The sequence below is a fragment of the Orbicella franksi genome, chromosome 7 (genome assembly GCF_964199315.1).
Source record: "Orbicella franksi chromosome 7, jaOrbFran1.1, whole genome shotgun sequence".
NCBI lineage: Eukaryota > Metazoa > Cnidaria > Anthozoa > Scleractinia > Merulinidae > Orbicella > Orbicella franksi.
This window is the reverse complement of record NC_138151.1, coordinates 15,849,924-15,920,401: the sequence shown is the minus strand read 5'-3', so window position 1 is coordinate 15,920,401 and position 70,478 is coordinate 15,849,924. Positions and strand designations below refer to the sequence as shown.

The window sequence follows — 70,478 nt, the reverse complement described above, 5'->3', positions numbered from 1 at the left end:
TTTATTTCGAAACGGAAGCTACTTTGAAATATCAAAATTCCTTTTTCGATGCGAGGTGATGCAGTTGTTTTTGACGGGATTTTCTGTCAATTACTGCCTTTGAGAAATTTTTGCGATCAAAAACTTCTGAAGGGTAACCTCTTTAAATTTTTTCTCAAAAAAGTTGTAAGGGGAAACGCTGTGCAAATTTTTCAAATTTTCCCGCCAAAAGTCTTAGTTTTTAAACGAGAACTTTTTCCTTCACACTTTTTAATTTAATTTAACTGATTTTCAATTAATAACTTATTACATTACAATAAATTAGAAGAAGACAGGAAGGGTTGTTTTAATTGTGTTCCTTATTTTAGCATTATTAAAAACAATCAAATAAAATGAAAACAGCAAGTGGTGGTGTTTATTGTGTACATCATTTCAGCATTGTGAAAAAATTAGTCAATAAAAACAACAGCAAATGAAGTCAATTACACACACGTCTTCAATATAACTTTTATTGGCTATTCATAATTCAATTAAAATTCATTACAAACAATTTCGATAAGTAAACAAAATAAAAAAAAATTCCGCTTTTAAAAGGGCCTGGTAACTAGTCAATATGTAGGCTATCTCTTTTACTATTTTTTGACTATATAGGGTTGCCAAAAAGAAAAAAAATTCTGCGCTTTTGAACGGAGTCTAGCCAGAAATCAAGCACATAATTCGACTTTCGATGGAAAAAATCCTACATAGTGCAAGATCTTTTCCGCCAAAAGACTCCGTTTATGTTTGACTCGAAACCAGACACCATTTAAAGTTGCAGACTTTTTTTTCTAAGGACAATTTTTCCACTAAAAGACGAAGTTTCTTTTCGATTTTTTTTCTCGGCCCTTTTAAAAGCGCAACCTTCTTATCAATTCAATGCGTCCTCGAAAACTAGAAAGCTTTCAGTAATATTGTGAAATTAGACAGTAATTTCAACGACTTTAATAACGAGACTTCCAGCCTAAAAATTCGGATTGCAAAAACAAATTCAGGAAATGCTAATACTTTACCTTAATTTTAAAGCTACAAATATGAATGCAATTTACGGCTTCCTCGAAAACTAGCAAGACACGAGACAATTTGGCAGATATCAGACAATTTTCCCAGGAAATTCAATGTCTTCCTTTGACTCTTCAGTTTTGTGTTGTGACATCACTAATACAATCTTCGCCCTTACAATTTCTCGCAAGAAACTCAATCGAGATGAACTCTGTCGTGTAAATCTGCCTTACTCTTAAAACGTAGTCCACTGAAGAGACATCTAAACGAAGTTCTTTGCTTTCCTTTGCTTCCTTCTCGATGTTTATGTCGCTACATGTGCAGTTTAGATGGCAGCCTGAAAGAAAGATAAATAGAACGTCCAATTAACAATGAGTATACTGAAATCCAAAGAACAAAATAGTAGTTAGCTCTTATTAACCGAGCAGGAGGTCTGTATGGGAGAATCTTGACCGAGGTCGTGATTTGAAACGTTTACAGGCGAAAAGCTCACCGGCAAAACTAGCACAATGAAAATTTTACGGCAAAACGGGCAATATTTGCATTATCGCCCTGAGGATGAATTTATGAGTGGTTCACAGGCACCAATCTTTAAATAACTCAGTATTAAGATAAAAGTTACGTAATTTTCTGGACGCTTATGAACAAATAAAATCACGTGGCATTGTTATTATGCTATACAAGGTGGTTCTGGCTTTAAATGTTTGTCTACTCGAATTAAAACTTTGAAGTATATATTTCATGCACATGTACTTTCTAAAGCAAAATAAAACAAAGTACATTTTTTACTTTGGCAAACTTGAAATGATTAGATACATGACCTTTCTCAACAAGACCTTCACGTCTAAATTTGCAGGCTGTCTGGTGTTCTTTGCCGTAAATTTCTCTCAGGGTTTGTTCTGAGAATTTGGTGATCGATATATCAAGACGATATCCTCCAGTTCATAACCTTTCTTCTCATTGCTTAGTTCTTATTCTTAGTCAAGAAACAAATTCTCTTTACTGGTTTTGAGTTATCTAGACAATTCCTTTTTGAGATCATTCTCTATATCCTCTTTACTGTTTCTTTATGATTGTGCTTGAGACTGCCAGGAGAAATTTTAAGCTGATCACTACTGAGGCTTAATGGCTAAGAAAGCATTGATAATTTGAACCGCAAAGCAATTGGTTGTTGATCCAATTAGGCCCCTCATCTCACAATTTGAATATTCATCAACAACAGTACCTTGGGCATTGTATTCTTAATGAATGTTTATATTTCTTAACCCTGAAGGGTTAGGGTATTTAGCTAGCCATATATAACAAGGGTTTCTTGAAATATCTGAACAGTGAAACAGTAACATCTCTGTTCGTTTAACTTCTTTGCCTGCTTGTGTGCAATTAACAATTAACAATCCTATGCACCATCAAGTGATCAAAAACTACAGCATTCCTTTTAAAAGAAAATTGTGACTCACCTAATAAGGGATCCATTGTGTCAATTTGATTGTTTTTCCTTTTGCATCTCAGCAGAGCTTTTATTGTTTCTTCTCTGTTTTGTATCTAGTAAGAATCAGGAAATGTTTTAACCTTTATAACAAACGTTATCTCTTAATTTCATTAACTACACAACTAAAACTAAACCATCAGATTTCTTCATTTCAAGTCTGCATCAGGCCAAGTGATCCAAAACACTACAGCTTATCCCGGTTTCTATGCCATCAATTGATAAGGTATCTTTCTACTCCCCCTCCTTGCCTTAAATGGAGAGCCAGTCTGTTTCAGGGCTAGCCCCAGTAATTAAATTCAACCAGTAAAGATTTGTCTGTCTGGTTGGAGGGAGGCAAAGGGAGTAACATATAACATGTCATGTTGAGGAACATAATGCAGTGCAAGAGCTGAACTGTGAAACAATAACATCTCTATTCGTTTTAATTTTGTGACTGTAATGTGTGCCATTATTCCTAGCACAAGTAAAATAGAGTGACTAATAACCTCTCCAACAAGACAAAAAGAGACACAAAGACTCACAGGTCTGATATGGAATCCATTGCCTCAATATGAATCTTTCTCCACAGAAGTCTCGGCACACAGCTTTCTGCTTTGCACCCAGTAAGAAATGGGAACTGTCTTAATCTTTATGACAGCCTTGAACTCTTAAAAGTTTTACGAACTACACAATTAAAAATAAGTCATCAGATTTTTAAAGTTTTAACCCAACTAGGGTGAGTTTGGCCTATGAAGGTAAGGTAAAGTCTGCATCAGTCCCATTAAGTGATATTGAGTAGTTCTACTTCCCTGTGGATGGGATATGAGTCTGTCTGTTTCACAGAACTACACAATTTTCAAGAGTTTCAACCCTACATGGGGCAAGGTTTGACAAAAATGGAATGGGATGCTAGTCTGTCACAGGTTTAGCCCCCAGTATTAAATTTACCCAGTGCCCATTTGTGCACCTCGGTGGAGAGAGGTAGTGTGAGAATTAAGTGTCTTGCCCAAGAACACAATGCAGCGGCCCTATCCGTCAGCTTAAACCCAGAATTCTTGATCTGCAGTCTAGCGTGTTTAACATTAGATTTCTGTGTTCCTCCTTCCACAAAAGAATAATTGCCAACAACGGTACCCTAGGCATTGCAGTTTTAAGGAATTTTGGTGAACTCTACCCCTGAAGGGCTGAGGTGTAGTATTGCCAGATAACAACAGTTTCTTAAAATAACTGAACAGTGAAACAGTAACCTCTCTATTTGCTTAAAATTTTCCACATGCATTGTGCACTGTTACGCCTAGTACATGAAACCAAACACAAAGAAATTTATGACTCACTTAATATGGAATCCAATGTCTTAACAAGATTCTTTCTCCCCTCAAGTCTTGGCACATACTTTCATTGTTGCTTCTCTGTTTTATACCTAGTTTAAGAAACAGGAAATGTTTTAACCTTCATGAGAGCCTCAATCGATCTCCTAAGTTTTACAAACTACACAATTAAAAATAAGTCATCATTTTTTAACGTTCCAACCCTTCTAGGGGAGAGGTTTGACAATGAAGGTAAGGTAGAATCTGTGTCAGGCCAAGTAATCCAAAGCACTGCAGCTTATGCTGGTTTTGAAAGCATTAAGTGAAAAAAGTATTTCTCTTCTCTTCCGATCCCCTTGATGGGATGCTAGTCTGTTGCAGGGTTAGCCCCAGCATTGAATTCACTAAGTACCAACTGTACACCTGAGTGGTGAGTGACATTCACTGTGAGAGTCAAGTATCTTGCCCAAGAACAAACCAAAGACTGATTGATGTGCAGTCTTGTGCACCAAGTCTAACCATAAGACTACCAACACTGTCTCTCTTTAATTTCCACAACAAATTAGAACTAAATAGCATGAAGCTAAATGGCTAAGGAAGTACTGATACATTACAGTGGAAAGAAATTGGTCCCTCCCTCCCTCCCTCAGCTTGCGAGCAGGCTCACGCTGGAGCACAAGCACATGTGGCCTAGCCACCAGTGCGAAGTCAAGTGGCGAAGGTGCGAGACGAGAAAGTGAGCCCACTCTGATGTCTTCAAATTTTCATTTCCACCCTGCAAACCACAGAAAAAATAAGCCAACTAATTTTCACTGGAAGTATGAACTTTGGCAGCTCGGATATCTCAGGAAAATTGTAAATCTTTTTCACAAAAACAGGCAGGCACGATATCTGTTGTTGATAAAGTTTTGCCGAAGAAAATCCGTCAAAGTTTATGTCTACTAAGGACACACACTTGATTCGAAGTGATCTTGCTTTGGCAGTCTGGCCTTTGACGATGCTGGTAAATGGGCAAACGCCTTTGTTTTGTTCCGTTTCCCACTTGCAATCATGTACATTTGTAATATTTAACTCATATGCAGTCGGCAACACGACAAGTAGGTTTTGACCCATTAACATACTTTCAACTGCCATTTCCTACTCCCTCTTCAGTTTAAATTTTAACCAGAAATAGACTGCAAATTTGTTAAAACATCAGTAATATGTGCATTCCTCTGACTCCAAATGTGGACAACTTTTTTTTTTATTATTGTGAGAGTGTGTGGTAAATTACCGACTCCATGGGGATCTAATCGTTCCTCATGAAACATAATAGATTGAAAGTTTTCTTGCCTTTCCTGCTTTTTGACCAATGGTATTTCACTTTGCTCAGGCAACGCAGAAATGAAAAAATCACAGAGATCAAGGCAGGCTCATTTTCTTGGAGCCTCTCCACCAGACTCCTTCCCACGGGATCCCTTTGCTCTCTGCTCGTGCACGTGACTCAAAGGTGAGCCTGCTCGCAGGTTATCCCTCCCTCATAAACAAGGGTAGCCCAGACACAGCTAGACTATTTTGACACAAAAGCTGTTACTTTTTTATAGCTAACTTTGTTTTGAACATAAAACTTGTTGCTGCTGCAGTGAGTGAGCCTGAAGTGAACGAACAAGGCAGCAGATCTAATTGGTATATATAGGGCATTCAATCACTGTTCGCGAAAAAACGCAAGGAATTGTGGTTGGCAGTAAGATCAAAGATGCAAGGAATTGTGGCTATGCACAAATGGAAGAATTAAGATGCGCTGTTTTCCATGTGCTATCTTCAATCAATGAAAGCAAGGACGAAAGCTATCAGGAACACCAGGAGCATCAGTCCATAATATCCGACACAACACTCTTGTGGAGTCGCAACTAATGCTAACAGAAGTAATCAAAATTTTGATGAATAACTAGGCATCTGTTTTATAGTTTGAAGTTTGAGTTCCCTATAATCATCAAGTGTTAAAATCAATATTACTTAAAAAAATCCCAGATTTACCAGTACTGTTTATATTTTTTATCTGGACAACTTAACTCAACATTTTGGATATCATATGGGTGAAGAATATTCTTCATTCAAATCCCTTGCAAAAATTACGGCTTGTTGCTATTAACAATCTCAAACTGGAAGTCATGTGGCCGTGACCTAAAACCTTCGGAATGTTGTATTTTTCATGTAATATTCGAATTTAGATACCTTGCAACAATGCTATTTAATTCTTTTGAGAAGTTTCTGGAAACTCCAGGTGTACTTGTATAAGGGCATGAATTTCGTCTGCAAGAGAGCAATGAAAATTAAATGAAATAGCTTAGTGCAACATGCAGCTGAGTGCTGTAATCTGAGAAGTTAAATAAACCAAATTGTTACTGTTACCGACAATCCTGAGTTCTGTATGGGAACAACCCTGCTCTGCATTGACACTCCTTACATCCTCCTTCCTTTAACAGCATTTTGTACCATTTAGGTAAACTGGTTACAGCTCAAAAGGCTGCTTTAATAGCTATTGTAATCACTTACCTGCCAATCATAGTTTCCATGTTGATATTATCATGTCCTGTCTTGAAAATCTAGGCTCCTTTCAGTTTGATGTGTTTCATTCTGTTGGAACAAACAGTGTACATGTATGAGATGACTCTTTAAGCAACCACATTACACACATTCTTTCTACATTTTTTTAAAAATTTCTCTCAAGTGAAAGTAACTTTTAATAATTTTTTACCTGTGTATTGGGCCTCGAAAGCAATGGTCAGCCTGAAAGTACCAGTAATGGCTCACCCAAAAGTAGCCACCCTTTGAAAAAGTCATCAAAGGGAAACTCTCCGATTTCAAGCACAATGTGAATGGAACAGTCTGACTGCAGGTCTGAACAACTTGAAGAGTTCTTTGTGATTTTATTTCGAACTAACTGAATCTTTCTCGATTAAACCATGATTTGTAAGCTGTATTTCTGTGGCAGCAGAGTCAAATGATAGTGTTACATTACTTACATTGCGATATGACGCAACCATTATACCTTTGCATATCGGTACCAACATTTGAAGCCTTTTCTTACAGTCTGCTTTGTTTATGTGGGTGGTTAGTGACATACCGGTACATAGACAGAACTTTAAATTAATGTTATGCATTGGCTTTGTCTGAAACAATAATGTGAATTACCATTCAAATGTTTTTCAACCATCTGAAAGTAATGGTTACTTGAACATAGCAGCCCCTTTTGCCTACTAAATCTGAAAGTTATTAATAATCAGTCTTGTTCTGCATGCTCGTTTAATTTGAAATTACTCACCCCATTACACCCTGGATTATTGTGCTCCACTTAGTCCAATTACATATGGGTTATTGACCAAGTGTGAGGTCAAGATGGCTAGATATTAGCCAATTTCCTTTTTCGCATGTTTATGGACAAAAACAAAGTCAAGGTCCATAAACACGCAGAACAAGAAGAAACCCAATATTCAGCCACCTTGACTGAACAAGCTAGCTTGGTCAACAGAGGGATTATTATAATTTTTCTTGTGGAACACAGCTCATAAACCCCAAGTGGCAAAATAGCACTAACTTGCCTGCTGGGTTGGCCAATCACAGTGCAGGATTTGGTTAATCTTGCTTGCTCTGGGCACTAGCCATGTATTATTACTAATATAATGTAGTGCTAATACCTTGGGGGGTGGATGCTCCCAGAAAAATTAGGTGGGGGTGGGCAGCCCACTTCCCAAAATCACTACCCTTTTCAAGACCAAAATCTTTGTTAAATTTATGTTTGCCACAAATTTCAGGGTGGTCCATTTAGGTTAGTCCATGGGTGGTCCATTCAAGTAGTCCATGGACCAGGTCCATTGGGGTAGTCCATGGACTAGGGGTCAGCAAAATGTACCGAACCGATTTTCCCTACCCTATTTATGATCTGACCAAAACTTTGATGCCCTATTTATGACTGTTGCAGCTGGAATAATTGCCCTAAACAAAATTTATGAAGCGATTTGTTGATGGCTTTATTGATAATGATGAAAAAGTAGCTTCTTCTATGAAGCATACCAAATTCAAGACCAGAGTGCAAAAACCATACCCTATTTATGACCAAAATGTCCAAAATGTCCAAAATGGCCAAAATGGATACCTATTTCTGACCAAAACAACTGAAAAACCATACCATTTGAAGCTGCACATACCTATATAGCCCTTAAAGGAGAGTACTTCCCCCCGCTGGCGGCTAAAACTGGACCTGCATAATAATTTCAGGGATTTGCATTGATTTGATTAGATGGATAACATCAACAATTTACAGGGAGTTTCTTTAAGTCTTCTTGTGAAAACCAGTTGCCTTCCTGCTGAAAACGTTAACGAAACCCCGAAAATTTAGCTCCCAACTGGATTCAAAAGGGTTGTGAAGACCAACCTAGTGATTTAGTGGCTTAGACTAAGTAATGACTGTGGTATTGAAGCCTTAATGAAGTGCAATGTTATTGCCATGTGCTCAAATTAGCCTTCTAAAAACGCTCCCTTACCCTTGCATTAACTTCTGCAAGTCACTCTTAAATTTGAAGGAATAAAACTTATTTATGATGATATGAGAACGAGCCATAGAAGAACAAATAAAAACAGAAAAACGCCAAAATGGCTTACCTTTCTTCAAGAAACAACTCCGCCATATTTTCGAAGGCATCATGCTTCTGGACACGTGATCAATCGGATGTGACACTACGTCATTGCTTCAGCCGTTCCTTTAAACCCGGGTCGGCGGGGGGTGGAGGGAGGGGGGGGGGGGACACTTCCTTGTATGGGCTATATAGGTATCTGAGGCCCCAAGGGGTATGGTTTTTCCGCCGGTTTGGGCATAAATAGGATATCGATTTTAGCCATTTTGATCATAAACTGGGTCTGGTTTTTGCACTCTAGTCTTGAATTGGGTATCTTTTTTAGAAGAAGCTACTTTTTCATCATTATCGATAAGACCGATCAACAAGGAGCCCTTCACGATGCCTTAAACATCGATCTGAACCAGGGAACTAAGTATAAGGCAGGTTTTACACAGGGTATTGATTGAGTGTTAGGTCATTAATAGGGTATAAAAAATCGCAGATTTTGGTCATAAATAGTGTAAGGGTTTCGGGAAGCGGGCCGCACACCCCCAACTCAATTTTTCTTGGAGTACCCCCCGGCTTTTAGACAAGTTTTCTAGCTTCCATTCAAGTTTGCAGCTTAGTTTATATTCAATCAACGGAATATCTATGTAGGACAGAAAACTCAAGAAATACTCCTAGTAATACATGGAACAATTAAATGTTACCCGAAACAGGCATAATAGACTTCTTATAACTGTTTTTGTCATTTTCCCATTGGTTAGTTTCCCATACTGAGTGGTGAAGCCAGAATTTTTGGGGCGGCCTGTTAAGGGACGGGAATAGGGATATCTGCCAGGTGTCCCTCGAAAGTGTCACGCGATTCTACATCTACATTATGGGGGTCTTGCAAAGGGAGGCATTGGCTGGTGCCACACGTGCTGTTAATTATAGCAGAATCGATTATGTCTTCCTGACAAAAAGCAAAACGACGAAGGTAAAATAAATTTAACGCATCTAAGGCCATCGCCTTTCCTTTTGGTAAATATGTCGTTCATCCGTGAGACACGAACGCAAAAGGGCTGTCGCCACCGTGTGTATACGAAAAGGTGTTGAGTCTGTTGGGGCGAGACAAGAATAGAAATAACCGTGATTAACGCGCTTATTTCCCGGCTCAAACCCGTCTAGTCTGAAATGTCTCGCTTCATAATCCCTGCATAATTTCGAGTGAAAAACAGACTGCCAGCAGTGTAACCCAGCTAATGGCACGATCGTTTCCAACATATCCCCTCCTCCAGCTGACGTCACAGCTACTTTAAGTCCCAGGTCTCCTCTCGCACGGCCGTGAACTAGGCTGTAGCGACTTCAACTCTTCATAAATTCGCAATGATTTGATGAGTTAAGTCGATTCTTTTTCCAATCTTCACCAAATTATGTATTCTTTTTGAAAATAAATAGGAAAAAAAATTGGTTAGGAGCACTGTAGTACCTGTCGAGGTATGTTACAAAGCAACGCTGCCAGGTGCACATCTTTCGATGCAATACAAAAACGTTTTCATGGCCAGCTTGTCAAGTAACACCGCATTATAATTAGGAAATTAGGAAATGGAAGTCCTTTAGTCATTGCCACACGAACTCGCTTGCCCACCATGGAAATCACTTCCACGAACACCCACAGGCCGCATCAAAACCGCAATTGCAGTTTGGGTAAATGTTTTCTCTGGGAAATAACCTACTAGGGTTCGGTCAAATTTTCCACAGACAGTCAATTGTTAAACTCCCTAAGTCTGTTTTCCTCAAAAAGTTGTTTCTGAAGATTTTTTAATTCTTTAAGAAGAGGAAAGAAGTTCCGCGCTGAAAAGAAACTAGAATGAATCGGACTCGTGTCGTGTTGCTAACCAACAATTTTATTCGTTTCAGTATTAAACTCTACAAATGACAAAAAAATAATAATAATAATACATGCATTACAGCTACAAAAAAATTCTTGAAATAACAAAACGTCGTGGTCATTTCAACTCGGTACAAAACGTTATTACTGTGGAGTTTGCTCCAAAACTACGTGACGGTTACAGCACACATCTGATAAAATGAACAACTCTCATGGGAAGCGGCAAGCTTTTAATTTCTACGAATCTTTCCATGAGACACCGAAATCGTTGGCCAGTTTCAAGTTAACCTTTATCGAACAATCCGCATAAAATTTCTCCACATTGTATCAATAGATTGTCAGGCAAACAGATGATGAGAGTTAAGAGTTCAATCAGCTTGGGATTTTGGACTTGACGTTTCGCCCAATTCGTAAAATTTACGGTACAGGGCTCTTTTTCTGTCGAGTGAGCATGCCATATAAAAGTTAACTTAAAACTGTGTCAAAGACATCCGTGATTCACACAAAAATGTTAAACTACGTTATAATACTGAGAGCTGTTAAGACCACCTGCGCCCGCAAGTTAGTCCTCCTCGTTGACCAGAGGTTCCAATGGAACCTTGGTCTCGGTGGTTGTGGCCTCGTGATAGGAAGGAGGCTTGACTTTGAGAACGTCAGCCACTGGAGTTTTGCGTTTCTTGCAGCAGTACACCAGACCGGTGATGATCAGGGAGAAGACCAAGATGGTGCTGATGACGACGGCGGCTTTGACGCTGGCGGGTTGGCGTTTGAACCAGGAGGCAAGCCCTGGAAAACACAATGGACGGACGTTGTTACAACCGACCACTTACGAGTTGGTTTTTGCCTCTGTGTCAAAACGTGCGAAACCATTCATAGGGAAATGTGTTCTCCCTACAAGTTCATTTTCATGCGACTCAAACTCACGGGGAAAAGTCTTATGGTGAGGTCGAGGGACTAGAAACAGGCAGCGTTTTGGGTTGCTCTTCGTGAGAGCAAAGGTTTCCCAATAGCGCGAGTTCTTCGTTTGTGGTCCGAAAGTTGTCACGCCATGGTGGCACAATGAGGATATGTCACACACCATAGTACGTTTATACATGAACGTTAAACAGTCAGAATGGCAGAAATACTGAATTTTGGCGTTTTACTTACTGCTGCATCTTCCCTTGTGGTGATACTCGTGAACATCATCGTCGTCGTCATATTTCATAGGCAGTTTGCGCTGTAGCAAGACGACATGCAGATCTTTCACCTCACTGGTGACGTGCAAGTCCAGCTGTGGAGTAAGAGAAGACAAGACGGGCTCACATCAGTTCCTGGCTTGTGTCGAGAAATACCTTACTAGCACAACAAAACTGTGCAATCAAAATTAATTTTGATGACTCTCACGAAAAAACGCGGTCCTAATAAACCGCATGTGGCCTCGTCTGGCCAATCACACCAAACAAAGTGATTCAGCAAGACCGAAAACATTCACCGGCCACCAAGCGCGGGAAAACACGCCTGTCAGCCACGTCACGACCTTCGTCCGGTGGTTTGATTGGTTAAAAAAATCGGCATGCTTTCTGCGATTGGTTAAACACTAAACAGCGCGCGTTCTGCCGAGCTCACTTAAAAAAAAAGGCAAATTAATTATGTAAAGCCATTTGAAACAGTTATAAAACGCCAATAAAACTTGCCGTGAATGACATTCCCTTCATGTGCTTGTCCATTGTGAGCGTCAAGTACATATCTGCGCTTCCAATACCCTTGATGGACAGCGGAAAACCTTCCACTTGGATCTTTTCTCCACTCTTGAAAGTGTGCTTCCACTCAAAACCGCGCCCAGGTACCTTCAAGATTATCTCAGCGCTCAAGGGCTCTTGGGATCCGACAAACTTGAGGGTCAACGTCACATCTTCACCATCAAACTCCGCAGAGCATGTGTACGTACCACAGTGGTTAGTGACAATGCATGTTAGGGGTAACTCATCAGACATCACTGGCGGAGGGCATTCATAGTCCTCATCTCCACTCTTGTGATGGTGGTCACCACGGTGGCGCTTATGTCCGCCTTTTGCTAAATTTAATTTCAATAAAAACTTTGTTACAATCAACATCCAAAAATTACGTTTTAGTCGCCAATCGATTGCAAAATTTCCACCACAAAAATATATTACTGTTTTGAGACTCTCATTCGTCAAAAAACGAAACGAAAATTTCGGCGGCGAAATCGTTCAGGTTGTTGGGCAAGTACCCCTTACGCTTGTTGAGACTCTGGGATTTTATTCTTGATTTGCAATTTGCGGAGATTTTTGATAAGATGCGAAGAAAGCTGTTTTGTTATTTTCTGAATTCCAGTGTTTCCGGCTACATTTTTCAGTTCGCCAGAGCTGGCTAAATTTGCCTCAAGAACATAAAAATATGATCCTGAATTTCTTATTTCTAACAATTTACAGGATCGTTTGCTAACCCAAAGAAACAAGTGTCCCTTGTGTATAATAACCTGCAGCCAATTGTCTGAACTATCGAGAAATTTGACAGTAAATGACACTGAATTTTAATTTAGAAGCTTTTGGTGAAGCATAATTTCTGACCATTTGCAAGTTCGAATACATATCCAGAGCGGAATAACTGAGTATGGAGTATAGCGGGGCTTTGCTAATAAGTTGGTTTAAAAGGAAACCGAACGATTATTGCGCCTTTTCTGGATAAACATTAGCTCCACTCTGCCTAAGGACATATGATGCAGCTGTGATAAACACTGCTTTCTACTGGTGGGTAGGGGGGGAGGGGGAGGGGGGGAGGAGAGAGGAAAAGTTGGAAGCGAAGCTGTTCTGGGGAACCGGGAGGACAGGACAGCCACCAAAATATATCCTAAGAGAGTTAACTTAAATTTCAAACGGGTCTGCATTCGACCAACAGAAAAAGCCAAGAAAGTGTAACGCGGCGTTTGTTCTGCAAGTACAAAGTACGACAGGCCCCGTGGGTAACAAGCAAAGCGAAGGTTATGACGCAGCAAAATTTCAAGCAGATTTTTCGTAAGTAGAACAACATAACAGTGAGATAAAAACTCGAAAATGACAAAAAAAGTAAGAAGCAATACTAGAATTCTGTAGCACAAGCACAGAACGATAATTTTCGCAAGCCAGCAAAATTTACAGGCAAAGGTCATGGAATAAACAAACAGCTGCCAAACTACACGTATTTGCATATTCCGCTTTTCATCCCGAAAGCACGAAATTCACACATAGGCCGCTTGCTATGAAATTTTAACAGCTAGGAATTTCGAATACTGGAATGCAAGACGTCAATGAGTTTCCAAAACCTTGATGAACTCAGTTAATTATCAACTGCATATAAACTGATAAACATTTTTCAGAACCTCCTGAAAATCCAGTGGGCCGAAACTGACAGTACCGTTCAAATTAAGGCCCGCAGAGTTTGAAATATCAATATGATTAGCTTCGAACGTAACTTGAACGGGAAATAGGGATGAAAGACCTCAATCAGCGAGCACATTAGCAAACTTCCTTCAGTCGTGAGCCATGTTTTGAACGGAGTTACATAATAGTAAATTCGCATCGTCAGGCGAGAATCATTTAATTTGCCTCGGCTTGAGTTAGTTTCGTCTTCTGTCTTTCTGCTACAACTCTAACTACAGATTCTATGTCGCATTTTGACCGAAACTTACCCAAAGCAGTAGAAACGAGGCCCAACACCAGCAAACCGATGACAAGTTTACCCTCCATCTTCGTTCCAACCCAGAACACAATAGCCGCAATTAGCTTCGAACCCGTTAATAAATATTAATTTTAATCTTCCGTCACTATCCGTAACGTTGCTAGGAAACTGGGTCGAAACAGGCTCAAGGAAACAATGAAGGAAACAACAAATTACCTGAAGGAAACAAAAAGAAGACTTAATTGATCTTTATTAATATATGGGACGTCATGGGACAAATATTAAGACTTTAGGTGGAACACGAAAACATCACGTGAGGGAAAGGTAACAAATGGTAGCAAAAATGTTTCGTTTTTTTGGCCTGTATATTGGCAGAGAACGTTTACCAAATTAAACTGAAAAATAATGAGACATGCCGTGGGAATCAAATCATCAGACAGTTAAAATTCAATCTGAACAGAACATTTCGACTTTTACGGTTTCTAGCTAAGAAGTAGAAACATGTTCCGTGTTTCTATCGAGTTTTACTAGTATTCTACTGGTATTCTAACCATGTGCTAATCCAAATGCTGCAATCTGATTGGCTGAGCTACTCATATACTCTTCTCAGCATTAGGTCGTCAGCGACTGAAATAGCGACGTTTTCTTGTTTTTGCGAAGTCACGGAAGACTATTTAGATACAAATAAATAAATAAATTCCTGAGAAGACTAAAAGAAGGAGAGGCACTGATAAGCGCGCGTACACAACAGGAAATTCCAAACGACAATTTAGTCCAGGCGAATTTTCTAAAGCACAAAGTTAAATACAATGCAAACTTTGAAACAATTGGAAATGGCTAGCTGAAGAAAACTGAAGTAAGAATTCTACTAAAACAATTAGATTATTCACTTTCGATTTCTTTGAAGTGATAGCTGATTCGGCCTTGATCAACTTTCACCTCTCAGAAATCTCGAGCTCATAATTTAATTGTTTTCAAAATAGAAACTCGAGTGGAAGTTTGGGAGAACGAGAAATACTGTGGGAACACGAGCTGAGGAGTCGGCTTTTTCGAGTTCTCTCAAACTTTCACGGGTGTTTCTTTAATAGTTATAGTGCACCACTAAATTTTCTCCCATTCTCATCAGTTTGAAATGATCACGTGACGCGATAGTGATCATCCGCGGAGAGACACTATCAGCCCATAGTGCCCGTCCGAGTAAAATACCCGGATGGATAGTACTCGTCCGTGAAAATATTTCTGTAAACAAGCGGGATTATAGAAAATAAAAAACAATTGAAATGTATCATTTGTTTTAAGAACATCAACGCGGGGCAACTATCAGCCGATAGTTCCCCGACAGAAACATTTTTAACCAATAAGCGTGCGTACTTTCTTTGGGCTGTTTTCTAAAAGAGAACAAAGCAGTGTTTCCCTTGACTACCCTGAGTGGGAGTTGAGGGACCGGAGGGGGCACTCTTCAGATTTTATGGCCGGGATCAGGATCAGGTGAAGTATATTCTGCATATGAGCCAAGAGGCCCATCAGGCCGGCACTTGTCTCCATTTTCAATAGCATGAAGCGACTAGGAGTATTTCTCCTCCCCCCTGGATGGGATCCTAGTCCATCGCAGGGTTACCCCCAGCATCACATTCGCCAGTACCTATTTATACACCTTGCTGGAGAGACTTGAGACTACGTCACAGAAAGAAGATTTTGCGACACGTGACTGCACCGATAGGCTGTGTATCCCGAATTCCTTGAATGTTAGCAGCCCCGCTTTTCAGTTGTCACATTTTTTGGAGCATTGTCGGGACTGAGTTGCGAGTCATTTTTGGCCATGAATATTACATTTAAATTGAAGGAAACCACAAAATAATACTTTGTTAAGTTAGAAAAACTCCAACGAGGAATAAATTGACCAAAAGGATGGAGGGATGGTAGATTACAAACGACAAACTTGAAAAACGTAAATTACAGTATTTAGAGAGGAAGCCACATCAACCTTAGCTGGTTTTCATGCAGGTCCTCTATCTTGGTTGAATTGGAATTTGGAGGAAACCGGAGAACTCAGAGAAAAACCCTCGGAGCAAGGCAAGAACCAACGACAAACTCCACCCACATATGGCATCGGGCCGGAGTCGAACCCGGGTCACAGGGGGAGAGCGCTCTCACCGCTACACCAACCTTGCCCCTCCCCTATACTTTTCAAGATTCACCAACGGTGACCTAGCTCCTTTAATAACAGCAGACTACCTCGCGATAGTTTCACATGGCCAGTTTATTTTCTGAAATAGTTTTGGTCTACTTGATTTTGGGCTAATCATACCGCTCCCATTTGACCTTCTGCAAGTTTATGGACATGCTTTTCGACTTGCCCACGCAGGGCTGGTGAGAAATAGTTGAAAATCATCCAGAAAGAAAAAAAGAAGAAAAAACTATCGACGCTTTAATTTTTTTTATTTCTAACATCATTGAAAATTTCCGTCCGTGTTCTTAAATCAATCATACAAAGAAAAACCTCGTAACATTCGTTTCCCGGGCCATATATACTTTTCATCCGGAGACAGAGTACACATTGAAACAAAACAGGATAAAAATCATCAACTATCAGTGGGACAGTTTGCTATTTTAAAACAATTTCTCATACTGGAAAAAGAGTAAATTTATCGATTAAAGGAAAGCCGCAAATAGCATCAAAGATTTTCTAAGATATTGTTTAATTTGCACTAAACAATTGTTGTACCACAAAATAGTACAACAATACAAAATAGTACAACTTCAAATCTATTGAAGCGAACTATTTTAGCTATATGCTTATCAATGTGGTTTTATAACTGAAATTTCAAATGCATTTTGCTCCCACTAAGGGCCTGATTACATGGTTAATTTCAGCCCGGGCTTAAATTTCAGCCCGGCTTCTGAAACAAATTCTAATGAAATCAAATTGGTGATTACATGAAGAGGGATTCAGCCCGGGCAACGGACTGAAAAGTCTGAAAAAATCCCATGTAATCGAAACGGAATTTCAGCCCGGGCTGAAAAGCAGGAAATAAGATGGCTGCCGCTAAGAAGTAGAAGCGATGTCAATAGAATAAAGGCGATAAAATAGAGAATCTCTCTAATTTCAAAGCTTAGATGGAATAAAAGAACATCGAGACAAGGTTAAACAGCACGAGGCTGTCAGGGAAGCCATGAACTCGGCAAGCTTGAGGACGTATTTTCTTTCTATAAAAGTACGTCTTTCTGGCTGAGAGACAGGTTTCGCTTCAGTTCCATCATCATTGTAGGGTGTTACTATCCCAAAAAGTTAAAAATTGAGCGCCAACAAAAGGTCAAACCACGAGAGAAGCAATGCGCCTATTTTCACGATTCGTGTTCTCGGCGCCATCTTGATTCTCTGGAGACTTTTCGCACACAATTTCATATTTGGCGCGGAGGCTAATATTCCAGCCCGGGCTGAAATTCGTTATGTAATCGCAACATAATTTCAGCCCCCCTAGCCGGGCTGAAATTCGCCATGTAATCAGGCCCTAAAAAGGCTAGGTTTCTTATTTACATTCCTATAAGAAATAGACTATTTTGAGAGGTCAAATCATCTAAATACCAAAACTAGAACAGTCTGACACAGTGAAATGCGTTACTATTTACTAAGGCTTTTTTTCTGCGCCCTAAACCTCGTTGATCAGCGGCTGCATTGGGACCTTGGTCTTGGTGGTGATAACCTCGTCATAAGAGGGAGGCTTGATTTTCACCTGGTCAGCAGTAGAAGCCCTGTTTCTCTTGCAGCAGAACACAGTGGCGAGCAGCACCAAAATCATAAACATGATAACACTTGCTGCTATCACCACCTTTGTAGTTAAGGGCAATTTCTTGAATTCTCTCCATCCTGCAAGATGAAAAATGAGAGGAAGGATCAAAAGGTGTTGAAAGTATTTCTCGTCAACGTTAGACGTTATCCTGGCTAAAGAAGGGCAAAGGTAAGCTTCCAGTTTGTGACCGGAAATTTTCGAGTTGCTCGAAAAAATTGATAGCTGGCGATCGCGACGTATCAAACATGAACAGTGCATGAAAATGAGAGCTTTTTTTATAAAGTGTATATCAATCATTTCTTATAGGTAGCTTCAAGCAGTTTCAACCTCGTCCCAGGCTCTTTCTTTTTCTATTGGACCCTGGGAACGAGGTTTAATGACCAACCTACCTATGTAACATATTATGACTTCAGGTTCCGGGGTTTCTGGGAATTGTCCTGAAATGAGTGTTGAATTGAAAAGTGCTCCAAATTCTGTCGTGGCCAGCAAGTCAACCTAGACACAAAACACATGATCACTCTGAGTTTGACTGTGAACTTAAAACACTGCAATTCAGTGCCTGTATACCTCATCTAAGTTTTAAAGGGTTTTAAAGCTGTTCTGCATGTGCATACAAACGTTGTTTACTATGGCAAAATGTTACCGGCGACGTGAAAGTTTCAAAATTGAAGAATAAATAGTTTTAGCTTTTCGCCACAGATTTAAAAGGCTCTTTTAAACTGGTGTGAACGTGGCTCGGGAAAAGGGGGGAAATTTTGGTGGAAATTTCTCGATAAAGGAAAGGATCCTACAAGTATACCTTAAAACTGATTGTACCATTCTCTTTCTTCAAATAACATTGTAGATACACATCAGGTTCTCCAATTGAAAACCCTTCAAGTTCCAAGGGAAAACCAGGAAACTCGATCTTCTCGCCATCAGTAAATGTGGCCGACCAATCATATTCAAGCTCGGGCACTGACACGGTGACGTCAGCAGTCATAGGTTTTTGCCATTGGCCAATGTCCACCGACAGTTTGATAACTTTCTGGCTAAAGGGAAGTGAGCACGTGATCTGGCTGCAGTCGTATGACGTGATGTTACACGAGGTATAGGTAGAAAGTTGGACATTTTGATCCAGCTGTAAAGAGCAGTCTCTCCAACCTTTCAAGGGAGAATAATAAATGAAATAAAAAAGAAATTACGGACATGATTTGACATCTGATTTCATGCAAACAGTGCATTTTGTCTGCCCTGATCTCTAGGTGTCATTGAAGTTCCTGGGTTCGTCGCAGTTGTTTCGCAGGTGATGAGCTTAGTGTCCCCGATTATGTCGGTAAAGTCGTCAGACATCAGACCAAAGTTAAAAATATTACAAAACCTTGATTAAGAACAATGAAAATATATCTATAGCTACTCGAACATAATATACAAATAAACAAAATAAATAAAACAAGCAAATAACTAAAATAGTTGACTCAGTAAAATTACTTTGAAATCTCAGTTCTAAATGCCTCCAAAGCACTACTTTCAATAATGTCTTGCTGTAGTTTGTTCCACATCCTTATAGGACGTGGAAAAAATGAATAAAAATATACATTCCGAATGTATATTTTTGTTCTTAGGGTTTAGTATGGCGTTTACGTTTAAGAATTTATAATCATGACCGGAACGAATCTTCGGTTCGCAGTTTGTATACGAGCGCAAGTAACTACTTTCATCGATATTACAAAATAGCGAATTGGTCACTTCTAAGGTGGCCTCCGTTATAAGCCTAGTGGTTTCTTTTGGAGGTCTGCTCGCCGCTTTTGAGTATTGTCAATATCTTTTGCTATTATTTACGTGGTAAATAAATGATGAAGATGATTATATTTTGTAGAAATTACTGGTTAAACTCATAAACTGAACGAATTTTTGCGCTAATTAAGTCGACAATCCACAAACCCAATCTCCCCCATACATAGATGTCCTGTTCTGATATAAAGAACTAATTTATTTCGCTGTACAAACTCTAACTTAACCCGGTTGATTTGCTTTTCATTGCTGCACATCAAATTTCTGCGGGTTTGTCTATGACTCGAACACCCTGCGAGCAGAGCCTCTTTTATCGCTTTTTTGAGCGGACAAAGGATATGTACCGTAAGAAAAGGCTCTGCTTGCAGGGTGTGACTCGAAAGGCTGGTAGTTTTATTGTTATACTTTGATCAGGCCCTTCCACTATCATATCCAGAGTTATTCTATTGTGGTTTATGCTGAAAGTTCGACACTACTTGCTATGAAAATTAATGACGTCATCTCAATTTCGCCAAACAGTAGTGCTCTTAGCATTTGGAATACGGTTTTAAGATTTCGGAACTTTAACCGCGATCCACACATTCCATGGAGACGTATAAGATTTAGTGCGTCATAATTTCCTTCCTTGATTAACTAAGATCGTACCAGCGTACTCATTTTCGCCGCGTTTCGAATGAAAATTGCAAAATACTGAGTGAACCGTGAATCATCGAGTAAACAAAACGAATACACGAGCTGAACAGTAACAGAGGCTTGAAATGTGTTCATGAAAATCTTGATTGTAAAAACCATCTAAAATGAATAAGGCTCGGCCACCTTTGACGAGTCTGGGTGACATAAACTTTGTTCAAATTATGATAGTCGCCGCTCAGCTCTGACCGCAGCTTGTTTGATGACAATTGCGGAAGAGATCACTGACAAAATTATTGCACGGGTAAAAAATCCTCAGTCAGTCAGTTGTTTCATAGCATTACTAGTTAACTCTTACCTAAGGCCGTCGACAACAGAGTGAAAAACAACAAGATAGGAAAACTCTTTGGCTCCATCATTCAAACACTTGGTAAAGCTTAAGTTCTTAATTCGCTTCGTTCCGTCTATTTATACGCCAAGAAATGAAACCGAATTTGCATATTGGGTTAGTGATGTCTATTCTATGACGTCAATGGCACAGAAATGTCACGCGATAGCAGGCCGCACCCAAGCTATTTCCTCATCAGCACATCAAATTATGTCACATAAACAAAAGATAAGTTTAGAACCTCAAAATTCCATTGAGATAATTAAAATAAGGTGAAAAACGAGTCCCGAGAGCAAAAGCAATATACTGAGAATAAATGAAATATTTTTAGCCAGAAAACTATATTGTTAAACTTTCTATTATTGTAATAAGAAGTAAATAATTCCTTGTTTTAGATTTTGAGGTTTGGCATGGAAACCGAAAAATCCTGCAACACATCATTTCAATCTAATTTTGTTTTGGCCTGACTATTTCAGTATTTAGTACAAATCTGACTAGCATTCTATGACGAATGCCGTTCTCTGATTGGCTACGCTACTCACTACCTATTCTGTTGTAGGTAGTGTGCCTAGCAGTGTGCGGTCGTCAACAAAACGGTGTTTTAAAGTGCCTGTGAAGAAGAGTTTAAAGTGCCCGGGCTTTGTGTTTGTAAAGTGCCTGTGAAGAAGATTTATTTAGCTAATGTTAAGTTTTCTGAACGACTAGAGGATTTAAACAATTAGATCATTCGCTCTCGATTTCTATGCGTGATGATTGGTTAACTTGGGCTGCGCACTCTTCAACTATCACGCGACGTAAGTCTCGACCTCATAATCTAATCGTTAAATAAACTTCGGTGTGTGTTACATTTATAGAAAATCGTGGGGATTAGCCCGCAATGAAACAAGGGAACTTTTAACCTCCCTTTAGTGCCCCATGAAAACCACTAAGGACTGGGAATGAGTCTAGTGAACAGCAACTTCCTATTTATGTAAATGAAACGTTTTGTTGTGTACAATAGGCCACGTTCGATATGTCAAGCTCCGAGGCTTTCGGGCCAAAATTGTAAATTGCTTAAGTTTCTTTTGTCTTTCAATTCCCAAAAGAGACTTGGAAACAAACAAAACAACACCAAATATAGAAGAGTTTGTCCTTAAAGCCTCGGAGCCATGTTAGAATACTGATATATCGAACGTGGCCTAGGCGCCGTTCGCCGTACTAGTACAGTGGCTCGTCGTCTTTTTCCTGTATCAAAATGTTTTCTCTAAGAAACAGTCTTGCCGTGGGAGTCACGACACAAATAATTCCAGCATCTACAGGTATTTTTTTGACGCGCGGCTTGCTGTCTTTTGTCGTCATCTTCATGCATTCTTAATTATTTCTGCGAAAATTAAGCTCTGTCTTGACCTGTCTTCAATTTGAGTTTTCTTCTTGTTTGCGATGAAATAGAATTAAGCTTGATTCATTATAGGAAAAGTGTTTATCGTACGTAGTAAGAAAAGTCGAGAGATAAAATGTGAGAAAGACTGCGGTTCCTTTGAGCGATGCATGATTCCTCGAAATTTGTCAATGACAAGGATTCACAGAAACTTAACCAGGGTGACTTACAGCAAAACGAAGTGAAGCGTGCCCCTCAAGAAATTATTGGAAAATTGGATCCACTAGTCGTTCCAAGAATACGGCTAATGGGCCTAATGTTCAAAAAAATCAATTAATTATTTAAGCAATACAAAACATGTACCGTGTTTCTATAGAATTATAGAAACACGAGTGGAAGTTTGGGAGAACGAGAAATGCTGTGGGAACACGAGCCGGAGGCGAGTGTTTCCACAGCTTTTTCGAGTTCTCCCAAACTTTCACAGCTCGTGCTAGTTCTGTGTTTCCATCGAGTTATAGAAACACGATTTTTAACCAATCAGCGGGCGTATTTTCTTAGGACTGTTTTCTAATGATTTTTGAAATTACTAGCGAGTTTGATACTCAAATAGTCAATTCATTATTGCATTCTTGAAACGACTAGCGGGTTAAATATTCAAATAATTAATTAATGTAATCTTGAGGGGTACGCTTCACTTGGTTTGACTGTAAATAATTTTAACTAACGAGTAGTTACGAAGATGAAACCTTCAAGGAAATAACGTAATATTCTGAAGCACGATCAACGAAAGTTGTTCCTTGGATTATAAGTGCTATACAGAGTTCTGGCCTTTTCCAGTGAATCGATATCAGGCGGTTTGAATTCCTGGAAATTTACCGATTGTAGCTGAAATCAGTGTGAATTCCTGTTTGGTAATGAAAAGGAATGCAGAGTTAAATTTCTCCTAAATAAAGGTAAAGATATTAACTCTTCAAACATCGGACATGCCAATGTCGGCCAATTTTTCCACGCTACGCCGAAGAAATTTGAAAACGCAGCTTTATTTCTACGATTAGGCCTACCGTCCACACTAACCTGGGCCGAAAACGGAGCTTTTTAAAGACGATCTTCAAACCGGGGGAATCTGAAAACGTTGGCTTTTCGTTTTAGTGTGGACGAAAACATTTTGAAAACTGAGCTTTTCGAAAACGATGGCGTCTCGATAATCATATGATTAACCCTAACCCTAACCCTCAAGGGTGCACTGAGACTTTTCTGCCGCCATGATTGTTGCGTTTTCAACTTTATCCGGCGTAGTGTGGACGGAAAACATTTGATGCGTTTTCGCTGTGAAAACGCCGTTTACAAATTTCTCCGGCGCAGTGTGGACGTGGTCTAAAATCGAGCTTTTTCTGAACCAATGCTTACATGTAACATGTTGAATTGCAAAGGATTTACTTTAAAAACCAGAACAACAGTTTCTCGGCGGTCTTTCTGAATACATGTATTCTTATAAACACAAAGGAAGGAACTTATTATCAACATGCAAAATGCAAATGTTAAAAAGAGAAAGCGAAAGAAAAACACGAACACGAATTCGCGTCGAACTAAAGAGTGAAGCAGGGCTTGGTCGTAAGAACTTATTGGTAAATTGCAAAGAACACAGCGTTTCTTACAAACAATTAACAATTATTCACCGAAGTGGAGGTGAATAGTGGTGGATATCCATCACTTTCACCGACACTGAGGTGAATAATTGTTTTAGTATATACCACACCAGTTGAATAATTAGCGGACCAAAACGTTATTTTATGTGTGACAAGCGGTCGGAAATTTTAAAATCTCTCGCGCCGGCTGCTCGGAGGTGAATAGTACTTGCTAATCACCTCCGAGGTAACCAATCAGAGCGCGCGAAAAGCACTATTCACTTGTGTGGTATATACTAACACTTATTAGTAGAATTCTACTAATATACTAATGCAAATGCTGCAATCTGATTGGCTGAGCTACTCGTATACTATCAGCCATTAGAGTGCAGTGGCTGTCGCTCGTCCACAAAACACGACGTTTTTATCGTTTTCCGAGGTTTTGGAAGAAAGTTTCGATGTAAATGGATAATTAAATACCTGAGAAGACTAAAAGAAGGACATCAGCGGTTTCTTGACTTTAAAAACTTGAAATTATTGAAAAAACGGGTGCGCGCGCGTAAACAACTGCAAATTTACCAAGGACGATTCAATGCGTGCGATTTTGTCAAAGCGTAAAGTTCAGTAATGCGTAGAGAAATGAAAAGAAACCGTTATTTGCATTTATTTTAGTTAGAATTCTACTAAAACAATTAGATTACTGGCTCTCGATTTCTATGAGGCGATAGTTGGTTCGGCCTACGGCCTCATGAACTATCACCTCATAGAAATCTCGAGCTCATGATCTAATTGTTAAATCTTGACAAAGCAGGTTTATCATTGACGAAGCATAATGTCCCCGCGGCGCCGAATATCGACGAATAGGTCAACAGAAATTTAAGGTTTAGTTTTAGTTAAAAACTCGGCTGTACATTGTCAACAAAGCTCAACAGAGCTGATAGAATCGAAATAGAAAATTACTATTACTGTAAACCAGCCACGTTACTTTTGGATTTAATAGTACTGTACACTATTCTTATGGCTACTTTCTCAGGGTAACTTTATGGAGTACAGTGTTATTTTCACAAAACCATGACAAAATCAATCGTTGAATCAATCGTTGTCCTTCCTGCAGCTCTACTTACACTATGTTTACGCTGTAAGAAAAAGTTCCTGGTGTCTTAAGTTTCCGCTATATAATGATATTTCGAGTCATACCATGAGGAGGGTACGTGGAGAACTTAATTCTCCAAAACGCGATCCGATCAGCCTGAGTATCTGTCCGCACGCCGTTGAATAATCAATAGGTTTTGTTAAGTCTAAAATAACATCGCTGAAGACATCTGGTTTTCGATACTTTTTTCGTACAACAGTAGATAAAACTGGGTCACTAGTATCATACAGGCCATATTCCAAAGTTATACATTTAGTCTCATGTTATTGTTTTAGTTTCTACTTCATTATTTTTCAAAACGTTAACGCAGCGTGCTTCAACCAATCACAGCGAAGTATTCTCTTCTCGACCAATCAGTGGTAGAACCAAGCCAGCCGTAAAGTGTCACTTTTCCCGCGGTTTTTACAAGCTGCTTCGCTTGCATGTTTAATTTCCGCGCTTTTTACAGAATACACTGGGGATGTTTTGATTAAACTACTTGGTCAGGTTGCTTGACGCTAACCCAGGATAAAAAGTTAACCGAAGTATTAATTTTTTTGTATATACTTTGAGACAAGAGATTGTGATAAAACACTCCGGACATTTGAGAACACTCGAGAAACGTAGAAAACACTCGCCTGCGGCTCTTGTTTTCTACATTTCCCTCGTGTTCTCAAATGCCCGTCGTTTTTTTATCACAGTGTAATACACGGCTTAGGCTTCTTCATTTGTTAAATAAATAATTAAACAAATAAATAAACTCTGATAATACATATATAAAAATATATGAATTATAAAAGAGTATGATATAAAAATATATAGTTTAAAAGTCTATTGATTCTTAGCTAAATAGGGAAGTAACTTAGCGTTAAAACCACTCAGGGAGTTTGACTCAGCTATTTCCGCGGGCAGTTTTTTCCATAGTTTTAGTCTTATGGTCCTTAAGAGGAAAGAATAAAGAGAGCGGCGGTTCTTGTGGCGGCTCCACCACTCTAGGCAACCGATGCAGTATCAGCGATGACTGCAGCAAAACCACGTGCAAAATGGACTTTGTTGAGAAGCCAATCACACTCACACTAGAGGTACTCACATCAACATCATGAAACGTATTGTCCAAAACAATTCTGGAATTGTTTCTTGCTCAGTATTCTTACTTTATTGCTCATTAATTTCCCCCTTCCCCCAATCAGCCCCTCTTCCCCCGGTCAGCCCCCCCTTCCCCCGGTCAGCCTTATGAGTCAAAGTGGCTGCTGATTTACGCAGCTTAACCATAATGAGTTTGAATTGGTCTCTAACTTTTTTCATTGTTATCAACAGTTTCATCGTCAAGAGCACGTCAGGCCTTTGAAAAGGCTCTCTTGTAGGGTTTAGTATATCATAAGAGAAAGCTGTTAGCGAAAAGAGCCGAGCGGGATAGACGGGGTTTGTGAGGGGAAGGAGGTTGGGGAGGGCATGACTTATTCTCAATTTCTAAGCAATCTTAGTTTCTACGCTGAGAAAAAGGTCGATCTAAATTGCGGCATTCTCTGTTAATTGGTTAATTCCAGTTCAAAATGTTAATTATGCTTGTTAGCTAATTACTTGTTGTAATGTGTACCATCACAAAGCAATGTCGAGAATTTGACGCCACATCCAGATGATCCGAATAAAACATACATCGTGCTCTTTGAAGAGATTAATTGATATTAATTTCATTACCCGTTAGGTCAATAAGTGTGATGACCCAGTGAGTGTAACCGCCAAAATGGGCGGCTGGTCTCATACTTACACCAGTGACGACATTGTAGAAGTACCAGGCTTCACTGCTACCTTGCCTTCTTTCTTGTCCGCTGGTGTATACGTACAAGTCGCACTTACTCCTAACGGCGACGAACTACGTCTAACGGTGGGTTGGTACTTTGTGTAAGACTCATGATGAGTATACAATCGTGATATGTTTCTTCAGCTGCAGAACTCTACTCAAGTCGCGTGGTTCCCAAGCTTCGCGCGGCTAAACGCACATTGTACGAAGTTGACGTTCGTATGATTTTGATTAACCTCTACAGTTCACTGTGTTAATTACACGCAAGAACAGTTTATAGAAGGAATTTATCTTGAAAGAAAAAGGAAATCTAAGTAATTTATCTTTTGTTGAGAGAAGTTTTTTGCTCAGTCAGTATTAAATTAAATCTGTAGGTTTTTACAAATTCCGTTGAATTGAACATTTTTTTTAAAATCGAAACTCCATAGAGATTTCCCGCACTCAGCAGGCTAACGTGAAGACCAGCAGAAAATTTCGCAGCATTGGGCACAATAGGCCTTTTCACGGTTAACCTTTCTTATTGGCATTACACTATAATTCAAAATGTATGTGAGGCAATTTCTGGCAATTTTGTAGTTTCTGCCGGAAATTGCATCGGATCCACGTTGTATTACATTGTAATGAAAATGAGAAAAGTTAACCATGAATTGCGGGACAGTATTTCATGAATGAAGTCACTCAACTGTATGCATGTACTCTCGGCCAATGAGAGGGCAAAAGATCTGACATCAGTTTTGTCGTCTGTTAACAGGTGAAACTCCTGGCTGGAGGAAAGATTATGGGAAAAAGCAATTATCCTGTGAAAGCGACCGTGATGGAAGGAGACTTGCCAATTAATACCAATGCGTGTGGTACGCATGCATAAGTCTTAAAGCAAATAATATTCCCCTAACTGAAAGAGACTATCCTTACCATACAACAAGCGTTTTATAATGCCACTTCAGACCTAAAAAAAATTATAATATTTACTTCTCTACGGCTAACCGCAAGCAAACCAGTGTGAATATGAACAATTAAGCATTTGGTGAGTGCATTTCACTCCATCAACAAATTATAACCAGTTTCTACCCTGTCCAGGCCTAAACTAAATCAGATATGGCAGCGGCCATTCTGAAAGGTTTGGTTACCAATGATGGTATCGAGCGTTTACGAAACGGAAATCAGTCACGGGGGTACGTTTCCATAATGGGCTCTGTAAATTTCTGCGAAACATTTCGACGAACATCTCAAGTTTGGGAAAACGCTCAGACCTAAATCTTGGAGAAGTGTCTTCTTTATGAATCTCTTATAACATCACAATATCTTGACTTTACCCACTGGATGGTTTTCGATTTATTTTTTTATCGCGTGTCAGTGAAAACGATCCATTGTGAATTTATCATTGTAAACTGAGCTTGTAAACGTTTTTTTATTTAGGTTTCTTTGGATGGTGGTATGACATGTCTGTTGTGGGTAAGGGAGCCATGATTGGCGGCTCTCTTGTCTTCATCATCATTATGATCATCTGCTGCTGTTGCTGCTGCTCCAGGTCCAATCGACCGAACTACTAAGGGCCCATTATCGTGCAACCCGTTTATGAGCCTTCTGTCATGGTAACCAGCACTAAGAGTATCGTTCCTATGCGACCGCTTGTGAACGAGGCTGTGTAAAAGGAATTGTTTTTCGTTTTTAAATGTCTCATTTAAATTGTTTATGGCTTTTAAGTCACTTATGATATGGCATGCATATGATGTGGGGTATTTGGTATGAGGTATGTCACTCACAACTCTAAATCCGTAATTTGATTTGTTTCTGAATTCATCGAAGCTGTTTCTGGGCCATTTAGGGGTTTAGCCGATAATGAATCTTTAATCTGTTGATGTTGATCCGTTTACAACTAAGATTTTGACTCAAGTAGTTCTTAATTCACCTCTCATATTGTGGAAAGAAATGTAGTTTATGTGGGTACTATCTAGCATTTTAAATTCAACTAGTTATGTAGTTCAGGGGTTAGCATGTTTGCTTTGAAAATAGATTAGTAAGTCTCGAGGACATTTTCTAAAGGAAGTGTTGTAATGTTTGCGTGAATGTTTGATAATAAAAAGCTGCACAGAGAGAGTTACGCAAACTCTCTTTAGGAGATTTAACCGTAAAAGAGTGTATCAGTTCTTCTAGCAAACAGATAAACCCCGCAACAATGAAATCAGCACATCCCTAGCTTTACGTTGTCCCTGCTGTTATGGTCTATAAAACGCCACCGTGTAGACGTATCGGTGTTCTGTTTGCTTCTATATTTTCGATTTAAACCTCGAAGCCATTGAAAAATTCCAAGCGAACGAAAGGGGTCAAAGCGCGACTTACAGTCAACCTTCCATTCGCCCCAGAAAACTTCCGGAAATCCACACCGGAATTTATGGTCGAATGGAAAGCGCCCCTTGTTTTGATAGAGACCTCACTGCTTTTATTGTGTAAATCAAGTTGATCTGATGCTAACTAGTCTAAATTACATGAGAAAAGCAGAAACGTTGGTATCAAAGCAAGGTGACCTGCAGTCTCACTTGCATTCATAGGCCAGGTAACTAAGCACACAATTGTAAAATGGCCTATTGCGTGCGAAGCCTTTTGGAAAAGGGTATTTTACAGAAAAAGAAAATATCTAAGTATGGGTTAAGGTCGGCGCACACGAGACGATAAGTCCTTGTAACAAGTTGTAGGGACAAGTTCCTTCGTGTGAACCAACAACTTTTGTCAAAAATCTATTCGCGGGAACTGAAATTAAAGACCCTTCGTGCGAGCTATGGGACAAGCCCCTGTGACCAAATTAAAGTAAACCAGTCACAGATCCGCACGATAAGATCCCATAATTCCTTATGACGTCTGTTTCGAGATGATGATTCATGGCTCGGCTCGGCAAGACGATGTTGATATTGAAGTAGCAGCTTGGAATGTTAATGCCACATGAAATCGGAAATCGGAAAAATGCAAGCACTGAATAATTTATAATCTGCAGTTTTATTGCGCTGATTTATTTCAATGCTACATTAATGATTTAATAATTTCGGTTTCATGTTGGGAAAGTAGCAGAGTGAAAGAATGATACGCTTTGCCTTTAGTTTTTGCTATGTTTCTGTGCAATTAGCCTCCGTGTGTAATAGTCCTTGCAGCCAGTCCCCTCGTGGAATCTAATTTCCAGCTCTTTCCATCAGTTAAACTTTGATCGATCAATACTACCACTATGAAGATATGATTGATCATCGCAGTTATAAACACAACTTAAGCAGTTGTGAAATTAAAACCTGAAAAAAAAAAAAAAAAAAAAAAAAAATCAGGTCTGAACAGGATTCGAACCCATGACCATTGCGATACCGGTGCAGTGCTCTACCAACTGACCTATCAAGCCAACAGGGAGCTGGGCACTTTGTGAGTTCGTAGTATACCCGTAGAAGGTAAAGAATACATATATCTTATTGGATGTTTTGGTGTGCAGTATCGCTGTATATTGTTACGAGTTGTGCCGTATTTTGACGAGCCCGTAGGTATGGGGCGCCGAACCAGTCAATATTCCCTACATTTTTCTATGGTCTGTTTGACTTTCTATATGCTCAACTCGACTTTTTACATGCTCAACTCGACTTTTTGTATGGTCAATTAATTACTTTTTATATGGTCAAATAATCACTTTTTATATGGTTAAATAATCACTTTTTATCTGGTCAACTAATCACTTTTTATGTGGTCAACTAATCAGCTTTTATATGGTCAACTAATCACTTTTTATATGGTCAACTAATCACTTTTTATATGGTTAAATAATCACTTTTTATATGGTTAAATAATCACTTTTTATGTGGTCAACTAATCACTTTTTATGTGGTCAACTAATCACTTTTTATGTGGTCAACTAATCACTTTTTATATGGTCAACTAATCACTTTTTATTTAGTAAACACGACTTTCTTATGGTCATGTATTTATTTTATTTATGGTTAACTTGTAAATATCTTAATGGCGACCACAATACATTGCGCCCAAACTCAAACAAAGATTGCTGGCCGCAATGAAGATGAGCGGGGGGTGCAGCAAATCTCCTCGGCCTGTGCCATTGCCAAGCAGGCCCTCGAGGCGATTGGAAACTTGCAGAGTAATGATATTGGAAATGTGACAGCGTTGAGCTTAGAGAGGAATTCATGGTCATTTTGAGTCTGATAGTTAGGAGATAAACATCGTGTGAAGAGTTATCAGACGATAAAGTTACTGTCTCTATCTTGATTATCTTCTCTTAAATTTCTCAGACTGTTGGTTTACTCTTGAGTTAACTGTTGAATTAAATCAGTGTTACAACATTTTTGCTTTTACAGCAGACATCATTAAAACATTTTTTTTATGAAAGTCAACATAACCTTATAGTGTAACCAAGGCTGACACAACATTTAAATATTTTGTTTCAATGACTTGTTTGAAGTAAGAAACGTTACAAATCCTTTGTTAGGGTTTCAAACAATCTCTTTTAATTCAAACAGTAATAGTAATGAAGGCTGTTTTGTTTTGTGGCTGACTGTAGTCTCTAGTGTCGATTTCTTTCTTCCACAAATTAAGAGTTTCTAACGACACTCAGCTCATTCTATATCCTTTAAATGAAAGAACACAGAACTCGTAAACATTTCAAGTATGTATTTTCACCGCTTCTATCATTTTCTTGCAAAGGATTGTACTGATTTTCCAAGAATGCCGTCTGCTGATCAGAAAGTGGAACAGTTGTATCTGGAGCTACTATCTGATAGTCTTCCATTCTCGTCCCCATAGCCCTTTTCGCGTCTCTTAGCCGGCGGGGCCTTGGCACGAGAATCGAAGGGCCCTTCAATTCTTGTGCCAAGAAGTCTTCTTCTTCCATGGGGAATGGGCCTGAGGGATTAAATCCATAATCATGCATGCTGCCTGGATCAAACACATTTGCAACTGTAGCATATCCACAGTGTTCATTTTCAAGCATCCCAGCCGTACATAAATGAAGAGGAGATAGGGGATGGTTTTCCCACTGCCTTTTAAATTCCTGCAAGGACTTATTAATCCTGGGCATGAATGTGTAATGTAATGCAAATAAGTGCAGCTCATTGAGGGGATCGAGGAGTCCATTATCCTCCAAGCGAGCAAATGTTCTTGCAAAGAAAAAAGAAGTCCTGAGTAAATCTGTCTGTGGGCCCTCTCCACACGACAGTTGTGCACAGAACTACCAGTTATAATGCTACCTCTATCACAACCTCTCTGCTCTAACATAAATTCTGCCACTTAGAAATTTTCCATACCATAGTCGCTTCTCACTCTAGAAGGTAACCCGTAACTGTTGACGCCTTCAGCAAATTGTTCCAAGACTGTATCTGCTTTTTTTTGTACTTGCAGCAGTGTGCATAAATTATAATTCGGGAATATCCATCGACATACACATCAGTAATAAGCCTCCACCTTATAAGTTTGTGATTACTATCGATATGCCAGAGGGTACATGGAATTGGAACATTGTACTTTCTTCTGTAAATTGCTGAACCCCACCGTAAAGCGGTACCAACAGGATCAAGGGCGCGAAGACAATTTCTAACTCGCCATCGTTGAATATTTAGGCCTCTAATTCTCAGAGCACCAAGCAGTCGGGCCTGTCCGATAGTAAGCGTTAGTTCTTGGATTTCTTGTACAATTCTATTGAAATCGGAATCTGTAATCTGAGTCCAGCTTGACTCTTCGAGGTTGGTCGTGCCATACATCAATCTCCTCCTTCTAAGGGTGCTCTCACTTACACCAAGTAAGTCGGCCGGCTATCTTTTTCCATGGAAAATGCATTTCTCTTAAAAAAAGTATTTGGTCTTCCTCAATGACATAACGAGGGCCCCCGGGTCCACCCTTTTTGGAATCAGTTGGGCTACTGTATGCCCTTTCGCCCATAGAATCTGACATTTCGTTTCTGCATTGCTGTAGCTGATCACTCAAGTTCCTGACCTTAATCAGCGTCACGTTCAAGATTGACGTAACATCAAATAAATCGTTGTTATTTTCAATATCAGAGATTACCAACTGAATGGTCTCTGCAGCAGTAATCAATCGATCAGCAGCTTGATCAATATCCTCAAAAAGCAAGTTATTGTATCTTTCTGCTTCCACGAATGAGGATATTGTCGAAAGCAGTAACCTGAAATTGTTAAAGAATAAAAACAACCCGTGTTCGTTGCGTTCTGTTGCGAGGTCTCGCGCCATAACAGTTTTGCTGCTTCCTCAAAAGCCACAGACCGTTGAGTTTGGGCGCAATGCATTGTGGTCGTTTTTAAAATATTCGAAAGTTGACCATAAATAAAATAAATGCATGACCATAAAAAAGTCGTGTTGACCATGTAAAAATGTTTAGTTGACCATAAAAAAGTCTTGTTGACCATATAAAAATGTTTAGTTGACCATAAAAAAGTCGTGTTGACCATATAAAAAGTGATTGATTGACCATATAATAAGTCGAGTTAAGCATATAAAAAGTCAAAGTATATAAAAAGTCGAGTTGAACATGTAAAAAGTTGAGTTGAGCGTAAAGAAAGACAAACAGACCATGGAAAAATGCAGGGAATATTGACTGGTCCGGCGCCCCATAAAGGCCTATAGCCTGCTGCTAACGTGCCGCAGAGATATTTAATTTCAAGCTAATTCGTAGCGACTCAATCGCCAGAAATTTCATATTCCATCGAGATAACTCGAGGGCAAAAGCAATATACTGAAAATAAAAATGAAATATTTTTAGCCAGAAAACTGTATTTATAGACCTTTGATAGTACCGGATATTGCTGTTGGTTTGCAAAACAAACCTTCTATTATTGTAATAAGGAGTAAATAATTCCTAGTTTTAGATTTTGAGGTTTGGCATGGAAACCGAAAAATCCTGCAACACACCATTTCAATCTTTTGGCCTGACTATTTCAGTATTTACTGATAAAACTGACTAGCGTTCTATGACGAATGCCGTTCTCTGATTGGCTACGCTACTCACTATCTGTTCTGTTGTAGATAGTGTGCCTAGCAGTGTGTGGTCGTCAACAAAACGAAGGCAGCGTCTTTGTGTTTTTAAGTGCCTGTGAACAAGATTAATTAAGGTAATGTTAAGTTTTCTGAACGACTAGAGGATTTATTAGATTATTCGTTCTCGATTTCTATGCGTGATGATTGGATAATTCGGGCTGCGCCCTCTTCAACTATCACGCGACGTAAGTCTCGACCTCATAATCTAATTGTTAAATAGACTTCGGTTTATAGAATATCGTGGGCATTAAGCCGCAATGAAACAAGGGAACTTTTAAACTCCCTTGATGCATCTTTTGTGCCCCATGAAAACCACTAAGGACTGGGAACGAGTCTAGCATCCGGCAGCTTTCCATTTATGTAAATGAAACGTTTTGTTGTGCACAAATAGATCGTTTTCACGTGATGCCATCGTTTTCTAAAATTGTAAACTAAAGAGCCTCCAAAGTTTTTATCCTCATCAGGCATAATAGGGGCTAAATTTATATCTATTTACAATTTTACAGCTCAATAGTGTGCTTTCAGTTTGGAAAACAGCGTATTTTGAATTTCAGAGTTATGGCGGTGCGTGACACAAAGCTAGCTACGATCGCATTTGTCGAAAAATATATACCTATCTCATGATTTTTAGCTTTTTTATAAGTTAGAGCATTAGGAAAAGTGCTTATGTAAATGTTTGTTTGTTCAGCACAAATAATCAGTCGCCTAGATAGCCGAAGTAAGCCCCAGATGGTGCCACAGAGGTGCACCAACATGGCGGCTCCGTACTGAGCTCTGTAAATTTCTGCGAAACATTTCGACAAATATCTGCGGTTTGGGAAAACGCACAGACCTAAAACTTGGAGAAGTGTCTTCTTTATTTATTTCCTAAAAATAACACAATTTGTTGACTTTATCCACTGAATGGTTTTCGATTTATTTTTTTATTGCGTGACAGTGAAAACGATCTATATAGGCCACGTTTGATATATCAATATTCGAACATGGCTCCAAGGCTTTCGGGTCAAAATTATAAATTTTTTCTTATGTCTCTCAGTTCCCAAAAGAGACTTGGATACAATGAAAACAACACCAAATATAGAAGTTTGTCCTTAAAGCCTCGAGGCCATGTTCGAATATTGATCTATCGAACGCGGCCTATTCCTAGAAACAAGACTGAGCTTCTAAGAATACTTCAAACCTGTCAAACTGGAAATTTCCAGAACCCCTGTCAATCAAGCCAGGTACGAAAAAAGGCTGAAGTCGTTGCGACGCCGTTTGTTGTGCTAGTACTAGTACTGGTACCGTAGCTCGTCGTCTTTTTCCTGTATCAAAATGTTTTCTCCAGGAAACACTCTTACCATGGGAGTCTTCGTTGCTGTTTTGAGTCAAATAATTTCACCAGCTGCAGGTATTTGTTTGACGCAGACTTGCTGTCTTTTGTGGTCATCTTCATGCATTCTTAATTATTTGTGCGAAAATTTTAAAAGCTCTGTCTTGACCTGTCTTCAATTTGAGTTTTATTCTTGTTTGCGATGAAATAGAATTAAGCTTGATTCGTTATAGGAAAAGTATTCATCGTTCGTGAAATTAGTAAGAAAAGTCGAGAAATAAGATGTGAAAAAGACTGCGGTTCCTCTGTGCGATAGACGATTTCTCGGAAATTGCAACATGATAGAGATTCCCGGAAACTTATTCAAATAATTTTATCTAAAGAGTAGTCACGAAGATGAAATCTTCAAGGAAGAACGTAATATTCTGAAGCACGATCAACGGAAGTTGTTCCTTGGATTATAAATGCTATGCACAATTCTGGCCTTTTCCAGTGAATCGATATTAAGTGGTCCGAATTCTTGGAAGCGATGGATAATTCCTAGATCGATACTCAAGTTACTGAACGTGACTCTCAAAGCTTCGTCGTATTATATACTTTCTTGCCACAAAAAGGTACTCTAAATTCGTTGACACGACTATCGAAACGAAACTTGAAGTAAACTGAGGAAGTAAACTCGAGTTCCCTTTGAATACCATCAGAAACAAACAAACAAACAACAGCGTTGATTTAAGAGGGTGCATGGCACTGATGAATTAGTGGCCCTCTTAGCTAGAAAGTAGAAAATAAAAGATATTAAAAATATGGGCAAATGTAGGATTGAAGTCAGGTACTATGTAAAAAAGAGAAAAATACATAGGAACCGAGATATCCTTCCTTCCCGAGGTAATGTTTGCTGAAATAGAGTCAAGGAAGGCAATTTATCATCATTATAAGGGAGAACCGGCTACCTTGATTAATAATTGTTTTATTCTTGTCCTGTAGTACTGACTTGTCGATGTTTGTGTTTTATATGATATCTACTTGTTGTATTGGTTAATCCAGTAGGGATAGTAATTCGGAGAAAAATCAAACTTTGTTCACTTTAGCTGTCACAATAAACAATATTAAGATTGTCTGACGGCCTGACAGGGACAATTTTCAGTTACGTTTGTATTGAACGGTCAATTTTGCATATCTTTCTTCAGAATTTTAAACCGCTTTCAATTCTCATTTCAGAGCCACGTTTTTTCAGTTGTTATTCGTGATATACGAAAAACAAAATCGAAGTAAGTTACTAATGACGGCGTTGAACTACGCAGTATAAATTATTTTGCTAAAATTTTATACAGTCAAAGACTCTCAGGAAAGGCTGCCAAGTGAATTTGCAGTTTGATAATATATATATCTGATAAACCCTATTGATTTCAGCTTAAACGTAGTTAAATTTTAGAAAATTAACAGGCATGAGACATATGACCGAATTTTCAGCGCTATAGTTGCAATTCCTGGTGGGACAATAGCACCTTTGTCCTTTTGGCTTCCAGACTAATCTACGCCATTTATTGGCTCGGGGTCAAAAAATATGTTGTTATTCATTTATTGATGCGTGGTTTTGATTTTGATAGTTTACAGCTCTAAAGGTTAGCATAATAGCAAAGGCTTGTTTATTTATATATTTGATCGTTTTACTGGAAACCTCCTAAGCCATGCATCACACTTAAACGGAAGTAAGGTTAAGTCTTAATTAAACGACTAGATAGAACTTCACCGATGGTAGCTGAATTCTTGGTTGGTAATGAAAAGGAATGCAGAGTTGAATTCCTGTCATTCCTAAATGACGGCAATGATATCAACTCGTCAAGTTCTGGCATGCCGCGTTTTGAAAATGATCTTCAAATCGAAGGAATTTCAAAACGCCAAGTCTTCGTTTCAGTGTGGGCGAAAACATTTTGAAAACGGAGCTTTTCGAAAACGATGACGTCTCGATAATCATAATGTTAACCCTAACCCTCAAGGGTGCACTGAAGCTTTTCAGTTCTGCCGCGATAATTGTTGCGTTTTCAAAGTTTTCCGGCGTAGTGTGGACGACGTCTAAAATCGAGCTTTTTCTGAACCAATGCTTACATGAAACAAGTTGAATTACAAAGGATTTACTTTAAAAACCAGAACAACAGTTTCTCGGCGGTCTCTCTGAATACATGTATTCTTACAAACAAAGGAAGGAACTTATTATCAACATACAAAATGCAAATGTTAGAAAGAGAAAGCGAAAGAAAAACACGAACACGAATTCGCGTCGAACTAAAGAGTGAAGCAGGGCTTGGTCGTAAGAACTTACAGGTGAATTGCAAAGAAACACAGTGTTTCTTACAAATAACACTTAATCTTGACAACGCGGGTATATCATTGACGAAGCATAATGTCCCCGCCGCGCCGAATTTCGACGAAAAGGTCAACAAAAATTTAAGGTTTAGTTTTAGTTAAAAAAAAAAAAAAAAACTCGGCTGTACATTGTCAATAAAGCTCAGTAGCGCTGATAGAATCGAAATAGAAAATGACCATTACTGTAAACCAGCCTCGTTACTTTTGGATTTAATAATACTGTACACTTTTCTTATGGCTACTTTCGCAAGGTCACTTTCCAGAGTACAGTGTTATTTTCACAAAAAACACTAGAAACTCAAAGACAGCCAAAAAACGTTGCATTGAAGAAAGCCCTCGATGGAATCAGTCGTTGCCCTTCATTTGCAACTCTACTTATACTATGTTTACGCTATAAGAAAAAGTTCCTGGTATCTTAAGTTTCCGCTATATAATGATATTTCGAGCCATACCATGAGGAGGGTACGTGGAGAACCTAATTCTCCAATCAGCCTGAGTATCTGTCCGCACGCCGTTGAATACTCAATAGGTTTTGTTAAGTCTGAACTAACATCGCTGAAGACATCTGGTCGAATCGAAATTTCAATCGCAGTGCTAAGAAAGGATATTTACTTCAAATTCGAATTCTGTTGACGAGAGAAAAGAAGCAGGACATGTCACTGTAACACACAGGACCGATTTTTAACTGGTTTTCGATATTTTTTCGTACAATAGTAGACAAAACTAGGCCACTAATATATCATGCGGGCCATATTCCAAAGTTATACATGTAGTCTAATGTTATTGTTTTAGTTTCTACTGCATCATTTTTGAAAACGTTCGCGCAGCGTGCGTCAACCATTCACGGCGAAGTATTCTCTTCTCGACCAATCAGTTGTAGAACTAAGGCAGTCGTGAAGTGTCACTTTTCTCGCGTTTTTTACAAGCTGTTTCGCTTGCATGTTTAATTTCCGCGCTTTTCACAGAATACAACGGGGATGTTCTGATTAAACTACTGGGTCAGGTTGCTTGAAAGCCGGTTAACGCTAACCCAGGATAAAAAGTTAACCGAAGTATTATTTTTTTTGTGTGTAGTTTGAGATTATTCAAACTCAAAACTGAAGGACAAACAATATAAAGCAGAAACCCTCACTGAAAAGTCACAAAACTGAAATCGAAATTCTCGCTAATCCTGGGTGAGCTTAATTGGGCTTTAAACAACCAGACCCTGATCCGCACCTCAGTGTTTGTTTCTGAGCAACTGTTTTTTTTGTCAGTGATCAGAAAAGGATTGCGGTTTTAAGAAAGAAATTCTCAGTTCATTATTGCATCAACCTAAAACAACAGCAAACAGTGGGTAATTATACAATTGAAACAAACTAAAACTTTCAATTGCTCTTTCTTTTAAGCCGATTACGGAAACCCCGAGTACAGCGATGACGATGGTTCATCTATAGAGATCGGCGGTTCTTGTGGCGGTTCTACAACTCTAGGCGACGGATGCAGTATCAGCGATGACTGCAGCACAATCACGTGCAAAATGGATTTTGTTGAGAAGCCAATCACACTCACACTGGAGGTACATCAACATCATGAAACGTCTTGTTCAAAAAGATTCTGGAATTGGTTCTTGCTTTATTCTTACTTTATTCTTCATTAATTCCCCCCTTCCCCCTGTCAACCTTATGGATCAAAGTGGCTCTTGATTTACGCAGTTTTACCATAATGAGTCTAAATTGGTCTCTAACACTTTTTTCATTGCTGTCAGCAGTTTCATCATCGAAAGCATATCAAGTCTTTGAAAAGGCTCTCTTGTAGGGGGAAGTATGTGATAAGGGAAGGCTGTAAGCGAAGAAAGCCGAAGGGGACGGACAGGGGTTGAAAGGGGGAGGGGGTGGGGGAGGACACGGGTTATTCTCGTTTGTAGGAAATCTTAGTTTCTACGCTGATAAGGAAGTCGACCTAAATTGCGGATTCTCTGTTAACCGGTTAATTCCAGCTCAAAATGTTAATTACGCTTATTAGCTACTAATTACTCGTTGTAATGTGTATCATCACAAAGTAATGTCGAGAATTTGACGTCACATCTAGATGATTTGAATAAAACATACATCGTGCTCTTTGAATGGAAAACAGACTGGACTAACATTGATATTAATTTTATCACCCGGTAGGTCAATAAGTGTGATGATCCAGTGAGTGTAACCGCCAAAATGGACGTTCCAGACCTGTATATCACCTGGTCTCATACTTACACCAGTGATGACATCGTAGCAGTGCCAGGCTTCACTGCTTCCTTGCCCTCTGTCGTTTCCGCTGGTGTGTACGTACAAGTCGCACTTACTCCTGACGGCGACAAACTACGTCTAACGGTGGGTTGGTACTTTATGTAGGACTCATGATGAGTATACAATCGTGATATGTTTCTTCAGCTGCAGAACTCTACTCAAGTCGCGTGGTTCCAAGGCTTCGCGCGGCCAAACGCACATTGTACGAAGTTGACGTTTGTATGGTTGTGACTAACCTCTACAGTTCACTATGTTAATTACACGCGAGAACAGTTTATAGAAGGAATTTATCTTGAAAGAAAAAGGAAATCTAAGTAATTTATCTTTTGTTGTGAGTATTTTTTGCTTACTCTATTAAATTAAATCTGTAGGTTTTTACAAATTCCTTTGAATCGAACATTGTCGTTTTTAATCGATATCCCACAGAGATTTATCGCACTCAGCAGGCTAAAGCAAAGACCTGGAGAAAATTGCGCAGCATTGGGTACAAAGGGCCGTTTCATGCTTAACCTTTGATAATTGCATTACACTATAATCCAAAATGTATGTGAGGCCATTTCTGGCAATTTTGTAGTTTCTGCCCGAAATTGCATCGGATCCACGAGTGACTTCACTCAACTGTATGTACTCTCAGCCAATGAGAGGGCGAAAGATCTGACGTCAGTTTTGTCGTCTGTTAATAGGTGAAACTCCTGGCTGGAGGAGAGATTTTGGGAAAAGGCGTCTATCCTGTGAAGACGACCGTGATGGAAGGAGACTTGCCAATTAATACCAATGCATGTGGTACGTGTGCATAAGTCTTAAAGCAAGTAATATTCCCCTAACTGAAAGAAACTATCCTTACCATATAACAAGCGTTTTATAATGCCACTTCAGACCTAAAAGAAATTATAATCATGATTTACTTCTCCACGGCTAACCGCAAGCAAACTAGTGTGAATATGAACAATTAAGCGTTTGGTGAGTGCGTTTCACTCCATCAACAAATTATGACCAGTTTCTACCCTGTCCAGGCCTAAACTAAAACAGATATGGCAGCGGCCATTCTGAAAGGCTTAATTACCAATGATGGTATAGACCGTTAAAAATGGCATCGACGGGGAATCGATCGTTTACGAAACAGAAATCAGTCAGCTACGGGTGTACGTTTTCATACTGGACTCTGTAAATTTCTGCGAAACATTTCGACGAATGTCTCAAGTTTGGGAAAACGCTCAGACCTAAATCTTGGAGAATTGTCTTCTTTATGAATCTCCTGTAACATCACAATCTCTTGACTTTATCCACTGGATGGTTTTCGATTTATTTTTTTTATCGCGTGACAGTGAAAACGATCCATTGTGAATTTCTCACTGTAAACTGAGCTTGTAAACGTTTCTTTTTTTATTTAGGTTTCTTTGCCTGGTGGTATGACATGTCTGATGTGGGTAAGGGAGCTGTGATCGGCGGCTCTCTTGTCTTCATCATCATCATGATCATCTGCTGCTGTTGCTGCTGCTGCAGGTCCAAGCCACCGAGCAACCAAGGGCACATCATCGTGCAACCCGCTTCTGGCCCTTACGTCAGGGCAACCAGCACTAAGAGTACCGTTCCAATGCGACCGTTTGTGAACGAGGCTTGAGCCGCTTGTAAAACCCATCTCGTACCCAGACTTTTGATTCTTTAGTGCGCATGCTTGCCAGACGCAACCGCTGTCCTATTGAAATAGAGTTTCTGGGTACGAGTTTGTTTCGATACTATTACCACATCAATGTGTGTACGCAATGTAAAAGGAATTGTTTTTTGTTTAAAAATGTCTCATTTAAATTGATAATTACTTTTAAATCTCTTTTGGCATGAGGTATGTTACTCACAACTCTAAAACCGTAACTTGATTTGCTTCCTAATTCATCGAAGCTGTTTCAGGGTCATTTAAGGGTTTATAACCGATGACAAATTTTCTTTAATCTGTTGATGTTGATCCGTTTACAACTATGAGGAGACTAGTGTATAAAATACTTTAGTAAGATTTTGATTCAAGAAATTCTTAATTCACTCTCATATTGTGGAAATTTTGACGGCTTAAAGAAGTGTACTATCTAGCGTTTTAAATTCGACTGGTTATGTAGTTCTAAGGTTAGCATGTTAGCTTTGAAAATAGACAAGTAAGTCTTGAGGCCATTTTCTAAAGGAAGTGTTGTTACCAGTAATGTTTGCGTTGATGTTTGATAATAAAAAGCTGCACAGTGAGAGTTACGTGAACTCGAGTTTTCTCTTTAGGAGATTCAACCGTAAAACAATTTATTATATCTCTCAGTTAGTACGTGCGCTGTGATAAGTCAATTTAGCGGGCCGTACTATCCTGTACGGCCCGCTAAAATTAAAGTTAATTTTGTTGCCAAACTGTTTCGTGATTTATCGCTAAGCGTTCTTGACTTTTTTGCTCTAAATTATGTAATAAAGCGTGCTAACGACTTAAAAACAATTTCAAACTGACTCGTTTTGCTTTCGAAGTGCGTCAGAAATTTGAAACCTTTCCGCGTCCGCGTGAATAGAAATCGTTTCCGAACCCGTCAGGTACACAGTAGAGATATAATACATATCTTACTAACCTCGTCTTCTCGGTCCGTACTGTAAGTTACGGATCCTCGTTTTCCCCTTCGATTTATGACCCGCGCGCTTTACGCTTGGGCCATAAATCGAAGGGGAAAAAACTCGGTCCGTAACTTACAGTACGGACCTCGAACTCGGTTAGTAAGAGGTATTTATTAGTTCTTCTAGCAAACAGATAGAGACCGCAACAATAAAATCAGCACATCGCCAGCTTTACTTCAAGTGTTTTCCCGCCAAGTAACAGTCACGTAAGACTGGTGATGTTGGCCGTCGGGAACTGAGTACGTAAAGTTTCGGAGTTTCTCACTTTCTCGTCCCCAGAGCCCGACTATTCGCTCATTCGGCGTGTCTCTGGCCCCTTTCGCGAAAGTCCCGGTAGCTGAACGGACCCGAAGCCATATTTTAAAATCTAAATCTAAGGAATAGTAGAGCGGGGCTTAGCTCAAAAACCAGTCCATTCTTTTTCGTTCCTGATATCTAGGTCTTGAATGTAAGTTCGGCAAACTAAAAACATCTTTTCGGGACTAGTAACCAGCGGAGCTCTCGAGAAAGGGGCCCCCTTAACACATTGAAATAATAATTACCGTGTGGCAGCCTTGCAGTCAGTTTTGATTATACACTTGCAGTGACGTTTGACGCGAGCATCCTATAGAAAGGCATCCGATGACTTGACCAATACGTTTTGTTTTTTGCTTCGTGTGGTCCTCTGCATTGAAATGATTTCCCATTGTTGGCAAGTTGAGCCTGCTACTGTTGACGAATGCGGATGCAACACGTGCAACATGCGTAAACCATCAAAATGATGCCTATAGCTTAACCAATACTGCGTACATTATCGAAAGAGGCACACGCAAGTTATATCCGTCATCAATGAGTCCACTCTGGGGACAATAAAAGGCCATTTCAAGTTACCTTGTAGCTCTGTTTCCGCAAAATGAGTCTTCGTGCAAAACCGTTAATTACTCATATGAAAATAAGTTTGATTTGCATGAAAATGAACCTGTAGGCGGAACTCATTTTCACATGAAGACTCGTTTTGACACAAGCAAAAGGCAACTCAGAAATGGTCTATTCAAAAAGCACGCCCGCAATCATCTTTTTTCTGATTAAATTGCAAATCAACCACGTGATTACTGACGGAGCAAACAACTTAAAATGGCAGACTTGCAGGATGTATTTATTTGACTATAACTGGCAGAATTCATCTCGTTTTTTCTCTATTATTTTAATATTGAAGCCCACAGTGGCTTTTAAATAACCATTACCCTAAATGTTTTCCTTTGGGCGCTTCCACTCAAAGAGATTAATTGACAACTCTACGCGACACGACCCTATTCATAGGCGTTAATTTATATTGTATGCTGTATTGTATTTCAGTTTCTTCCACTCTCGAGGCGGTGACATTGGTGTTTTTCTCTCTCTTAGCGACAGGGCAGGTGGCAGAGAGGTTTATTTCTTCTGATGTTCCATAATTTTATTTCGTGTCTTCGGATGTGGAATAGATTTCTCTCTTAGCCAAAAATAAACTGTGTTGTTAACATGTTGTTGGCGAGGATAATTAGCATGAGATTAAAAAACGCACGGGATTATGGTACTTAAGGAGCCATTACCAGTCAAATGATGCCATCGTACAAATCGCATATTGAAAAATTCATTGCAGTGAATAATACACGACGGCTTTTGTTGTTGGCAATAAGTGAGGAAACAGAATGAGCATTCCAAACAAACTTTCATCATAATTTTTTTTATAATCTTATGTTGCTTATGTTCCAGCTACATGCAAATGAATGAGATTCATTCTTACTAGTAATCGATCAAAATCGATGATCCGATCCCAAGTCGTGTGATTATCGATATTATCGAATAAGTCCACATAAGTCCACTCGATCGGCTAACAACAAAAGTAGCACTCGGCGAGACCGCTGTTGCATATTCAAAATTTAAAGCCTTGTTCACGAAGAGGCATTCGTGTAGCCTTACAAGTATACCATCAGATAATTGCAGATTTTTTATTCATTTGTTTGTCAAAGACGAAAAAAATACTACGTACCTTGTTTTTCCATCGATTTGGTGTCTTATAATGTTGAAAATGGAGTAGCAATGGCCCAAACCATCGCAGTACACCAATAGGATCGGAAAGTGGCATTTCTTCACTCTAGACTGAATCTTTGTCTGCTCAGTGACCTGGCCTTTGAATGACAGCGAGGCTCACGGGCGTAGCCAGGATTTTTCAAAGGGGGGGTCACACTGTGTCAAAGTGAGGGTACTCACCAGATTGTCATGTCGTTTTTGTCACCTGTTGTAGGTTGTTCGCTTAAAAAAGGCTTACTAAAGGGGGGTCACAGGCATCCCAAGACCCCCCTAGTTACGCCCCCGAGGCTGGAGGTGACCTCGGGCGCTTTCCATTCAACCAAAATTTCCGAAATTTTCGAAAAGGGAACAAATGGTACGGAAATTTCCTGGGAAAGGTTCCAGAAAATCCGGAAACTGTCGAATTTCCGAAAAGCGAACCATTCCACCGAAAGTTCCAGCAATTTCAGGATTAAAATCAAATGGAAAGAAAATTTCCAGGAAAACAATTGGGTATACCTCAGGAGGTTGACCTCGTTTTCGGAAATTATGTGAATTCAATTTACAAAATGATTTATTTTTACTTTAGAATCGTGCCACTTGTTTGTCGATAAATACTAGCTGGAGCTAAATTCGTCAATAAAGCGTTTAATTCCAATTAAAGTAATGCCCCCGTGGTGTATTTGTTTGTTTTGTATAGGTTGGTTGTCTTGGCTAAGAAATTTCCAAAGATGCCAAAAAGAAAAAAAAGTGGAAAGTGACAGAGTGAAATAATGCTACATTTTGCCCCTAGGTTTTGCTATGTTTCTGTGCAATTAGCCCTCGCCTGTAAACACTGTACTACAAGGGACTGGTCCCTGCAACCAGTCCCCACATGGAATCTCTTCGAGGTGGCTCAAAATAGTTTCCAGGTCTTTTCATCAGTTAATCTTTGAATGATCAGTACAACCACTCTTTGCCATTTGATCCTACAATAAAGCTATTATACAAATACCCAGTCATTGGTAAACAAGTTGTGGTCATCCTGTCTTAGTAGGTTACCATAGCAACAGTGTAACCTTTTTAAACCACCTTTAATTTTAGCTTTAAGTAGTTATAATTCAAAACTGAGCTCGGTGGTCCCCAATTTATATCATCGAATCGTGATAAGTTACCAATCTGCGGTACTGAGCACAAACTCCTGCTAGTTTTAAATCCGGCTGCAGGGGTTTCTTTTTTCATAATAAATAAGTTAATTAATCACACGGCATTCATGGAAAGCAGGCACTTAATTATTGTTTTTATTCTTGTTGTTATTAGATTTAATTAGTAGTAGATTAGTATCTTAACAACGTGATTAATGCCATTTTAGTATTTACTTCAAGTCCTGTTTTACCCGTGTATAATCAACAAATGGTAAACGCCATAGCGTTCACTATTGAGTTATGGATGCACGCGGAAGGTTGCTAAGCACGAAAGAAGCGTAAGAGTCGCACGAGGCGATAGCCGAGTGCGACTCTAGCTTCTTGAGTGCTTAGCAAACCTCCCAAGTGCATCCATAACTCAATAGTGCACGCTATGGCGTTTACCATTTGTTTTATAACATAACATTGAGACATTGGAACAACAGAAGTCCTTTTATTGAGCTACATCACAAAAAAATGTTCGTGTAGTCTTACATGACAAGAGAAAACAAGCGCGCGAAAATTCATTCATGACAACCGACTGCACACCAGTAACTCGATAAAGTTTCATCTTCAGTCAACTGTGAAGACAGTTTCGCATTTCTGGCAGAAGGACGTCGGTCATTACTGTGGAAACAATGTCTGTCAAAAGATTTGCTTTGTAAACATTAGCACACACGTCAGCAGCGTACACCCATGGGCAAATAGTAGACGATAAATTAACCAATCAGAGCGCGCGCTTTGCTTTAGTTATGTTATAAATAAAGTTAAATAAATAAGTAAATAAGTAAATGATAAGCATGATGAGATACAACGGTTTTCAAAACTTAAATAATTCTAAGAGACGTTAAGAGCCACCTTAAATTTTCGAAAATAATGATAATGACAACATCGTTTAATACTTTTGCTTATTTTTGTGTTGATAATAATATTAATGATCAAAATAAACGAATACTGATGAAAATTTTGACTCATGGTCACTTATTCCTCATTAAGGCTTTACGTCGCGACAAACGTCAAACCCGCCTTATGAAGCATTTCCTCTCACATTGGGCATTCGTACAGCCCCGTGACCAGATCCTATGTATATATGATTCCAAGCAGTCGCATTTTTCAGGCATCATCATCATCATCATCATCATAGTAATAGTAATAGTAATAATAATAATAATAATAATAATAATAATAATAATAATAATAATAACTGTTTATTCACAAATCCATGAGAAAGTGAAAAGGAGATAATCCATGAGATAGTGAAAAAGGCATGCGCAGTGATGAATAAATACTCTGGGTACGGGATTGGTTTCTGCAAAGGGCGTTGTGTCTCACGTTCTTTAGGCCAGCGGCTGCATTGGAAAGATGACGTTGGTGCTGGTTGCTATTATAGAAGGGCCAGCTGCAGGTCGTACGACGATCGGTTGTTCGGTCCGACGGTTGTTCGGTCGGTTAGACTTACAGCAGCAGCAGCAGCAGCAGCAGCAGCAGCAGCAGGTGATCACGATGATGATGAAGACAAGAGAGCCGCCGATCATGGCTCCCTTATCCACATCAGACATGTCATGCCACCAGGCAAAGACACCTGAATAAAAAAAAAAAACGTTTACAAGTTTATTTACCAATGAAAGCTAAGGTTTAGTAGAGGGATGTTTCAAAATTTTAGTTTATTGATTTAGATTAACGCTAAATTGGTATTATTAAATAGAAAAGAAACATGGACAGTTGCGACTGCGAAGACTGAGCAAGATTTTTCTTCATTAAGATTTTTACCACAATTTGCAATCTGATTGGCTAATTTGCCGTTGTCGGTAAGAGTCCAGACAACGCTTCTCTTTCTTTTTCCTGCTTCTCGTACCTGTTCAATGCCTGACAAAAACTTTTGTACCTTTTTTTTTCTTTTAGAGTACTTTATTGGTTTCCTGCACTACTAGTAATTACAACAACTATCACATATATCTCTCATCCTACTTTACATTGGTTTTCATTACTAACGTTGACATCTCTCTCATGTATAACTTGACCAATTTCATGTAAGGTTTCGCGCTTTTGCGAGGCGCATTTTTTCGTAACTAATGACTGAAGCTTTCTATTCTATACTTAAATAAAACTTTATTAACAAAGACTGAAAGGTAATTAGCTTGGTTATGTATCTTACTAGTGTATATGAAGTATTTCATAAATAGGATCGTGTAATCAAATTTCTTTAATATTTCTTTTTCGTATGGGCCAGATATGATACCAAATAGTTTCTCTTCAATTGTTGGAGCAAATTTTGAGTTGTTGGCAGCGTTAAACCAGTCAATTACGTTAACGAAAATCTTTACAAATCGGCAGTTAAGAAAAGTATGATTAATTGAATCTTTCTTGCCACATTAGAGACATTCATCGTCCGCTTTAATACCATATCGATGAAGCTCTTTTCATTAACTACAATCCTATGAATTAACTTAAACTGGAATTCTTTCAATTTTGTCTCCTTGCAGATGCTCTTAAGGAGGGTGAAAATTTTTTTCCAGGCATTCTCATATAGTCTTATTTTACTGTTCCAATTCATTGGGCCAGTCCCTGGGGGGTTCTCCCAGAAAAATTGGGTGGGGGTGTGCGGCCCGCCTCCCAAAACCCTTACCCTATTTATGACCAAAATCTGCGACATTCCCTACCCTATTTATGACCTGACCAAAAATTCGAAACCCTATTTATGACCTGACCCTAAAATCAAAACCCTGTTTCAGACCTGCGTTAAAATTAGTTCCCTAGCTCAGACCAATGTTAAATTACCGTAAACATAATTGTTTAGGGTTTTTGTTGATTTTCTTTTCGATAATGATGAAAAACTGGCTTCTTCTTAAAAATATACCCATATCAAGGCCAGAGTGCAAAAACCATACCCGATTTATGACCAAAATGGCCAAAATCAGCTAAAATCGATAACCTATTTATGACCACCTATATAGCCCATATAAGGGAGTAACCTCCCCCCCCCCTCCCCGGGCCCAGTCTGGCTGACAGTGTGAATTTTCCGGTTTAATAAACCATAGAAGTCTAGTTTTAGCATTATCCAGTTGTATTTGTGTAGAGTCGTCTAACTGAAACAGAAAGTTATTTCTTGTATACAGTTCGTTTTCCAGTGGCTCTGTACTTCTTGCTTTGATTACTAAATATTTTGGGGTTGAGCTGGTGACTTGGTAAAATTAGAGAAAATTCGTACTACAGTCATACTTGTTATTAAATTCTTGGAAAGACAGTACTTGACTATTACTGTTCAGCAGGTCTCGGATAGACAAAATATTATTGTCAAACCATTCTTTAATAGAAACCGGTTTTCCTCCGATGAGGATTTCTTTGTTATTTAATAGGACCATGTCTTGCATTCCGTCGTAACCATAGAGATTTTTTAATTTGTTGAAAAAACTAAGAATATCTTTGCAAAACAAGGGCAGACCTTCTATGTATGTTACGTCATAATCACATCTTAATAGAAAGTTCAAACCTCCAGTTTTTCTTAGGTAATAATCTGGAATCGTTTTCCAATTTCTTTCTTGTTTTCATACACTCCAAGTGGTAGCCCCCCCCCCCCCCCGAGAAGTTTTAATGAATACTTTCCCGTCTATCGACCACGTACTAACCAGAAGACCCTCTTTGCGTTTTTGGTTGGCTTGCTTCAGGAGCTCCCGTCTGTAGGAAGTGAGGTTTTCGTTGAGATAAATTCTTTCTGCAGCCACTCGCGTTGCCGCGGTTGAGAAGGGAAATAAATCCGATACCTGGACATTTTTTAGTTTGATTCTTCCCTTGTGTAATCTTGACTTCACCTTGTGACTTTGGAATTTTATTTTTTGTACCTTATCTTTCGCCCAGTCACGTAAAACGTTCCGCCGTAGACCCTATTCATAAATCGCTGCCAGTTTAAAATTCTTTTGCATGCACTTAAATTAGCCCAACTAGCCTTGTTTTGAGAGTAAAAATTCTTTGGAAATATTAAATCAAAAACGAAGTTAGTTGGGCTAATTTTAATGCTTACCAAAGGATATTTAATTGGCAGCCATTTATGAATAGGGTCTATAACACAGAGGGAAAAACTGTGTAATGATGACGTCAATCGTGCGTCTGTCCTCTAAGAGATCATAGGCGAGAACCAATCAAGATGCGAGAATAATTTGGGTTATTATATAAAAGAGTACAGACCACGCTAAACCACATTCGATTTGTTAAATGGAACAACTGTTTAAGTCCTAAAAATAGTATAACACGGAGAGCCCAGGAGAATTAAACATTCAATCAGATCAGAGGCTAACGTAATATGTAGTTTGTAATCTTGAAGACAGAGTTGTTTTTGAGGAAAAAACACACGTACCACAATCATTGGTATTGATTGGAAGGTCTCCCTCCATTACGGTCGCCTTCACAGGATAAACGCCTTTTCCCAAAAACTCGCCTCCAGCCAGGAGTTTCACCTGTTAACAGACGACAAATAGTGACGTTAGATTTCTAGCCGTCTCAAATGAGAAGATGGTTTTTCTGTCAGTGACGCGGGCATACTTGGAAAAAAAATTCCCAGTTCTCCAGCTAGGAGTCGAATCTAAGACCTTCCAGTTACTAATTGAAATGCTCCACTGAGCTCCTGTAGAAGACTTGTGGAAGCTAAGGCCATTACACTAGGTTCGTGTCTCTGGTATCGATGTTGCACAGTGTGTTCCATTTTCTCGGACTTATAAGTTTTAAGACACGCTTTACTATGAAAAGAAAACAATTGAGTGTTGAGGAATTATTTCCAGTGTAAAATTTGACAAAGTGAGAATCGAGAAATGGTGCATTATATGAACTTTTTTGTATTGTGTTTCCAAAAACGTAAGCTTCGCCGCACTTCTACAATTTAGCAATTTCAACTTTTTTTTCAGTCGTGGTAAGAAAATAGCGCGAACGTCACGAACGCAAAGAGGGTCTTTGAGAGGACTGATGACGTTGCAAAAGTGTGTTTAAGTTCCGAAACTTGGAATAGGTAGCGTTTTGAGGCTCAAAAACAAATTATAACGCAGTCGCGCTACTGAACGATATAGCGTTGTAACGCGCTATAACGTTTGTAACGAAGCCGCGCTATCAAACTCAGTATTCGTAAGCGTGAATCATATTCCAATGACACTCGCTCATAGCTTCGCAACTTGGCAATGTTATAAAGCAATTGATTCATTCTTTTAGCTGTGCATCATTATATTGCTAGCTAGAGTGTCTCCTGACTGCGCAGCGTGCAAATCTTACGCTTCCTATATGCTTTCCAAACTTCCTGTGTGCATCATAACTTTCGAGACACTTGCGATTGCAAAGCTTGCAGCATTGCTAATGGCATTAAAAAATTGCGATTTAATGAAAAATTGCACTCTCGGAAATACGCCTATTTTTCGAGAACCACTCATTAGAATTTCACGAAATTTGGCACGAAAATACTTTACGAAGTAAGTAACTAGAGTATTGGAAAAAAATTGAACTTTAACAAAGGAAATTCTAGATATTACAGTGAACCTTCAAGAAGGAGTAATTAAAGATCTCTCTGTTAAATTATTATCAAAATAGTGTTAACTTGTGAGTATCGTTACAAGCTTGTTGTACGCAAATTATAAAGAAAATCTAATGACGAGATTTTCTGCAAATAAACAAAACCGATTTTAAAGGCCTTTTTATATGTAGTCATGTTGTCATGGCAACGGAACACACGTCAGCTTAACTATCAAAAAACCGAAGTTTGTGTTGTTAACTTGCCTGCTGCCATTTTTGGCGACCAAAGGATCAAGGGTTTGAGAGAAAATGGTGAATGAAACACAAGTAACAAAAACTGTGTTGAGCCACCTTAAAGATCTATAATGACTGGATTTATGGAAAATGTGTTGAGAAATTGCACCAAAATAGCGGACATGTTTTTGGAAAATCGGACAGATACTGTACATAAATAAGGCCATGTGGTACTGAGAGCGCTATCTGCCTCGTGTACTTTTAAAAGAGGCCATAAAATCCCTGTATAAGCTGTTTAAGTCGCTGCAAATGAGTCGAACGAGTCAAACAAAGCTAAATTAGAGCTGAAATTGATCATTTGATTCGCGGCACTAATTTAGACAGGCTTAACCTCTGCGATTTCACCTGAATGAACTCACTATGTCTTTACTGTGGGTTAAATTAACCAATCATGGCGACAAGAGCATGGTAAGCAGTGGAATCGGTTATTTACTTCTATATTTCAGCGAAAAAGTAGCCCTTAAGTGACATTTAATTTCAATATCTGTTTGGATTCGCAAAAAGATAGCCACAGAATTTGACTTGTCGCTGATAATCTTGATACAGTTCTGTCCTAGAGCTAGCTTTCCACAAGGCTCAAGTAAAAGGAAATAACTCTCCTGTATGTCTTTTGAGGCCAGGACGACTAAATTAACCGTCTTGTCGTTGAATCATGAATTGTACAATTTAATTAAGACTACTTTTAACAGGAAACTGGAGTCTAAATCCACACGTTAGTCACAAAAAAATAAATAATATGATGATGACGGTGTTGACATCAAGCTCGATGTTACTGGAGTCGGCAAGTCGCCCTCTCTTGAAGGTGGCCTTGGCGCACTTGTCCAATCCGAACTCCTTGCCTATGTCGTCACTGAAAGATTTGATGGTTCTCAGCAGGCCCGTTTGCTCGTCGTCATTTTTCGCGTAGGTCTTCAAGTCATCCATGTAGAAGAAGTAGCTGATCCTCCCATGGGGGGTGTTGTAGCCATAGCCACTCTTGTTCAGGAGGGAGCTTAGAGGAGCAAGAGCAAGAGAGAAGACTAGGGGTGACAGAGAGTCTCCCTGATAGATGCCACTTTTGATTTCGATAGGTCTGGAAGTCATCATACCCTTATAGTGGTTTAGGTGGAGGATCGTCCTCCACTTCTTCATGTTTTCCCGTATGAATCGGGTGATAGTGGGGCAGATCTTGTAGAGTTCGAGGCTCTTGATGATCCAGGTGTAGGGCACACTGTCAAAGGCCTTCTTGTAGTCGATCCAGGTCGTGGAGAGGTTGCGGCGCTTGGATCTCATCTCCTCAAGGATGGCTTTGTTGCTGAGGAGCTGGTCTTTGCAACCATAGCTCCTGCGGCAGCATCCTTTTTGCTCTTTGGGGAGCAGGTTGTTGCTTTCGAGAAAAATGTAGGTCCTTTCTGTAATGATGGAGGTCAGGACCTTGTACATAGTTGGCAGGCAAGTGATAGGTCTGTAGTTTTTAGGATTCTCTGTGTCTTCGGATTTTGGTGTCAGGAAAGTCACACCCTCGGTCAGCCACTCTGGGGACTGTTCTGGGTTCTTGAGGATTTTGTTGTAGGCGTTGGCTAATTCGGGGTGTAAGCTGGTCAGTTGTTTGATCCAGAAGTTAGCCACGCCATCACATCCTGCAGCTTTCCAGTTGCTGGTCTTGTGAATGGCTTTGGTGGTCTCCTCTGTAGTGACGTCTGACCATTCCTGAGTTGGTACATGCTGGTTTTCCTTGGCTTGGTCTTGGATCCAGTGGGCACCATCGTTATGGGCCTTGTTGTTCTCCCATATCTTGCTCCAGAATGTCTCGACCTCTTCGAGTGAGGGAGGTTTCTGGACATTGATGGCTTTCTTTCCCAGCTCTCTGTATAGCTTTTTGGCATTGTCCCTGAAGGTCTTGTTTTGCCGGAAGAAGTTCGCCTTTTTGGTGTATCGCCTGAGTCTCTGTGCTTTAGCCCGGACTTGTTGTTTTAGTGACTCTTTTGTTTTGGCTATGTCGTCTTGGTTTTTTATGCCAAATTTCTTCTTGATTTTGTCAGCCTTGGCATTCTGTACATTAGATCCCTTTTGTAGTTCTTCAATGATGGAGATGTTTGTTCTGAGCTTTTTAATTTCCAGTTCAATTTTGTCCCTCCATGTTCTCTTGGGTCGGAGCCCTACACGCTTTTTAGGCGTTCGGACTACCACGTCAGTGATGGCCCATGCTGTTGCATACAGTAGGTTGTTGATCTCGGTGATGTAGAGATCTAGCCCTTGTTTGATGTTGGTAAGAGCTAGGTTTACTCGTTTCAGGGTTTCTGCCACATGTCTGTTAACTTTTACTTTTGGGACTGGTTTTCTGTCCTTCAAGGCTATCTCTTTAGTAATTTCCCATTTTTGCCTAATGAGGTTTTCAACTTCTGCAGTTTTCTCATCCTCTGGGGTCTGTTGGACTGCCCCATTTTCCTGCTCGTTTTCGTCTTCCGGTAGGATTTCCAGGTTTGGTGGAGGTTGAGTTGGTTCTGGGGGTTCAGGCTGGGCGTGGGCGTTGTTTGCCCACTTAACCCTCCAGGAGACGCAGGACACCCTTTTCCACTTTGTCAAAGACCATGACGACAAGATATCCTTGTACTCCATCAGCAGACAGTCAACGAAGTTTAGCCGGGAACTGGCAGTGCCTGCAATACCACCTGCAGAGGATGAGGCGAACACCACCTATGCCCGCAAAACAAAGGCCAAGGCAAAACACCAGGGTCGCCAACAGCTCAGGTCCAAGTGGGAATCAAAAGCACTCCACGGCAAATACCCACAGCGGGTGAAACAAGCTGATGTGGACCAAGACAAGACCCGCAGATGGCTAAAAGCAGCCGGCCTCAAGGCAGAAACCGAGGGCTTTATCATCGCAGCCCAAGATCAAAGTCCCTCAATACGCTGGTACCAACATAACATTCTCAAGAACCCTGACGTGGACCCAAAATGCAGACCGTGTGGCCGTTTTGATGAAACCATTGACCACCTGGTCTCTAGCTGCCCTGAACTGGCTAAAACTGAATACATTCACCGCCACAACAAGGCAGCTGCACACATGCACTGGAAGATCTGCAAAGAGTTCGGTATTGAGGTGAAGGATCGATGGTATCAGCATGAACCCACGACTGTCACTGAGAAAAACAATATCACCATTTTGTGGGACATGCCCATCCACACTGACAGAACCATCGCAGCTAATAGGCCGGACATTGTGCTAAAGAACAAGAAGGACAAAACTTGCCTTCTCATTGACATGACCGTACCCCTCGACGCCAACACCTCAGTCAAAACCACGGAAAAGCTTAACAAATACAAAGATTTGGAAATCGAGATAGAGAGAATGTGGAGGCTCAAAACAACAACAGTCCCGGTGGTTATAGGAACCCTCGGTACCATCAAGAAGGGCATGGAAAGCTACATCAACAAAATCCCTGGCAACATCAACATTCATGAACTCCAGAAAATAACTCTCCTTTCTACCGGCCACCTTCTCAGGCGGGCGCTCTCCATCAAGTAGAAACCCTCTTTGCCTCCCAAAGTCCATGGTTTGGACTTGGATACTACGAGAGAAAATCACCCACAATGACACTAATAATAATAATAATAATAATAATAATAATAATAATAATAATAATAATAAATAAATTAAAACGGCTCAATTTCATTAACACTGTTTTCATAAATCCAGACATAATATTCATTTGTAATTAATTTTACACGACCCCACAAGCTTTGAGCTTTAAATCTCATCGTGTTTAAATGAAGGATATGTATGCATGTATGTATTATATGTTAAAACAGGTTGCGGTTCAACCTCGTTCCCACGGTTTCTCTGAAAGAAGAGAAACCCTGGGAACGAGTTTTGTCGCGGTCCTCGCCAAATCGCTTGCAAAAGCATGGATCAATTATGTTAATTGTCGTGACTGATCATGAGTTCTACACAAAGTACCAACCCACCGTTAAACGTAGTTCGTCGCTTTTAGGAGTAACTGCGACTTGTACGTACACACCGGCGGAGAAGAAAGTATGCAAGGAAGCTGTGAAGCCTGGCACTGCCACGATGTCATCACTGGTGTAAGTATGAGACCAGGTAATATGCAGGTCTGGAACGTCCATTGTGGCGGTTACACTCACCGGGTCATCACACTTATTGACCTAACGGGTAATAAAATTAATAACATGTTTAGCCAAGTTTAAGCTGAAAGATTAATAAAATCGGTATTGTTTTCTTTTCAGTTGGTTATTTTTTTCCACACATTTATTAATTTTTTTTGGTATTTATTCTTTTTTTCTATCACGTGTATGTGGGTCCAGTTTTTGTTCAATTCTGAGATTTTTACATCTTCAATGCTTTGTTACTGCACGGTCCATCTGAGGTTTAATTAGCTGATAGCTCAGAACATTTTGCCTGAGAAGTGAGGTTCTGTATTGATAGCATCAAACCTAACAACCGTTAGCCAAAATCGTGAAATTCTGGCTGAATGTGCTCACTAATGATCAATTTACTACTGTAAGGAAAAGTACCAGTTGTCCTGAATTATGTCCAGATTTTAAGAATTTAAATAAAATGAATTGTTTCCCGATGAATAAGGAGAATTACTTTTTGGATTGAGAATGAAAAGGTGACTAGCGAATCCAGAAACTAGGATTGATTCTGTCAATCGAGATGTCTTTTTGAAAAGCGAGTATAAACGAAGTATTTCACAAATGAGGTACTTTCTACGATGAAACTATTAGGATCGATTCCGAATCATTACGACACTGAAATATGTAAGTAAACGTACAACTAAATGGTGAGAATTTCTGATTTAAGAACTGAAGTCTTTCTTATGGATTTTGAACTATTAGTATAGATAATCGCATGAATGCGAGTGTAATTAAGGATTTACACTACTCGTGATATTTGAAAATTCTCTCAAAATTGCACGAGCCTTTAGGCGAGTGAAATTTGAAAGAATTTTTAAATATCACGAGTAGTGTAAATCCTTAATTGCTAGAGCTTTCATACGACTACTAATTTATAACAGGACTGTGAAAATTACGAACACGTGCGCGTTAATTTGCACTGTACTGAAACTGTAAGAATTAACGATAAATTGGCCTGCTCTCAGTCAAACACAATGAAGTAATTTTCTCAGTCATATAAAAAAGTGGTTACCTTGAGCTTAAAAGTGATTGGCTCGTCGACAAAATCCATTTTGCAGGTGATCTTGCTGCAATCGTCACTAATGGTGCATCCGTCGTCGAGGGTTCTTCGGGAACCCGTGCTACAGAGAGCGTCAACTAAAAAGAAAATGAGACTAGTTTATCGAGTCTGAGGTATCAGCAAGACACTTAACTCTCACTGTGCCTCTCTCCAACCAGGTGTATAAATGTAGCACCGGCGAATTTAATGCTGGGGGTAACCCTGTGATGGACTAGCATCCCATCCAGGGGGGAGTAGAAATACTCCTGGTCACTTCATACTATTGAAACCGGAGCCGAGAAGCGCCGGCCTGATGGGCCACTTGGCTCACATACAGACTTTGCCTTAACTGAGATGTCAGAAGCCCTTTCAGAATGACTTACCAAACAATGGAGCTGCACCGAGAAAAAGAATAACATATCAAGCCAGGACAAGGCGAGGTGACGCAATGTATTCAATTCTCACTTTTCTCTCCATCTACCGCCTTTGTAAAGTTTACATCAAGTTTTATTAGCTATTTCAAACAGGTTACATTCCTTTCTGGAAACCCGGAAGTACATAGAAACCCAGAGTCATACAGGCGTGGATCTATCAATATCGATAATGCTATAAAGACCCTTTTTGTGTTTGAGAAATCAGTTTCAAATGATCGTTATCCAAGACATTAATAACAATAATACATTTGTAAACCGCTGTTTCCTCAATGGCTCAGCAGCACTTGGGTCAACACAACAAGGTTTTCTTTTCTTGTAAATTTATTTTGCAGCCTCCTTCCAAAAACTTTTTAAAATGTTCCGTTGCGATGGACAAAACTAGGCTGATGAGCTTTCAACGAATCGAAACCATGACCTGTAACAAATTTCGAAAAACTATCGCTCATTCAACTCTTTTTTACATCGTGTTCGTAACTTCAGTTGTTAATTTTAACATTTAAGTCCTTTGCTTTTTTATCAATTTTTTTTTTCATAAATAACAAATTTAACAAGGAGACTGCCAACACATTTAGTACCAATTAATGATCAGCGAGGCCATCAACACACAAAAAAATTTCTTTCCTTCGACCTCTCTCTCGTAAAGTGAGTCGCTCGATCGGTGAGTCACGGTTAAAGAATGAAAATAAAATAAAAACCGGACAAAAGAAGTATTGACACTGACAAGCGAGCCTTGATTATATCACGGCGGTGATTGCCATTTTGCACAGAATAACTGTCATTCTGAAAGGCGTTTGAAGACGTCTTTATGTAAGATGGTTGATTTATAGATGCAGAGTCACTGGAAGATGTATCTGGAGTGTATTAAACTTAGAAACACCCGAAAATGGGAGCAAGCAATGAAACAAAACCATTTTCATGTTGCTATTTTTTTCAAAAAACTCAGAGGTCGGTCAGGCGATGGGAAATGAAACATTTTATAGGGAAGGTCCAAGAACATTTGAACCGACAAGGGAAAACAAGAAGAAACTCGACAAGTCAAAGCAATACCACATAGAAACAAGTATCTCTAGTCATTTGTTAGTACGACCGTGACACATGCAAGAGAGCGCTGGCTAGTAAATCCAACAAATCGATGACCAATGGCTGTATAGCGCTCCCTTATGTTCAGCGTATCTCTGAAAAAACATGGTCGCTTATTGAAAAGACAACAAAATCAAACTCTCTTACAAGCCACAATCATTTGTTTCATTTCAGTGCCGATCAGCTGAAATCTAACGTGGTATGTAAAATGAATTGCAAACAGTCCGAATTTGCATACTTTGTAAATCAGACAGATCCCTGAATAACACAAAAAATCTATTTTGATGTTCGATCAAACTGTAAAGTAGCGATCTATAGGGACAAAAGGAGCAATCAAATCTACTTTGGCAACGTTGAAGTCTTTGGACGTAAGGTAAATTTTAGGGTTGGCGAATGGTAAATGCGAGACTTTGCGAGACGGCGAGACAAGCGTTTTTGTTTGCGAGCCAGGGACATTTTGGCTATTTAGATTGCGAGACCGAGACTTTAAAGTGCTTTGAGTGCGAGCGCGAGACGTTCAGACTCTAGAAATTCGAGCCCCAGATTTAGTTGAGAGGTAGATTGAGCGTGTACACCCTTAGGCCAGCTTCTTGGAACTGACTGGAACTGGAAATTCGATTATAACACACTACGTGATGATATCCTAGAGAAAAATGACTGTTTTTCTGGCGCCAAAGCGGACGTTGCGGTAGGTTTTGTACCTTTTTCTGGAATTAAGACAGGTAGGCCCTACCTGTCTTAATTATCACATGTCTTAGCATTAAACGGTACCAGTTTACTAACCGTGACATGCCCCTGCAAAAATCAAGCGGGGTGGCCATTTTGGTGTCCTTACAGGAATGTGTTTTTTTTCGGCCTAGAACCGTGTACAGGCGGACCAACTCTGAAAAGCCACAGGTCAAAATTAGGTTTGCGTTCCACTTCGTCGAACGCAAATACAATGCCTGGCTTGAAACCTAGCTTAAACTGCAGCGATGGTAATGATATTCGTGGTTTTTAATTTTACCTGGTAAACGCGGATGGAAAGTTGAATTCAGGCGTTCGATTAATCCTGAAAGCCACATCTTGTATCCTGCGTGGTTTTCACGGTCCCGCGGGTTTCTCGCTTGGGGCAACTCGACTCCAGTTAGCTCAAATATCGCTCAGGTTAGCCTGAATAAAGCGTGTTACGCTTGTTCTGAATAAGGGTGATGGAAACATTGACTCGGACTCATTTGACTCTTCACTCTCCTACTCGCAAGGTTGGGTTCAAGTACTGACAACTGAACACAAAGGGGAATATACACGGTTTCCGTCTATTTATGAGTGCTTTATTGTTAAATAGGAAAACACGGTCAGCAAGCACACTGTCACTCTATCAGTTAATCAATTGTTAAGGAATTTTCTGTTCCTGAGGGAAAATGCGCAACGTTTCTCATAATTGCTCGCACGATCGCAAACTATTGTAATGTCTAATTATTGCCGCGCTTTGGCGAGTAGAGGAGATGGAAAACAGTTAATGTTTAATTAACCAGTTTGGAAAGAATTTGCGATTACTCTCCAAACGGCTGAACTGTTTCGTTATAAAATTTTAGCACGCCACACGGTGAAAAAGCCATTTTCGACATCGTGTGCATCTCCTATGTCATCATTTGGCTTTTATTGCCGGTTTTGTGGCGTTTTTCAAGCAGTATTTGACTCAGAAATATTGAATGTAAATGTCGGAACTGGGGAAAAACATGAAAACCCTTTTACGCAATATTTTGGGTGACGAAATGGATGAGTGAATACGGGCGTCGGTTTTGGGTTTATCGTTAACCAATAAATAGCGAGCTCCGCGAGATTGATATGCTGTATATAAAAACGACAACGAAGGATTTTTTACTTTTTCGAACATTGGCCGGCTTGTTCTCGCTTCAATTCGCAAAGCGCTACGCTAAATTATTATTAAATAAAATCGAGAAACGTGTACTTCAATGAGTTGATTTTTTTCTTTTATATCGTGCGACATCCATTCTTTTATTTTCAGCTCTGGCTTCTATCGCCGCGCGAGTCAAAAACTTCAAATGCCGGATGTATATTTTTGGCTCAATGAAATGATGAAATCAATTAATTAGATTTTGAAACATTTAATTAGATCAATGTTAACGTCTGTAGCAACTATGACTTCAAGCGGCGAGCCAAAAAATACTCTATGCGGGTCCTCATGGAAGTCAGGTTTAACTTTTTCTCGGAAAATTCGTAAGTTGCTTCATTGAAATTCCATATCAATTGAAGAGAAGACGTCATTTACAAAAACAGATAAAGGAACGAATTGGGACTTCAAGACCCTTAGCCTTGCGACAAATCGAGACTCCGAGACAGCTTCTTAAAAAAATCGAGACTGCGAGACGCACATAACCGCTAAAAAACGACACTGCGAGACCCGTGAAATTCGACTAAAATTTTACGAGACCCAGAGCTTTTGAAGGACCATTCGCCACCCCTAATTTTCAGGACCAACTCTGGGAATAATCACATTATTATTCCAGGATTTAAAAACAGACAAATGTCTAGAACGGTCGTAAATCTCGCGTTATGTGTTTCTAAGTCGCGGAAAACAGCCTCCCTTACTTTTCGTATAAAGAATCAATTGTGTCTACACAAAACAAGTGGAAATTTCCACTACTAAAAACTCAGTTTTACATCGACTGAAACAATTAACAATTACCTCAAACTGATACGACTTAAAGTTAGTCTGTAAAATTACCTGCAGTGAGAGAAATTAGTTGACTGAAAACGAGGATGAAAAATCTTGCAGCAAGAGTGGTTCTTGGAGAAAACATTTCAACGGAGGAAGACAAAAAGCTTCAATATGCAAATATATATCACGGCGTCTCGAACGTTCAGCGTCGACCGCTTGAATAACACGGATTCCTGGATTTCCGGTTTGACCGGTTTTGTAGTATTCTTAGAACAGAAGTGTCGTTTCTCGGAATAAACCATTTTACAGTTGTCTGCTCAGTGACCTGGCCTTTATATGGCAGCGAGGCTGCAGTTGACCTTGTTTTGATACAGACCTTACTGCTTTTGTCATGTAAATGTACCCAGTTAGCATCAAAACAACTTGTTTTACACAACAAAAGCAGTGAGGTCTGTATCAAAACAAGGTCAACTCAAGCCTCGCTGCCATCCAAAGGCCAGGTCACTGAGCAGACAACTGTAAAATGGTCTATTGTGCTTTATACAGCTGTTTGGAGAAAGGTTGTCGGAATAAAGCCAGGGGGACACCGCGGAAATACGTTTTTTGGGGCGCGATACAGTATTTTGCTGGTCAGCGGTACACCTTAACAAAACTACAAAATGCCTGCAAGTTTTAGTGTTATCGCAGCGAGTCTTGTCGACAGTGAAAAAGATACAAAACTTAGAGCGCACACTGTAAACTTAGCTTTTAAACTCCGCTCATTTGTTGGATAGTTCTCAGTTAATATTATATATTGTGCCAAAGCCAAACTGAACTTGCACACGGTGTGAAATTGTTGTTGTTTCGTGAAAGTTCATGCTCGCAAGGGGCGAGCCAGTGGCAATTTACGTTACGATGTGCGCTAAGACTAAAACTAAGCAGCTTTTGTGTTGCTGTAGCGGTGTTATGAGGACATCAACTTCTCAAGTTTGTTGAATTGATGGGCTTGAACCGTGTGAATCGGTATGTCAACGGCATTTCGATCAAATTCGTCGGGAAGACAAGCTCGTGTTCGTCCACTTGTTCGATTGGGGGCACTCGCGTAAGTAAACACGGTCATCCTGTCTCCACTCGGTATCACCAAATTATGGACCAAGTTGGCCGAAATCGAAGCAGTGCTTCGTATAAATCTTGGACATGTTGGTGTAACAAGTGTAGGACTGAATCCCAAAAAGGGTTCAAAATCTGGCCTCAACTCGGGGAAGAATTCACCGAGGTATGTTTTATCATAAAATATCCAATTTTAATTATACTGTACTTCAGTAAGCTTGAGGCTGGCGAAAATAAAATTTTAAATTTTCATGTTTATTATTGTTTCTTTGTTTCTCGTCATAATTTCGAATTGTTGCAGTTCTGTATTTTGCTTTTAGCTTCTCTAAAGTGTGAAAATTATTTTAAACTAGTTGCATCGCTATTAGAGTTTAGAAAAAAAGTTATTTAGCTATTAGAAAAAACCACAAGAAGTACATGACATCTGATTATCTTAAGATGGCAGAAGACATGGAATACAAAGCTGTTAAAAGGGTAATTAAAAATACATGCATATGTTATTGCAAGACAATGAAATTACCATAAGATCTGGGTAATAACAACTTCCAATTAAAACTCAATAAATGAATTTCATTTTTAGTTATAGATAGGCTATCCCCCCTGTATTCACACAGCAATCTTCTGATTGAAAGGCCACCCAGATAATGTCTGACCACATTACCTTAGAGCCTGAGACTCTGCATAACTTTCTAAGATTAATTGTTTACATATTACTATTATCTGGATTTCCCAATAGAAAACTTCTTCTATTGTACATTTTTTTCTATTTTGGCTCAGCAAAATTAACAAATGTTTAACGCCAAAGCGTGCACTATTGAGTTATGGATGCACACGGGAGGTTGCTAAGCACGAAAGAAGCGTAAGAGTCGCACGAGGCGATAGCCAAGTGCGACTCTAGCTTCTTGAGTGCTTAGCAAACCTCCCAAGTGCATCCATAACTCAATAGTGCACGCTATGGCGTTTACCATTTGTTTTATAACATAACATTGAGACATTGGAACGACAGAAGTCCTTTAATTGAGCTACATCACACAAAAATGTTCATGTAGCCTTACATGACAAGAGAAAACAAGCGCGCCAAAATTTATTCATGACAACTGACTGCACACCAGTAACTCGACAAAGTTCCATCTTCAGACAACTGTGAAGACAATTTCGCATTTCTGGCAAAAGAACGTCGACCATTACTTTGGAAACAATGTCTGTCAAAAGATTTGCTTTGTAAACATCAGCACACACGTCAGCAGCATACACCCATGGGCAAATAGTAGACGCTAAATTAACCAATCAGAGCGCGCGCTTTGCTTTAGTTATGTTATAAATCCTTTTAGAAACTGTCCATGGATGATTTCCACAACATCAGCGCCGTAAAAACACCGAGAGAACAGTGACCAATGCTCTCCATATGGCAACTCCTCTCCTGAACATTCAGCCATCTGTTGATGGTGGGGAGAGGCAGGGGGCAGGAGCCCGGGAGAATAGGGGGCAAGAATCCGGAGAGAAATGCAAAATGCTAATTTTTGTCATTCATTAAGGCTTCAAATACTTTCAAAAACAAGAACTGAAAATGTTACTGGACTTTCATTTAGTGTCTTTAGAGACTTCTAGGCCGACAGGCAAAGAAAAATTCACCCTTGGGCTCAAAATGAGGTCCAAAATGAAACCCTTTGACAGTGGTTACGTCATAGGTCATTCACTTGAAAGACATGGGTAAGAGTAGCAAGGCTGAAAACGAAGGAAAAGGAAATGCCCAAGGGGTGTGCAGCTAAATGACTAAGATGTGTTTTGAGTCTCTTAATTTACAGGGGGCAGGAGCAGGACGAACAAGGGTGGGAGTCAAGAGATAGAGGTATGGGAAGTGGGAGGTTCTGACTCCGCTGTCTCTTCCCCCACTTGATGCAGTACCTTGTCCCTAAGTAAAAGGTAAAGTCTGCCTAGAGCCAAGTGGCCCATCAGGCCAGGCTTATCTCGGGTTCTGTAGCATGAACCGACTAGGAGTATTTCTACTACCCCCTGCCGGATAGGATGCTAGTCGATCACAGGGTTACCCCCAGCATTATATTCACCAGTACCCATATGTACACCTTTGTGGAGTGAGGCACCGTGAGAGTAAAAGTGTCTTGCCCAAAAACACAACACAGTGTCCTTGACAAGGGCTCAAACACGGACTGCTCGATCCATTGCTGAGCGCACTAATCACAAGGCCACCGCACCTCCCACCTTGTCCCTTAGGCCTAACCTTAACCCTAAACCTAAAAAAAGGAGTCTGTAGATTTCAGTCAAGTTTATCTCTTTTATCACTTGTGTATTTGAGACAATTTCTAATTTCTTTGCTTTCCGCCATTCAGTTTACAGTACCAAAGCCTGATTTTAAGTGATTCGCAATTATTGACAGAACTTGTTTTTGCAACTTACAACTTCAGACTTTGCACAAAATTTCTCACCGGAGAAAAGCAATGTTGTAGAACTTAAGTGATGAACTAAATGCAATAAATATTAATTTGTAAGAAATGTATCTGTTCTTTAATACATGCTTTTGTGTCTAGTATCTGAGTTGGATGTAGCGAAGATATATTACCAATGGTTTGTAGACGACAGTAAGCGAATTCAGAGACACAGTGGCATAAACAAACCCACTTGTTAGCCAAATATCACAGGAAAAAAAAAAATACATATAATTATATAATTTATTGCCATCAGGTGCTATAATGTCTTGTAATAAAGTGGTTACAAGTTAAGTAAGAATCTTACAGAAGGGAGGATGATACAATATTATGACTAAGGGGATCATAATTAATGTCATATTGATTCAAAGCACGTGATATGTACATGTCTGATTCATTAAGCACATACAATGTAAAAATAATTTATTTTGTAGTGATTGAGCAAAGCTCATCTGAATTAAATTAAATGAAAGGAAAAACAACAACAGTCAATTATTTATATCAGTTGATACACTGCACATATAAGATAGGGAAATAGAAATCGAAAAGCTTCAAATGACTGAGTAAACAAAATAAACTAGTGGGTTTCATTGAAGAGTTGATTACTGCCTCTCTGAAATGTTGAATGTCTTTTCAGCATCCAAAGTTGTGAAACTTGACCACATCCCATAAGTGGAAGCGGTTTCGTGTAAACAAATTCAGGTGTTTGGGCATTTTAAAATATTTAGTTACCTGTGCATACATGTACAAGGAAACGGTCTTGAAAATTTCCATGTACTATCAACATGTAATCGATGTAAACAAAAAAGACCTCAAGCGAGGAAAAATGATCTATGAACCGAACATATTGAGCGGTCTTGAATGTTTTCAGTATTTCCAGCGTTCGCTGCGGCCAACAAATCACAATATTTTCGATCTCTACTCCCTTCGCAAACGCCACCATTATATATAAATGTAGGCTTAAACAATCTTTAATGATAGAGAAATATCTTGTGAATGAAATGAACAAATGTTTTATTCTGATAGCAAACGGCAGGTACAAAAAAATTATTTCACCTGTTCCAAAAGGCGCAGAAAGTCAGAAAGGTGATAGAAACGCCAATCAAGCCAGTCTTTAAAGACAAATTCTTATCAAAGTTTCTTTGACGCGTTGCGAAATATAGTCTAAATGAACAAGCACCACATGTCGGCGCAAAGTGAGTGTGAATAAAACGGTCCCGACTTACATGTACCTTAACCACTTCATGCAAATTACCCTTGCAATCCAACTAGTCTTCAAAATCCTTGCAAAAGCTTCATACAGAACCAATCTTCTGCTTTGCTGGATACCCATCGTGTCCATCGTTGTTTTCGACAATTCTGAGGCGAGGGCGACTGAAGCAACACGATCCAGGCTCGAGTCAGCAAACTACACATTACTCCACACAAAATGACTCCCCTGTACCCCTATTCATTACCGGAACATTGTTTGAGTATTAAAAACCCATTTAAGGACGTCAAACTCACCAATAACGAGAAGTATCAAGGATATTTTCGACCTTAAAACGAACCAAAATACTGATCTCGGAGAACTGATCGATCGAAGGACAGCACAGCCTGATGGTGGTGACCACTGACCAGTTACGGTGACGTCAAAAAACGTATTTCCGCGGTGTCAGCCAGGGGCGGGGAAGAACACTCTGCGACGCCTGGCACTTTTTGTGTATCTGAATCATCCAACAAAAAATGACGTCACATCCGGTAAAAAAGAGCGCTGAGCGGCAAAATCAAATTTGAACATGGCATAATCGTTCTCTCAGTAAATAAAACGGCAATATTTTGTAATCGGCCGGATATTTTTAACGTTTTATTTGGCCACGATAAACAAAATTTTGTCTTCTTCCTCGTCATATCAGTTTGTTTGAAGGACAGGGTAATGATTTATTCAAAAACACCCTGTTTTGAAGGCGTGTTTTTTACGAAATGTCGCCATTTCTTCCTCGCGGAATTCCACGGGAATCATCGTTTGTGTGGAAATAGTGAATTCTAGGTAAGTTGCACTCAATTCAAATATCCTATTCTCTTAGGTAGGCATCACACTAAGAAAAATGCACAATGACAGGTTTCTAGACATGGGGGAACCTTATTAACAGAAGCGCATTTTTTAAAATTTACTGTTGCCAAACACTCGAGAGTACTTGAGTGCTGTTAATCGTATCACTGCAAGAATAGACCCACACACATAACGCGCTTTGCAGAACTTTCTTGCCGATCGACACTAACACAAACTCATGTGTTTGCTCATGACTCAAACTGATGCCATAAAATATGTTACGATTGTTTAAGAACCTTAAACAAGATATGTTTTCCCTAACGGCAATCCCTTAATTGATAAACGCTTCGTTACAGGCAGGCCTTGAACCCCTTTAAAAAAAGCAAGAGGATTAGTTTTTAACGGCGATTAAGTAATTTGGACATGTGGTAGTTTTTTCTCATTTATAATCAAATTTATTTTTCCGTTTCAACAGTGTTAGACGTCAGCAGTGCTAAGTTCCAATTACCCCCCCCCCCCCGCCTCACCGAGGTCAAGCATGCACTTTTAATTTCTTCAAACCCTCTCATTTGCCCTGTTTGCAGACCAAGTTCCTCACCTATTAATCCCTGTCATATTGGCAACCCATTTTGAAAGGTTACTAAAAAATTGTGCATTATATTTCAGTGTGCTTTCTCTTTGTAATCTTACATCAAGATATTTCAATCCCTAAGGAAATGAGAGAACACTAGCAATACTGACAATTTTCAGTGATTCATCACTCTTTCAATATGCCATCTAAACAAATTGTTCGTAAACAGTAGTGAAATTTCATGCCCCTACACCTAGCCATAAAAGGAAGTCTGGGAACAGGCAATAGCAACAGTGACACTGCCAGGCTGGTGAATTTTACAAGCTAATGAACTCAAGTCTAACAATGATGAGTGATGATGAAGTATGGTGCAGTGAAGCTGAAGAATCAGACTGTGAGTGACATTGATAGAGTCATTGTCGTGAGAGTGATGCTAGTGTCTGTGAACTTGGACCAGATCAGCAAAGAAAAGGTTTTGTACTAGAAATTGACGGAGACATTGTGTTGTGTTCTTGAGCAAGACACTTTACTCTCACAGTGCCTCTCTCCACCCAGGTGTATAAATGGGTACCGGCGAACTTAATGCTGGGGGTAACATTGCAATGGAATGGCATCCCATCCAGGGGAGAGTAGAAATACTCCTAGTCGCTTCACGCTACAGAAACCGGGATAAGCTCCGGCCTGATGGGCCACTTGGCTCGCATGCAGACTTTACCTTTACCTTTACTAGAAATTGACGGAGAGCAACAAGTTTGTGCTAAAAAACTGAAGAAGCTGGCTCAGACCAGTCTTAAAGCCAGCTTCTACTTACAGTACTTGCCAAGAGTTCCTGACTTGTGTATGTGGGAAGGCTTTCTGTAATGACCTATATGGGGAGGTTCAGCTCAGGATGAGTACCTTTTTCAGGCTTCAGGTGTAAAATGATAGGGATAGCTCTCATTTACTCTCCTCAGCCAGAATGAAGAGATTCTATAATATTATTTATTAACTTCTTTCCAAGGAATAGAAAAGGGATTCAGTATTCTTAAATAGGTTTGTTAAAGGGGTACATTTACCCTTTTGCAATGTAAGGTCGACAAAAGAGGTGCCATAATGTCTATCAAAATGGTACAAATGTATACAAAAGGGTAAGGGGTAATGGACCTTGAGATAAGACCTTTCCATTTAAAACCTTGTAGAATACCCCTTCCCCCTCCCCTCCCAGCTTGTGAAACAAAGATGTTCAAATTATTGTTTTGTGAAAAAAGGCAATAATTAAAAAACAAAACAGTGCCAAGAGATTAAGTGATTGTCAATGCAAGTTTCCATTTGTATTTTGAATTAAAATGGGTATAACATGATCCCCAAGTATACTATGCAGCTTCACTGAGAGGCCCAAACTGATAATGAAAACATGTTTTAACACTTAAAATTCTATTTTTGCCCCTTCCCTTGTACCTTGTGATCTTTGTAGGGAAATTCTGAAAAGGTCCCCACCCCCCCCCCCCAAAAAAAAAATTCGAATTTTATATAAAAATCACTTTTTTATCTTGAAAATGGTCTCAGAGACAACAAAACATTTTTATGGCTAGCTAAACTACTTATTAGAAAAATAAAAATGTTCAACAAAAAAATGAACAGGAAGAAACAACAGTAAATTAACTATTTTTTTTTTCAGAAGAGCTACTACTTGTATATTTTTTTAACTTACATGTAGGTCAACATAATTTGTTTTCACAATTTACCACAAAAGAAAACACCACAGAAAGGAGAACTATAGTTGTGGCATCTGAGCTACATTTTTAAATGGAAACATTTCCCATAAAAAAATTTCCAAATTATATTCTTACCAGTACAACAACATACCAAATATATTTTGCAGAGAAGTTTACTTAATTAATAAAATTGATGTAGTGAAATTTTCTATTTAATTTTTGTACACCTGATCTTACAGAGTGCAACCTTTGGTTTAACTGGTTCACTTTACTGTTAAGGAATAATTAAATAAATCACACCAGAGTGGCTTTGTATCTTTATTATAATTCTCATTATCAGTAGAGAAATCACACTTGTACACTGGTCCACTGATACTCTTACATGTATGTTAAACATGAGAAAGCAGGTTGCATCATCTAAATCATAGCATTGTATGCCTGTGTGGGGTGTATATGCCAGGAGGTAACCACCTAAGAAAAGACAAACATCAATTATGTCATTGTTTCAATGACTCACCCTAAGTGGGTATTTGCTCATTACCACCTTAATAAACAAGATATATTAAAGTATAATTTTTACCTCTGCTTTAAACTTTTCAAACCTACAGTTTGTTTTCACTTTCAGAGAGGTTCTTAAATTCACAAGCACACCACCCACCCCCCTCAGCCCCGATTCCTACTCTCCCATAGCCAGGATCCCATTTCAACCCTCCAATAAATCAGTAATTTTTTTTCTAATTTTGGTCTGACTTAGATTGATCTCCACTCAGCCATGAAAGTAATGGTGGCAGATTTCTGTATATTTGTTGGTCTAGTTCACTATTGTTCTCAGATTCCCACCTCCCTTTTGACAGAATTAAATTTGGTTAAAAAATAAACTACAGTAGTTTAATCAAATTAATGCAGAGGCAAACATTGAACCAGAAAATACTATAATTTTGGTATGAACGATACCAAAGTATAACTTACATAATTAATATCACATCTTTTCTATTGTAATTTAAGACAGTGCAGCTACTAATAGATTGACCACAAAAACCTAAAAAACATGACTTTTGAAACACAGGTAAGTGAGAATATTGCCAGTTTTGCTTTTGCCACCAACCACTCTGCTTTTAAAAAAAAAAACACATGGAAGATAATGACAAAGCAATAACAAAACCAGCCAATCAACCTCTGGCAATTCAATAAACACACCAAATTCCCCTCCAAAATTCTCTTCAACACCTTACAGTACATGTAAATGTCAGCAGCATAAATTCAACTCAATGATTTAGCATGCTACTATCATCAAATTTTTACCTCTTGATTCAGAATTTTTAGGAGTATCAAATAGAATTCCACTATAGATTACAAATGCTGTTTACCTTTGCAAATATCTGCATTAGTTCTGGAGATATTTAAGTTTAAAATGTGTAAAATATATGCAAATGAGAGGACTGATGATGTCATACACCAAACCCAATATTACATCAAGTGCAGACCATATATACAGCAGAGATCATTGAAACTTGGTAGCCTTATAGTTCTACAGGCAACACACTAATATGGCTATAACAATATGTTCCCAATTGGCAACTCAATCTTTTCCAGTCCCCTCTAACCCAATTTCAATAATGCAGTGATTTTCAGCTTGAAAATTTACATTAATCAAGGCCATGAGGTGGCCAGAAAAGCCTAGAATATCAGGGAAGGTCTGAAATGCAGTCTGTTGCCATGGTAACAAAACTGTTGAGCTCATATTATGCAGCACATCTGCAAATTGCATCGTAATAGCACTGTCCCCACTGGAGCCCATGGTTCAGTAGTTTACTTGGACAATAAATTTCATAACTTTCCTGGGGGACTGGATGATCTAAATGGTATATGGGAGATTTCCTGAATATTTGCAAGAATGTATGACTATCCCTTTACAGGTATTCATAAATAAATAAATAAATAAATAAATAAATAAAGACACTAACACTAACACTACTAACATGATTGAGTTTGGAAAATATATATATTTTTAGTTTATGATATTTTGAAAAATTCCCCTCTCCCATCTAACATGCTGATCTTCTTTAATTTGGTACTTTAACAAGGATGCTACACCTTGGCAACTCGTTGGCCAGGATTTGTTGCACAGTCTTCACATCAGATAATGGGTCTGTACATATTATTTATGTATTTATTAAACAGAGATCTCCCCATCCCATCCCTATGGAAATTCCAATTTTTATTAACACTTTTCTGTAAAAAGTTTGGCTTTTGAGACCCACCCCATCCCTGGAATTTCCAATAATCTCCTTGGGGTGGGTATGG

The 70,478-nt window shown here is 39.3% G+C and overlaps 6 protein-coding genes and 1 long non-coding RNA gene across 8 annotated transcripts; 3 read left to right on the top strand and 4 right to left on the bottom strand.

Annotated features, from left to right (window-relative positions):
* Nucleotides 1-468: 468 nt before the first annotated feature.
* Nucleotides 469-8,493, bottom strand: LOC145492194 (uncharacterized). 2 transcript variants are annotated; one of them, XR_014049960.1, is made up of 6 exons: nt 8,434-8,493; nt 6,328-6,408; nt 3,820-3,905; nt 3,028-3,097; nt 2,475-2,559; nt 469-1,354 (listed from the first exon to the last, which is right to left on the bottom strand). It is a non-coding gene; the product is annotated as an uncharacterized LOC145492194 (long non-coding RNA). The 2 variants fall into 2 exon arrangements; XR_014049961.1 differs by lacking the exons at nt 3,820-3,905; nt 6,328-6,408; nt 8,434-8,493 and having other exon boundaries at nt 3,028-3,106.
* Nucleotides 8,494-10,258: 1,765 nt separating this feature from the next.
* On the bottom strand, nt 10,259-14,038 carry LOC145492690 (uncharacterized). The gene is made up of 4 exons (XM_081472096.1): nt 13,931-14,038; nt 11,937-12,316; nt 11,410-11,533; nt 10,259-11,046 (listed from the first exon to the last, which is right to left on the bottom strand). Exons 1-4 carry the CDS (start codon nt 13,986-13,988, stop codon nt 10,823-10,825), a joined length of 786 nt encoding a protein of 261 aa, XP_081328222.1. The 5' UTR covers nt 13,989-14,038; the 3' UTR covers nt 10,259-10,822.
* A 2,304-nt stretch (nt 14,039-16,342) lies between these two features.
* Nucleotides 16,343-20,671, bottom strand: LOC145491847 (uncharacterized). Its single transcript, XM_081471127.1, has 4 exons — nt 20,473-20,671; nt 18,511-18,854; nt 18,101-18,206; nt 16,343-17,788 (listed from the first exon to the last, which is right to left on the bottom strand). The coding sequence occupies exons 1-4, from the start codon at nt 20,531-20,533 to the stop codon at nt 17,571-17,573; spliced, it is 729 nt and encodes a 242-aa protein (XP_081327253.1). The 5' UTR covers nt 20,534-20,671; the 3' UTR covers nt 16,343-17,570.
* Nucleotides 20,672-21,736: 1,065 nt separating this feature from the next.
* Nucleotides 21,737-28,763, top strand: LOC145491852 (uncharacterized). The gene is made up of 5 exons (XM_081471134.1): nt 21,737-21,800; nt 25,529-25,698; nt 26,322-26,501; nt 27,169-27,268; nt 27,834-28,763. Exons 1-5 carry the CDS (start codon nt 21,737-21,739, stop codon nt 27,965-27,967), a joined length of 648 nt encoding a protein of 215 aa, XP_081327260.1. The 3' UTR covers nt 27,968-28,763.
* Nucleotides 28,764-34,649: 5,886 nt separating this feature from the next.
* On the top strand, nt 34,650-43,073 carry LOC145491846 (uncharacterized). Its single transcript, XM_081471126.1, has 5 exons — nt 34,650-34,833; nt 38,508-38,677; nt 39,273-39,470; nt 40,070-40,169; nt 40,778-43,073. Exons 1-5 carry the CDS (start codon nt 34,758-34,760, stop codon nt 41,005-41,007), a joined length of 774 nt encoding a protein of 257 aa, XP_081327252.1. The 5' UTR covers nt 34,650-34,757; the 3' UTR covers nt 41,008-43,073.
* A 2,317-nt stretch (nt 43,074-45,390) lies between these two features.
* Nucleotides 45,391-56,744, bottom strand: LOC145493602 (uncharacterized). The gene is made up of 5 exons (XM_081473090.1): nt 56,701-56,744; nt 56,142-56,283; nt 54,941-55,138; nt 49,563-49,662; nt 45,391-46,793 (listed from the first exon to the last, which is right to left on the bottom strand). Exons 1-5 carry the CDS (start codon nt 56,742-56,744, stop codon nt 46,549-46,551), a joined length of 729 nt encoding a protein of 242 aa, XP_081329216.1. The 3' UTR covers nt 45,391-46,548.
* LOC145492180 (uncharacterized) lies at nt 53,676-54,574 on the top strand. Its single transcript, XM_081471522.1, has one exon. It carries the CDS (start codon nt 54,039-54,041, stop codon nt 54,498-54,500), a length of 462 nt encoding a protein of 153 aa, XP_081327648.1. The 5' UTR covers nt 53,676-54,038; the 3' UTR covers nt 54,501-54,574.
* Nucleotides 56,745-70,478: the final 13,734 nt, after the last annotated feature.

What these genes read in the sequence shown, in the direction of transcription:
- LOC145492690 (XM_081472096.1), bottom strand. Translation starts at nt 13,988, where the DNA reads ATGGAGGGTAAACTTGTCATCGGTTTGCTGGTGTTGGGCCTCGTTTCT. An exon ending in CCTCGTTTCTACTGCTTTGG is followed by an intron (nt 12,317 to 13,930) that starts GTAAGTTTCGGT and finishes AATTAAATTTAG; the next exon opens with CAAAAGGCGGACATAAGCGC. An exon ending in CCACAAGGGAAGATGCAGCA is followed by an intron (nt 11,047 to 11,409) that starts GTAAGTAAAACG and finishes TGTGTTTTCCAG; the next exon opens with GGCTTGCCTCCTGGTTCAAA.
- LOC145491847 (XM_081471127.1), bottom strand. Translation starts at nt 20,533, where the DNA reads ATGATGGAGCCAAAGAGTTTTCCTATCTTGTTGTTTTTCACTCTGTTG. An exon ending in TCTGTTGTCGACGGCCTTAG is followed by an intron (nt 18,855 to 20,472) that starts GTAAGAGTTAAC and finishes CTCCCTTGAAAG; the next exon opens with GTTGGAGAGACTGCTCTTTA. An exon ending in AGTCATAATATGTTACATAG is followed by an intron (nt 17,789 to 18,100) that starts GTAGGTTGGTCA and finishes TTCATCTTGCAG; the next exon opens with GATGGAGAGAATTCAAGAAA.
- LOC145491852 (XM_081471134.1), top strand. Translation starts at nt 21,737, where the DNA reads ATGTTTTCTCTAAGAAACAGTCTTGCCGTGGGAGTCACGACACAAATA. An exon ending in AATAATTCCAGCATCTACAG is followed by an intron (nt 21,801 to 25,528) that starts GTATTTTTTTGA and finishes TTCCGCGGGCAG; the next exon opens with TTTTTTCCATAGTTTTAGTC. An exon ending in GCGACGAACTACGTCTAACG is followed by an intron (nt 26,502 to 27,168) that starts GTGGGTTGGTAC and finishes GTCTGTTAACAG; the next exon opens with GTGAAACTCCTGGCTGGAGG.
- LOC145491846 (XM_081471126.1), top strand. Translation starts at nt 34,758, where the DNA reads ATGTTTTCTCCAGGAAACACTCTTACCATGGGAGTCTTCGTTGCTGTT. An exon ending in CAATCACACTCACACTGGAG is followed by an intron (nt 38,678 to 39,272) that starts GTACATCAACAT and finishes ATCACCCGGTAG; the next exon opens with GTCAATAAGTGTGATGATCC. An exon ending in GCGACAAACTACGTCTAACG is followed by an intron (nt 39,471 to 40,069) that starts GTGGGTTGGTAC and finishes GTCTGTTAATAG; the next exon opens with GTGAAACTCCTGGCTGGAGG.
- LOC145492180 (XM_081471522.1), top strand. Translation starts at nt 54,039, where the DNA reads ATGCACTGGAAGATCTGCAAAGAGTTCGGTATTGAGGTGAAGGATCGA.
- LOC145493602 (XM_081473090.1), bottom strand. Translation starts at nt 56,744, where the DNA reads ATGACTCTGGGTTTCTATGTACTTCCGGGTTTCCAGAAAGGAAT. An exon ending in CCGGGTTTCCAGAAAGGAAT is followed by an intron (nt 56,284 to 56,700) that starts GTAACCTGTTTG and finishes TCGATAAACTAG; the next exon opens with TCTCATTTTCTTTTTAGTTG. An exon ending in CAATCACTTTTAAGCTCAAG is followed by an intron (nt 55,139 to 56,141) that starts GTAACCACTTTT and finishes ATTACCCGTTAG; the next exon opens with GTCAATAAGTGTGATGACCC.